General features: G+C 39.5%; 6 protein-coding genes and 1 pseudogene across 9 annotated transcripts; 4 read left to right on the forward strand and 3 right to left on the reverse strand.

The window, feature by feature from the left end:
• The first annotated feature begins 16102 nt into the window (after nucleotides 1-16102).
• LOC125316497 (transcription factor MYB3-like) lies at nucleotides 16103-17567 on the forward strand. Its single transcript, XM_048284855.1, has 3 exons — nucleotides 16103-16247; nucleotides 16354-16483; nucleotides 17357-17567. The coding sequence occupies exons 1-3, from the start codon at nucleotides 16103-16105 to the stop codon at nucleotides 17565-17567; spliced, it is 486 nt and encodes a 161-aa protein (XP_048140812.1).
• Nucleotides 17568-20223: 2656 nt separating this feature from the next.
• On the reverse strand, nucleotides 20224-33880 carry LOC115755382 (protein NAP1). The gene is made up of 24 exons (XM_030694753.2): nucleotides 33666-33880; nucleotides 32346-32778; nucleotides 32170-32244; nucleotides 31769-31849; nucleotides 31474-31554; nucleotides 31258-31340; nucleotides 30024-30108; nucleotides 29362-29487; nucleotides 29160-29267; nucleotides 28330-28374; nucleotides 28111-28253; nucleotides 26988-27120; nucleotides 26320-26430; nucleotides 26127-26205; nucleotides 25673-25866; nucleotides 25299-25444; nucleotides 24632-24713; nucleotides 24434-24544; nucleotides 24114-24239; nucleotides 23904-24043; nucleotides 23686-23782; nucleotides 22199-23190; nucleotides 21375-21587; nucleotides 20224-20908 (listed from the first exon to the last, which is right to left on the reverse strand). Exons 2-24 carry the CDS (start codon nucleotides 32757-32759, stop codon nucleotides 20410-20412), a joined length of 4164 nt encoding a protein of 1387 aa, XP_030550613.1. The 5' UTR covers nucleotides 32760-32778; nucleotides 33666-33880; the 3' UTR covers nucleotides 20224-20409.
• A 4105-nt stretch (nucleotides 33881-37985) lies between these two features.
• LOC115755384 (chaperonin 60 subunit alpha 2, chloroplastic) lies at nucleotides 37986-43109 on the reverse strand. Its single transcript, XM_030694755.2, has 9 exons — nucleotides 42966-43109; nucleotides 42686-42860; nucleotides 41454-41575; nucleotides 41151-41358; nucleotides 40909-41054; nucleotides 40348-40654; nucleotides 39945-40195; nucleotides 39492-39692; nucleotides 37986-38706 (listed from the first exon to the last, which is right to left on the reverse strand). The coding sequence occupies exons 1-9, from the start codon at nucleotides 43017-43019 to the stop codon at nucleotides 38419-38421; spliced, it is 1752 nt and encodes a 583-aa protein (XP_030550615.1). The 5' UTR covers nucleotides 43020-43109; the 3' UTR covers nucleotides 37986-38418.
• A 643-nt stretch (nucleotides 43110-43752) lies between these two features.
• On the forward strand, nucleotides 43753-50023 carry LOC115755432 (ubiquinone biosynthesis O-methyltransferase, mitochondrial-like). 4 transcript variants are annotated; one of them, XR_007199806.1, is made up of 10 exons: nucleotides 43758-44095; nucleotides 44476-44565; nucleotides 44899-44977; nucleotides 46193-46270; nucleotides 47265-47313; nucleotides 48485-48534; nucleotides 48812-48961; nucleotides 49087-49191; nucleotides 49447-49527; nucleotides 49643-49694. XR_007199806.1 is itself a non-coding variant. In XM_030694836.2 (9 exons), the coding sequence occupies exons 1-9, from the start codon at nucleotides 43785-43787 to the stop codon at nucleotides 49748-49750; spliced, it is 996 nt and encodes a 331-aa protein (XP_030550696.1). In that variant the 5' UTR covers nucleotides 43757-43784; the 3' UTR covers nucleotides 49751-50023. The 4 variants fall into 4 exon arrangements, 3 of the variants coding, with proteins under 3 accessions (XP_048141796.1, XP_048141795.1, XP_030550696.1); XM_030694836.2 differs by lacking the exon at nucleotides 49087-49191 and having other exon boundaries at nucleotides 43757-44095; nucleotides 49643-50023; XM_048285839.1 differs by lacking the exons at nucleotides 48812-48961; nucleotides 49087-49191 and having other exon boundaries at nucleotides 43753-44095; nucleotides 49643-50023.
• A 2375-nt stretch (nucleotides 50024-52398) lies between these two features.
• On the forward strand, nucleotides 52399-53322 carry LOC115755402 (LRR receptor-like serine/threonine-protein kinase GSO1). Its single transcript, XM_030694783.1, has one exon. It carries the CDS (start codon nucleotides 52399-52401, stop codon nucleotides 53320-53322), a length of 924 nt encoding a protein of 307 aa, XP_030550643.1.
• A 1136-nt stretch (nucleotides 53323-54458) lies between these two features.
• On the forward strand, nucleotides 54459-58311 carry LOC115755403. The gene is made up of 8 exons (XM_030694784.2): nucleotides 54459-55042; nucleotides 55240-55328; nucleotides 55565-56018; nucleotides 56116-56257; nucleotides 56534-57006; nucleotides 57198-57292; nucleotides 57446-57932; nucleotides 58021-58311. Exons 1-8 carry the CDS (start codon nucleotides 54459-54461, stop codon nucleotides 58118-58120), a joined length of 2424 nt encoding a protein of 807 aa, XP_030550644.1. The 3' UTR covers nucleotides 58121-58311.
• Nucleotides 58312-58768: 457 nt separating this feature from the next.
• On the reverse strand, nucleotides 58769-60146 carry LOC115755404 (annotated as a pseudogene).
• Nucleotides 60147-61475: the final 1329 nt, after the last annotated feature.

Genomic DNA, 61475 nt, shown 5'->3' on the forward strand with positions numbered 1-61475 from the left:
ATGCTTTGGAATCGAGCAAGTCTTGAATGCGGTGTTTCAACACATAACAGCCATCTGCATCATGTCCGGGCTCACCACAATGGTAGTCACACTTCTTTGACGGGTCATACCTTGGTGAGTTCGTGTTACCAAGTCGTAGAGGTTCGGAAGTCGAAGCCCTTTCTTACGTAGGCTTAAGATGTGACGGGGGTCCCGGGTAGAGGAGTAAATTGTCGAGGAGGACGTAAATTTCCTTTTTGCCGTTGTGCACTAAAGTTGCCCTGCTGCTGGTTAGGGATTTGCACGACCGGCATCTGAGCCATGGGTTTCTGGGCATAGGTCATGTTAACTTGTGAGACGGGCTCTTTGTCTTTCTTTGCTGTGAATCTCTTGGTACCGGTGGCAACATCTCCGTACCAACCTTTCTTCATGCCGCTCTCAATCTCCTCGGCCATCGCAATGAGGTGATCGAACGACGTCGCAGCAGATCCAAGGATTCGTGACCGCATCGTTTGAGGTAAAGTGGAGACAAACAATTTCATGAGCTCTCGCTCGGGGGGTACCGGCTTCAGGTGAGATGCCACGTTCCTCCACCTAGTGGCGTCTTGTTTAATCGTCTCGCCTTTCTTCATCTCTGCTTGTTCTAGATCTTCCCTAGAAATGAGAACATCCAAGTTGAAACTAAAATGCTTAACAAAAGCATTAGCCGCCTTCTCCCGGTTCTCCATGCTGTAGATTGCATAGTCCGTGTACCATCTCATAGCTGCATCTTTCGGACCGGCTTGGAAGGTCTGAATCATCGGAGGGCCGTTAGCCGCATACTTGCTCATCCTAGCTTGGTACATCTGGACATGTTGCCTTGGGTTGGAAGTGCCGTCGTACTTTTCGAAGTCGGGCATTTTAAACTTCTCGGGCACATTGACCTTCGAGAAGGCGGAGAAATCAACTTGGGGAATGTTATGGGTACCCTCCATTTCCCGTATTCTTTGTTCCATCTGGGTCAACAGCTTGGTCGTTTCGTCATTTGGACCGGGAGCCACGGGACTGGCTTGGAGAACTGGAAACAATGGTGGGGGGCTTGATCTGGTACCGGTTATGATAACATCTTCCAGTGGCATGGTATTGATGGGAACACGCTCCGAAACCTTGTCGGGATTGCCCGCGGAAGGAGACGGAGGAGGAATGACTAGTTGAGGGTTTGAGCTTGATGGCTGATACCGGGCTGCAATGCTGGCCATCATCTGCTCCATTTTTTGCGACATCATCCCCTCAAAACGCTCGCTCAGAGTGTCAAGCTGTTCACTCAAAGCTTCACGGACAGCAGCATTGATCTCGGCTCTGTCGGCCATTTTTCTTGCCACTGATCTGGTAATGTGCGGAGGATCCGTGATAGATTACCTTCAAAAGTAACAAGCCAAAATAAGTATAATGAGCAAAAATAGCGAGCCGGTCCATGATATCCCTCTAGACTCAACGAATGAAATAGGTATGAAAAAAAAAAAAAAAAAAAAAAAAAAAAAACTGAATCAGGCAGTTTTCAATTTCGTCGGTTTTTACGAAGAAATTCATATTAATTCACACTTTGACCGGAATGATGTAAAAATTTATGGACTGATAGATGATACAACGACGAACAACTTTCGTGTTTCATTCTAAGGTTGATTTCGCATGGATCAATACAGTTTAATACTTCTTTGGAAAACTTCAGCCCAGAAAACTGCTTCGTTGGATTCCCATAAAAAGAACGAAAGACCTCTTAAAAATGAGATTCAAGGTCTGAAATTTTGCAGGCCGCTGCTTAAAAGACCACTCTAAAACTTTCATTTTTCGTGATTTAGCAAAAGAATTCATTCAGTAGTGGTAATCAGTGAAACAAAATTGGTGCCAGAAAACTGCCAAAATTCCAGCTGGTTTCATTCTCAATGAAAATTTGTCGATAAATGGAAAATGTCCTGAATTACTCCCAAAATTTTACACGTGATAGCTCAAGATGTGATGAACATTTTTCATTCATGTTCTAACTGTCAGAAACGTCTTGAAGTAGCTCAGAAAATTCGCATGATACTATAAGGTTGTTCAGAAACAACAGCATTCAGAATACAATTCCAAAGAAAACAAACGACTTAAACATGAAAGCAAATGACTCTAGACATGGTAATCAAGTTGTTTTTCTCTTCTTGGAGGGGACATGATCTATAGACGAACGGGCCTCCAATTCCTTCCGAAGTCGTGCGTTTTCCTTAGCCAAGGTTTCCATCTGCTTCTTAGCCTTTTGTGCCTTCTTCTCGTAGGCCTCGATCTCGGCTTGACGAGTGGGCTTCACGGTTATCAATGGGAACTTCGGGAGTAGATGGGTCGGTATGAAATGGCGCTGAATATACCGGGCCTTAGCGTGATAAAGCTTCTCCTTTCCTTCAAGCACCGCCTCGGGCAACAATAGTCGACGAGTCTTGGATTTGAGCCAAACTTTGTCCAAATGCTTGAGTTCGGTTGCATAACTCTCGGCCGCAACGAATTGGACTTGAAAAGCATCGGGCCTCAATGGTGGTGGAATATCCTGCAAAACTCCGTATTGTCGTACCACCCGAAGAGGATGATATCTCGTCACGCCGGTAATACCCAACAAGGATATGGGCTCCCACTCACCATGGTACAAACGAGCCTCAGAAACTCGAAACCATATAGCTTGCCATAGAAAAACCTTAGGACTCGGATCCTTTAATAAATCAATCCATTCAGAATAAGACAATCCCTTAATGTCTTGTTGTAATTCTTGAAATTTTGCAATCGGGTTTTCATCTTGGCTTATTCGAGGTATAGTCATTTTAACACCAAACTTAGCATAATGAGAGAAAAACCACATTTGCAAAAGTTCAACCGAAGCATGGAACGTCATATCTTTATTCTTTTTAAAATGAGTTAAGGATATGAATGTTTCGGCTAGGATAGCATTGATGAAATTCCTTCCATTACAAACTTGCATAGCTATCCAAGCCATGGATGGACTAATAAAATTCTTTTGAAGTGGAAAAATCACAAGCCCGAAGAAAGCTAGAATGAAAATCCTACTTTGCAAATACGAATTGCCTTCATAAAAACGTTCAATGAGAAATGAGAAAGGACACATTTGACATTTTTCCTTCAAAATTTTCTTCATCACATTTTTACTAACTTTCAGAAATTCAGCAAGAAAGGCAACCGAATCAAATCCCTCACAAGGGTGAATTAAGTCGATGTTCAAAGGTTTTCCAATGGCAAAGCTATATTCTTCCAAAGTCGGAGTGAGCTCATGCTTACCTAGAATAAAGGTCGCAGTATCCGGGCACCAGAAATGTGCAAGCGCTTGCATAAACCCGGTCTGTAATCCAATATCCAAAAGAGGCAACATATTGCCTATACGGCTGAGGACATAATTCCGCGCATCGATGCTCAAACGGCCCCACATTTGCTTCAACTCGGCCTTTGGAAGCGTACCACGAAACGGAGATCTGAATGCCCCATTGTCTATAGATCACGTGTCACAAACCTAAATATCATGGACCGGCCCAAAAATAATTAAAGACAGGATAAAGTTCGGGAGCATACTTTACCGTGGGGTAGGAAAATAAACAGTCACATGGACATGCACATGATTCGTGAGTTAAACTTATTCTAACTATCCTAGAGGCTAGCAAAATGAAGTGAAAGACTTACGGCGAGGCGACAATCTCGCGCACATAATCAAGATTAATCGTGATCCCACGATATAACCGGGATTAGCCAGGTCATTCCAACTTCGGTTTCTCGAGTTAAAAATTACAACCCCACTTTGGTAATCTTACCGAGCGTGAGTTCTAACTTTTGAAACTCATTTTTGAAAAGAGAGTCGGGATCGAATTAGGACTAACTTTCAACCATGATCTCACGGAGAACGTTAGGATCCAATCTCGATACCATCTTAAAACTAGTGGCCCAGGTCCGACCACGGGTAGTGTGTGGTGTAGTGCTAAAGCAATTAATCATGCACAACAATTAAATCCAATCACCGCTTCAAAAAGTGCATAATTAAACAAAGAATTTCCAAACACCAAAACCTGCAAAACAAGAGGTTAGCCAAACACTCCACCCCTTATAACTCCCATCGCAAAACCATTTAACACATGGTTAGGGACTTACCCGGAGTCCAGGTTGCCAAACAAAAATGCGATTTTTCATGAGATTATCGGCCTAAGTCCACTAAGGTTCCTTTTAATTTTTTCGAAAATTAAAGTGATTAATTAATCAATTTTTTTCGAGAAAATCAAGTTGTTCATTCCCAAGCGGAGTCGCTAAACTGTCGCGACCTAAAAATTCAGAAAAATTTCAGGCTAATGGATTATTAGGTTAATTATTTAACTAACCTAACTCGGACTCTCCCAAGTCCATACCAAATCGCAACTTAAGGTTCAATTGATTAACATGCAATATATTTGAATTTTGGAGCCGCCACTAATCATTTATGGTAGGTCGATTAGAAACCTAAATAAAATAGCGGGAGAACTATTTTATTCCTACGAACCAGAGATTAAGAGTTCGGGGACTTGATTACGCCAGATTACTCTAACGCCCTTTCGGTACCATTTTATCTCGTGAAAAATCATTTGAGAAGGCAACATTAATTGATTTTAACCTAAGTCACTAACAAAGGTTATCATGCGGGTGCGCAATCAATTAATGAACATCCAGAAATCAGTATAATCAAGGGAGCATGCGCCACACAAAATAGTTCTTTTTTTAATTTTCGATTTTTATATGAATGCATGAGAGACTACACTATATGCAATGGCATGGATTAAATGCAAGACTAAACTAGATTACATGCAAACTAAATGAATGCACAAGTAGGACCATGATTAAATTAGCTACGTGACACGTGTATTAATTAAAAAGAAGACATGCAATTCTAATATGCAATTTAAGCTAAAATGCAACCTAGTATGACATGGCAAGAAATAATGACATGGCAAAGATGACGTGGCAAGGATGACATGGCATGGATGATATGGCAAGAATGAATGATTTTTTTTATATTTTCGGATGAATTAATTTCCTAAAATAAAATTATGTCAAAACAATTTTATCTTGCATATTTTAGAGTTTATATTGACCTAAACCTAATATATTGAAGATATATTATTTTAAACATAAGATTCTATTTAAACATGCAATTTCTATTCTAAGATGCAATCTAACCTGAATATTTACAAAAAGGATTAGATATGCAATTATCTACATGATGTTATTGTTAAAAGATATGCAATTTTTAAATATGGAAGATGGATGAATGCAGTTTTTTTAGAATTTTCGAGATTACATCATGCGACGGATATATTGTAAAAAAGATACGACAACCAAGCAATTCAAATCAATTTGGGAAAGTGAATATGTCAATCAATTCAATCAAAAAAGTGGATATATCAATCAAGTTTTGGAATATTCGCGAACATTTGAGTCAATCTTTAATTCGTAATCTTACGATTAACGATTAAACCCAAATCCTTGCCTAATCGAGTATTCCATCAATAATCCTAAAGATGGACGTTCTCGATCGTGTGACAAGTTGCGGATTAGGAAAGGAAATTTTCCTAATCAACCTGTATTTTGAAAAAATATCCACTTTTATGCAATACGTAATATACACAAAATATATATAGAACATTCAAATAAGGCAAGATAATATTTTTTAAGATAAGAAAATATACCTTCTGAATATTGCCTTCCTAATTTGAATTTGCCCCAAATCTCGAGGATCGAACTTCAACTCTTCGGGTCGATCACTCGAGGGAATTTGCGCGCAAGGAATTGATCACGGTGCGGGACTCCTTGGTACACCTTCTTGTCCTTTTGTGAAGACCAGCACCCAATGCTTTAACACTGGGACACCTAGCGTTGCCTTGAACACCCCCAAGGAGTACCTCTTGAGTTCACAGCCTATGTTTTTTTTTCAAAATAATAACGAAACACAATCAACTTGTCTCGTCGGCATCATAGGAGAAGACAACGACATCCTTGTTCATCGAGGCAGGACAACGGCAGACTTTTGGGACTCAGAGGTACGGAGGTTCGGGGCTGCAACGGCGACTCAGTTGGACGAAAACAAAACGGAGACCAGCGATTGATCCTTTCGGCACAGCTGGAGGACAGCACCACCGGAAGCGGAGAGCACGGCAAGGGAAGAAAGATCAGCAAGTAGAACTACAGCCAGAACCGAAGGGATGGTACTTCGGTATCTAAAGCTTTTTGCCAACAGACTCTCTTTTTTTTATTTCTCACGTATGATCTGGAAAATTTTCAGAATTCCTTCCCCCCCGCAAAGCATTGTGAACGATCCTTTTATAGGCTCAGGAACCTGAGCCACTTGAGGAAAAGAAATCCCTCGCAGAATATTTTTCTTCAAAATATACTTTCCCTTGAACGATCCATGCGATATCTCGTCCTTTCTTCCCCTCTCTGACCCCTTCAGTCATATGTCACGATTTTTCCTTTATATGCGGCGTAGCTTAAGGAAAAAGAGCCAATTTTTATCCACTTGTGGGACATATTACTTTTTTTATTCTTTTCCCTATTTTCATTTTCATGTTCAAACTTTTCCCTGCTGTAAGAAGAATCTCCTATATTGTTTTGTCACTTCCTTCTTTGACTTTTCTGCATGAAGATCTTCCACGAATAAAAACTAGATTTATTTTCTTGTCCAACCGTGAGTTCAAGCATGTGTCTCATGAGCTGTGAACATGCGATTTTTGGTCCTATGACTTAATCCAATTGGTTCGGTTAAGCTTAATGCCCTTTCAATTAATTCCACTTACCGTCCGTGAAGTTTGAATGCAAAATGTGATGCGATAAATGCTAAACACTAAAACGAGGAATATATATAAAAACGATTTAATTAATTTTTGGTAGGGACTAAACTTAGTCCCTAATTTTAAAATGCAAATAATGACTAAATCAATAGTCGAAATTTAGGTGTCAACACTATCGGTTTAGCAAAAGTCCAACACCTTCACTTAGGGAGATCGCTAAGAGAGAACTCAAGTTCGAGTCCATCAACATATTTAGCTGGACCCACCTTCACTCAAATGCTCAAGTCAATGAATTGTGAACCAACTTTAATATATTAATTGCTCCACTCCACATCAATTCTCTAATGTGAGACTTCTATAACACAACTCACATGTACATTTCAATAGTTATATTGATCTTGCTAGAAATAAACTTAGAGAATAAGTTTAGTCTATTGAACGTCTAGATACAAAAAAATGATGACAAAAGCTTCTGCAAACAATGTAATTACAGCAGTCCACCATACATTAAGGTGTTTATTTTTTGGTGCAACAAAAGCAGTGGATAGTGCGCGCGCATCTCCCAATACATGTGGTTCTCTTGCTACGTTGTTTTCATGATAGTCAGGTTATAGTTTCATTCCAACAGCACGTTGATTTGGTCAACTTTTTGGTGAAAAACCTAAATTGTTTTGCAATTTTAGACGTGCTTTTTAATGTTCATTGATAAGGAACACAAGTGTTGGTTCACCATCTTCATACCCAAAAAGAAAAGAAAAATTGATGTAGACACTTTAAACATTGTTTTACTCAATACGATAGTCTGCGATTTTATTAAAATTTCTAAAATTCAATAACATAATCTTTTTGCTTTAACGGTGAATGTCAATACGATCTCATTACTATAGAAGAGATTAATCAAGATTGATTCGAGATTGATAAAGTGTTTTCTAATGTTTGCTATACGAAATTATATGTATCAATCCGATGAGTTGCTAGACATAAGTATATAGGAATCATATGATTAATCTCTACACTTCATATAGCGATGGTCGGTTAAGCAAAAGGAGAAAAACGAAATTGTGAACCAAAATAAAAATCGAAAGCTAAACATCTATTTTGTATTCATGATGAGTAAAAGTTTAGTAAAAAGTCTTTGAACATGTTGTTAGGTTTGGAGAATGAATTTGTTCTCTTATAAATGCTATATGTAATGTACAAGAGAAGCCTTGTATAGGTTTGGAAGAAGTGAAGAGTTTATACTCTTCCTATAGGTTTGTATATGTTCTAACACGGATGGTATAAACGTAAATACATACAATAAACGGGAAATCCTTAATCCTATTCTATGCAATATATCTAACACGTGTAACATTCGTTATAATATTACAGGGCCGCTACATCTAGTTAGGCCAACATGCACTGGCTAGTGCATCAAATTAGGGCTACGCCCATTGATTAGGAACAAGGTTCATATGTGTAAAACGTTTTGCAATGACGTCGGCCACTGACATGTAATCCCCAGAATTATGAGGTCAGCCATGTTCTCAGCATAGAATAAACTAATCCTATCACCAAATTAAGATGTAACTTGTTGCATTGGGTCATACGAAGTTTCCAAGAAAATGACCCCATTGCCCCACTTTTGTGGCAGGTGATGGCGATTCCACATCAAGTGAACTTGACGGATACAAGACCCCAGAAAATTCTCCTGATTGCAAGGATAAAAGTTATTATAAAGTTGAAAAGATCTCGAGTTAATTCAACGTACCGATAAAAGGTAAAAGCCACAATTTACATTCTTTTCCAAGTCCGTGGCGGATAGAAAAAGAACATGACCTTCTGTTAAGGTTTTGCAAATAGAATTAGGGTAATGACATATTGTACTCAGACTTCTTTATTAAAATTTTTTTCAATTCCCTTTCATTGTCTATTTGTGTGAAAAGCTTTCACAAAAATCATGCAAATTTTCATTCATAAATTTTCATTCATGGTTCTATGGCAGTTGTCTGTAATCTATTACATAGTGAGAACATGGCCTTCAATAATTTTAAGAAATCTTGAACTTTTAGTTATCCTTGTTGCACTTAAAAATATTTTCTCAACGATTAAAATGTGAGGATAAACATGACAATCTCAATAATTTTAGGAAAGAGAATTATACTATAGTTATCTAGTTTCATTAATTGCTTGCAAACATGGAGATAAGTGAGGTGAATATTTATATACGCTATGTGATAAATAATAAATAAAATAGTACTGCTTCTACATCCTAACAAAGTAACCCTAGTAATTAATGAGGACACCCGTCCTCTCAACGTACAGAAGTTCGGAGAAGTTATGTGCATAGAATTCCTTCGCCGGTCAAGAAAAGAAGAGTTTGAAATTCGCATAATATTTACTCATCAATAGTTCGTTGGGAACATAAGTCATTAGCGCACAATTTCCACAGGAGGACCAAAGCTCAATATAGTGATTATTCTTCAACTCTTCAAGATTGATAATTGTAAACAGAATCCTATGCAAATGTTCAATGGACCAGAAGCCGAAAAGTAGGGCTAACAGGGTAGAAGGTGTTGTGTTTCACGTACATATTGAATTGACGACAATAGAATATCGTGTATGTTGACCTAGTTCCAGACAAACTAGACCATAATGCTTGATAGGGGAAACAAATTTGGCCAACCAAGTAATGGGAGGATGACTTCACATTGAGAATGAAAAGGGACGTCTTATGTTCTTGGATTCATAGGAAATTTACTTTAGATTAAGGAAATTAGGAATGCTATGCTATGTCACTGCATGCGTCACTAATATTTTGTGTCCGAAGGTCAAGCCATAGTTCGCTCTTTGTCCAAATGACAGCATCCAAGGGCTCGCTGAAACGACGCCGCTCGCCTGTATATAAAGGCCAAAGTTGAAAATTTTTTTCTTCGAGAACCACGCAAGATAACATGTTTAGGTGCCAAAAGAAAGAAAAAGTTCATTGTAGCGAGCCACAAATGATCGTGAAGGATGTAGAAACGATGACAATTTACTTTTAATTATTTGTAAAATTATAATTTTGTTGAGGAGAGTGAGTGAGTCAAAATTTTGTCGCTACACGAGTGCACACAATTATGTGTAAAAACAAATGGAGTGATTATGTACGAAATAGATGAGTACGAGATAAAGGACGCAAAGATGAGTACGCAAGTCAAAAACGAGAAGAAAGAAAGGAACCGAGTGGTTATTTACAAAATGAGTTGGTATCATACTACGAGATAAAGAAACAAAGGGTAATTCAAGCAATTTAAAAATGAGATAAAAATGTCTATCCCTATACATACACACATATGTACGTTAGTCAAAATGGCTTAAATCCTTCCTCATTAACTTTTAGACAACTTGGGGGGCATGCACAAAATCGAAAAACTTATAAAGGGAATAGACGCGTGGCTATGTTAGTTCCGCATAATCTTATATGATTTTCTAAAAGGAAATACTTTTATGATAGCCTGACAGTACATTCAATTAATCGTGAGGTTAGAAATAATGACGATCTTGTCAGATTGTCATAGTAGTAGCTCCTTTTTCTAAACCTAAAAAAACTTGGTGAATTGTGATTTTTCAATTAATTGCTCATAGGGCACATGCTTGTAGAACATTGGTTCACCCAACGCCACAACTTTTGATGGATGTTCACTTCCCGAGAACGTCCTTAGATTTCTCCGATGACTTAATACTTTTGGTTGTTTTCAAGAGGAAGAGAGCGTCTTGTCCAACCGCCACAGCCTCGACGTGCGGGTAAATAGAATCCAACAGGCCGAATCTGCCGCTCCCGTCTTTGTCAACTCACGGTCGGCAAGAAGAGTTTTAGTGTTTGTTTATATGGAAGTCTCTTCTTTTCCTTTCTTGCTTCATTTCTTTTCTCGTTTGTTTCTTCTTTTCTTAAATTATGTAAATTGCATTCAAAACTCGTAAGATGAATCATAGATCCTCATCAGAGACACAAATGAGGATACCCGTAAAGCAATCAGTTGATATTTTTAAGTTCTTGTTGATTATTTCTAACCTAATAACAACGATTTTTTTTCATATACGAATGTACGTGCTCTTTTGATGTTATCATGTGAATCAATCAGACAATATTAATTTTACACGAATTTCAGCTTTCTCCTATTCTCTTTTTCTTTTCTCTTTTTTTGAGAAAAATCCAAAACAAGACAGGCTATTAAGCGCAATTCTAGGCCAGAGGGAAATAAAAGAAGAAAGTTCAACAATTCTTTTAGAAACCAAATGCATCCTCAACATACGTCTTTCTTCTTATCATGAATAAAATTATTTAGTGGTTAAAGATATATCTGTGGAACTATGCTTTCAAAGTTGATGGCCAAAAATTATTTAGCGGTTAGAAAAAAACCACCACTCCAATAACGGCCTTCTGTCTTGGGTCTCTAGAACTTTTCGAGCTTTAGTCATCTTTATTACATATAAGGTAAATCCAAAGAATAAATCAAAATCTCAAACTTTTCCCAAATTATAATGAAGCTTATGTAAGTTGTTACGGTAATTTTTTACTAATGATTATCATAATTTAAAAGTCGAAAAGATAATTTGAAGGTGTTTCTTCAAAATATTTACCCTTTTTAAAACTCAAATCTTCACAATTCATTTGTTAGAAATTCATTTTTCTAAAATAAAGGAGGCCTTCAGACCTTTATCTCTTTCTTTACGTATTTGAAGCTTTTTCACGACATTTTTTCACTCGCGAGTTGTTTTCTCTTTTTTTACGTTATAAATAGATGGACAAGAAAAGATCACATGACCAGAGTCATAATAACTTTCTCACTTTCTAGAAGCACCCTTTCAGATTGCCACTTTATAGGTCAAACAAGACTTGTTCTTCCAACTTTCGAAGAGTCGTCATATGTCAAAATTTATTTGGCAGTTCGCAAAATGCAAGTCCACCACAAAATCGTGTTACGAGTTTTGAACTTTGACAAAATTCTACCTTTTCACCACAATAGATTTGTTTAGATGCATTTGTGAGTTATGTTGTAAAAGTCCTATCTCGAGAATTGTTGCGATGTGGAGTAATTGATATATTAGTCCATAACTCATTGAATTAAGTTTCTGAGTCAGATTATGTCCAAATGTATATATTCACGAGTTCGAATTTGGGTTCTTCCTTGAGATCACCACAAGTGCATGTGTCGGGCTTGTCTTGCGCTCCCAGCACATCTTGTCAGAGCTGATGGCCGACGAGAGATGTAGCTTTCGGGCAACCTTTATGATTTAAAAAAGTTTCACATCTGATAATTGATGTGGAATGAAATAGTTAATATATCGTATTTGGCCCATAACTTATTGGGTTAAGCTTTTCAGTGAAAATTCCAACCGGTATATTGACGAGCTTGGACCTAGCAAGTATCGGACTTCCGGCGTGCTCCCGACAAGATTGACCTAGGTTTACGCGGTTTGCTCAATGTAATTCCTCGATTAGGTTTCCTATTAAGAAGTTCAAGAAAATAGATGTCATCATCACATGGGTCATTCTATTAAATAACAACTTTATTAATTCCTCCTTATCCTAGCAGCACTGTTTTCTTTAAAATAATGCTAGAGATAATAAACTAGTTAGCGAAATTTATTTACTAAATAATGTGGGTGCGACAGAGTCCTATTGGAGGATTACATATGATACACTAGCTCAATGCCCCCTTCTAGTTAACTTGATAAATCTACCTTGTAAGCTAATCTTACCTCTAGCATTACTTTACTAAGACCCATTCATAAAATCTTCTAACTATATAGTTAATCGACGACTCCTACAGGGCATTCAGATATTGTCTAACTTGTATAAATATTCATATACAATTTGACTCTGAACTTACTTTGCCAATTTTGTTCATCAATCTAGGGCTTGAATTATAAAGAAGTAAAAATTTTCCATATTTCTATTTTTGGAACAAAAACAGACATAAGAATTTTTCTCATCGCTCACTCCCTCTCTCTCACGTGCGGTCTTCTTCTTTCTTGCATCCCTGTCATCGATTGTCGGTCTCTAGCCGCCTGTCACCATTAGCCAACTGCCTACCGCCGACCAAGGCCCGACGACCGGCAACCGTAAAAATTTTATGTTGTTATCAAATGAGTTTGTGTTCCGAAAATAGAAATTTTGTGTCATTATTAAATGTATGTCTCTGCTTGTAAACTTGTGCAAGGAATAGAAATAGAAAAATCTATTTCTAACCGGACATAGCTTCGACGAATAGAATGGTTATCATTCATGCCCATAATGTCCTTAATAAAATGTGGGAACCACTTTTGCTTCTTCTTCTTCTTTTCAAAAGGATGAGAGTATGACAAATCTTGTGCAAGTCTTTTTTTTTTTTTTTTTTGGTTAAGGAAACTACTGCTCAGATTCATTCTAATAAATCAAGCTAACTCACCTGTTACGTACCGTGATTAATTCTATCAATCATGTAAAAAAATTGACCTGATTTTGTGCAATACCTTTCTGGTAAATCTTTCAACCTTGACCAAAGTAATTACGTGGCAGGAGAAGAGGATTAGACACTGCTAAACATTAACCATGGGTCGTGAAGCCAGATCTTGAGCTTTTCTCCAGATTTTTCCTTCGGGTTCTTTCCTTTTGTGAGAACTATCGCTCAGTAGAAAAGAATAATTGAATGATAATCGCTGTGCTGCTACCAAAATAGAAAAGACAAGGATTCTCATTGTCCTCTGAGTGAAACCCCAATTGCAGGATTTCATGTGGACAGACAAATTGATTATGTGGAACCTCTTCGTAATCATGCCCGTTCGTGTTGTACATTGGCCCAACTTATTAATTAAGCGATAGTGGGATAAGACGCACGTTGCTAAAATTACATAAAAAGATATTTACGTGCTGTTTCTTTATGGCAATTTGACCAGATCTATTGGGAGATGTGTGCACACATTGTCTTCCTTTTGTTTCCTCCAAAGAAAAGCTTGTCAGTCAGTTTATAATGAACAGCTTGAATATTGTTGGCAAGATGCACTTTTGTCATCTTTTAAGGGGTTAGACATTTCAACAGACAAACTTTTCCCTAATTTTAGATTGCAGCATCTTATCCCATGCTAAAAAGAATTCATCTCCATTTGGTCACTGGTTTCAATGTACCTGGGGTTAAGACATTAAGAATCAATTCTTTTCTGGCATAGCCACTGTCATCATCGGACTAAAATAACGCTATGCGTTACATTGATTAAAGCGGCACATTATTTGGGGCTTCACTTATTTGAGTTTGCTACCTTCATCTCTATGGATAATCAAATAAAAAAGTTCATTAATAAATGTAGCGTGCTTCACAGTTCTCGAGAATAATAGATAGATATGTCTATTTATTTTATTAGACATCAACTTGTTCCCAGCAAGTTGTTCCCCTGTGCTACCCTATTAAATTCAGATACATTTCAAAAGATCAATCATTTGGATAGTTGTGGTTAGCTACTTGTATATGAGTGAACTAACAAAAGAACAGTATATCTCCAAGGATGACATATGATTGAAAGAGATCACAAACGTATAGGAGAGGCTAATAACCTAGCCAATGGGTTATCTCTATAAATTTTGAAAACGTTGCGTGGACAGTGCTTCTATTGGCATAGTATTAACCAGGATGAAAGCAAACTGAAATTGTTGATCAAACATAGTCTGAGTATAATCCTGAAGTTTCTGCTCTCATTGGCTAGGTTATTAGCCTCCTTACAAAAAAAGAAAAAGAAAAAGAAAACAAAATATACTTTATAAAAGAACAACAAAGCCTCACACCCAGTAGCATCTAAGGAACTAACCTTGTCCTTTAGGCCAAGCAGGAACTTTGGCGTATAAGATCTAGAACTTGTTGCTGTATGAATGGACTAATCAAGGAAGTTTGGTCTTTCATTATTGTCAATGTCACTAAATTATGTGTTAATGATGGTAAAAAAAAGCCAAGCGTGAATATATGGATTTTAATGTTACCATACAATGACCATTTAATATATGCTTTAGATAAGCACACATTTTATATTCGACAAAGCTTTTAGCTAACAATTTAAACTTTTTAAATCAGTTGACAATTAGTCCCACAAAACTTCACATGCACTTCTACTGACTCATAATAGTCACAATAAAAGATAGCAAAAAAATTGAAAAATTACATAAGGCTTCGGTTAGGATCCAAAATTATAAGCTCCTTCTTATCAGACCGGAGGCCTTCTCAGTAATAGAAATTTTAACCATTGTTCCACCCAAAAAAAAGAAAAGATTCAACTTTCTATAATGATACAACTTAAAGGAGTCAATTTGGGATGTTTAACTGTTGGGAAATAAATAATTTCATTATATTTAACCAACCATGATGTTTAATCTTGCTTGAGCCAAGTTCAATGCGATTATAATAAACGTGTTATATGAACCAGTTAATTATGATAGTTACTCTCCTTTTAACTAGTATATCTATTAATCTTACTACAAGAATGGATTTTCTCAAAATGCGAATGTTTAAGTTGATGGTTTATGGGCGTCCCAGCAAGAGTAGTTTGAGTTCCTCATGAAGAAAAACAAATATAGGATATGAACGAGATATATGGCTATTTACCTGGAAGCCTAAGTCCTGTGACCATAGGAAGTAACATGCGTAAATGAATCTTCAGTGCGTCCTTACTATAGCATTGTACCCTGTTCCCTCTTCTCTTTTCTTCTTCTACAGATACATCGAAAGACAATTTTTGTCAAATGGTCAAACTATCAGGGAGGAAAATTCTTGGCATTCTCCATTTCGCTTAAGTCCAACACGTGAAGCACAACATGTTGATGTCAATGCATATAAGTCGCGGGCAAATTGGATTAACTAGCATAAAAAAAAACGAGAAGACGAAATTGTAGAATTTAAATTTTGACAAGATATAATACCATGTTAGATGACTATTTATTTCAAAATTCTACGCAATCAGAGAGTATCATCTACATCAAGCATATTTCTTGTTTCAATTTTACCAAGCGAGGGAATCTCGGCCCAGTTGGCTCTTAGGCGGAGGGTATTGACATTGATGATGCCAAAAGCATAAACCAATCAGACACTGCTGCCAACCAGTGAAAATGACATCATGTCACAAATTTCTTGGCCATTCAATTTGCTTTGTGAAGTTCCCGGTGGACTTTTGAAAACATATGCATGTGGGACCAACCCTAAAAGCATATGGAAAGCTAGCCTAGGTTTGTTCCTAAGAACATCATGTAAGCGAGAGAGTTCATAGCACAGCCACATTTCTTCTCTCTGTATTCCCTCTCGAAGTCAAGAGGTAGCTCAAAAATGGTGAGAAATCCACTTAGAACCAACATGAGCAACAATACTAGAGTGAAGCAGGGCGCTTGGAGTGGGGAAGAAGATCAGAAGCTCATTACTTATATCAGGAGATATGGCATTTGGAACTGGACTCACATGCCCAAAGCTGCTGGTACGAAGTATTCATGCACTCATCTTGTTTTTCGCTGATCTCTGTATCTGATTTTGCTCGGTATAATATCAGCCCAAGTCTTGAATATGTGCGTGAATGAATTCAGGTTTGGCACGAACCGGGAAAAGCTGTAGACTTCGGTGGATGAACTATCTGAGGCCTGACATCAGGCATGGAAACATCACCAAAAAAGAGGAGGATCTGATCCTCGAGCTGCACCGACTTCTCGGAAATAAGTAAGATTGCACAATCATACCTCTCTAAAAAATTTTGTACAATCATAACTCTGTAAAAACCCTGATAAAAGATTGGGAAAAAAAAAAAAACCTCTGCAAATAGCATCGAGAAGCGGAGAAAGCACAATCTTTAAATCTCTGTTGCAGAAAACACTTCATTCTTTTGTCACACGCGACTTTCTTTGCCGTGATGGTAGATTGCAAGTATTTCTTGATTAACTGTTGCTTTGTCTTTCTTCTTTTTTTGTCTTTTTGTTTTTTTTTTTTTTTTTTGGGGGGGGGGGGGAGTGGGGGTGGGTGGTGAGAAGGAAACACTTCTTCTCATATGATCATTGGCTGAAATGAGTAGCATTGAGTATTGACTATAAGGACATATTTCCTGGGCAGGCTACTATTATTAGATGTGTATAGCACAAATCACACAGGCGCATATGCATATATACGTACAGAGAGAATGCTAGTGCTCTTCCAACAGCGGAGAAAGGTGTAACATCCATGAATTCAAAGATTTCTGTGATAGCAAATCAAATATAATTACTAGAAAGTCAAAGTTCGATGGCTTCAGAAACAATGGTTGCATAGCTTGATGTGAATTGAGGAACCATGTCAAGCTACCTACTGTGTATATAGCTTCTTCAAATTAATTGGTGAGGATATATACGGAAGCTAGTACCTACAGGAGACTAGATTATCCAAATGATTGAATTTGAGGATGAGATCTGAGAGATAGAGAGGGGAGGGGAGGGGAGGGGGTGAGAATATTTATACAATTAGGTCATGTCCATATATATAAGTATAGTACTCGTACTACACGAACATAAGTTTGTACTTGTAGACAAATGCATGATTCTTGATTCAATTCCCCCATTGCAGATGGGCGGCAATTGTTGCTAGACTTTCCGGACGGACTGATAATGAAATCAAGAATTATTGGAACACCCACATGAAGAAAGGTGTCGGCAACAGGAACAAGTTGAAAATTCCAACCGCATGTGATGTTGAAGTTAAGCCCGATCACAATGACAGTTCATCCCATCCCTGCCCTCATGTAGCAGGAGGCTGTGTACCACAGCGATTCCTGTGAAGAACTCATCATGGATTTATGGGGAAAATGATGATCGCTGAAGGCACTTGTCCACAGATGAAGAGGTGCCATATGATTTGCTTGTAATTTCCTGTTAAAGGCCGTGGTTCATTCTAAGGATGGTCTTTTGGATGTAATAAGTTCAGGATGCATCTTTAACTTCGAAGGAACGTGAAATAACGTCTTGAGGATTGTGTTTTCTGCAATTGACTGCCGCTGTTGTCATTTCTGTCTGGTGGATTTTAACGTGTTCTGTGGAGATATGATGAACTTATAATCTCAATTCCATGAATGTTTTGTTAGAAAGATTGCATGTGGCAAGACGATCAATCTGCGATCTCAGTAGCCATCCACTAGGTAGTTATATTTGCAAAGGTATAGCAATTGAAAAGTTTTGAATGGCTTTACCTTGAAACTACATCTGAAGATTTCTTTCCAACATACAGTACTTTGGCGAGCTTCACCGTGGTATTCAGAGCAGCTTTTGATCCTCGGTAACACTACTTCTTTACCTCGCAACAAGATCTTAGCACAGATGCATATGTCCTATTTTGAAGTAGCTTCCTGGAAAAAAAAATAATAATACCACATCATCTTTCAAATACTGCTCTAAATGAGGAGGAGCTCATATTCTCCGTCAGTTCTCAGAAAAAGAATGATGAATTTAACCAAAATGTGCTTGGCTGATGGATCTTAAACGTCATTCCCTATGTCTGCAGAGTGAAGGTGAACCAAAATGAGTTATTAGATGCTTGCTTGCCCGTGAAATTGCCAATGACAGATGACAGTAAGTTACAGTGATCCAAGAACACATGAATCTGTGGAGCTCTTGCAAATGATCATAAATTTGCAATTTTACATCAGTTAAGCAGGCCGCAGAAGGATCTTGTGAGCTGTGTGTTGCTTTCATTTTCAAATGCAGTCATCCTTCTCAAGGTATAGTTAGTGCAATGCTGCATTCTGCTCAGGAATTTCTGTATTTATGAAGGTTATGAAGGTGGTGAGATAATATTAGTCGACATTTCTGAGTAGTTTCTAGGGTGGTACTTAACAAGGTTCTTATTCATACGAGTCGTATTACCTATTTCCTTTTGACTTTGGCATATTTAATGAAAATTTATTGTAAACACCGATTAGATAATCGTTTGAGTAAAACATCAATAAGAACGACCAAACAAAATTTTAGAAAACAATTATTTGTCATAAGAACATAAAACATACAATTTTAAAAAGTACTCGATTTTCTTTTCAAGATTCAAAATAAAGAACAAACCATCGATTTTCTAATCATATTAGAGTACACATAAATAAACAAAGAAAAGACAATACAAGTGATAAGTATTGGCTAGACTTGCACAAGCCCGGAGATTACCGGTAGATAGTTCAAGTCCAAACTAGTTTGCATATTCAGTTAAACACAACTTCATTTACATGTGATTAGAAAGTCTGAGATTTATTCCATAAGATATTCATAAATATAGATCGGAGAAACCTTAATTGGGGATCGTCAACATATTGAATTGAACCCACCATAACTCAAAAGTTTATGGCAATAAATTATAGGTCAATTATAATATATGAACTGCTCCACTTTAAAATACATTCTCAATGTGGGATTTCTTTTGCACAACGCAGTCACACGTGCACCTGAAGAAATCTCCCCTTCACATGTATGCCTTTTTTGTTAGACATGCTCTTCTTTAGTTTAGATATCCCTCCGCATCAACATTATCTCAGCTCAAATCTTCACCTTAGCTCAGCCAAGTTTAGCAAGAGCACAACATCATCCTGGACTACTCCTTAATCTGCGTATACCTCACCAAGCTCAGCATCATTGACTACCTCGATTGAGAGTCATATTCAAGATATTTTTCTTTTTATCCACCCATGTTGGGTCGGACTCATCCAAACTATCGGCTTTGATATCGATTATAAGATCAAGCAGGCATTAGTCTATACATTCAGCGAGGAAGATCACCAAGAATTTTGCTCGAGTCACATGTCGACGAAAATTACGTAACTCCAATTTCTTGTAATTTCACGAAAACGTGCATTTCAGGCTCCACAGTAGAAACATCCACATTTAATCCGACACATCAGTTAATATATGTTTTTTTTTTTTTCCAAAAACACCTAAAACATCGTTGCATGTATAAAAGGACAATGCTTGAACAAAACCGTTCAGTAGAACGTTCACAAGTCTATTTATAATAACTGCCACTTGATCTTGAATTTCATTAGCAGTTGGTGCTATTAATAGTTAATATCTCTCAAAATAATCATTCAACATCAATTTACCTCTTTTGGAAAACCACTTGTTTAAGGGCTTAGGAGGAAAAAGGGATGAGTAATTCAGCAAACATCAGCAATGCACAAAACCCCTCTTTTATATATGCAAGGTAATATATATGATATAGTTGAAGCCATTTTAAAGTTTCTCAGAAAACACTAACGCTAGAAAAGTGTAAAAATCAAAATTTTGTGCCTGAATTTATGTAAAAGCCAATATGAAATATAAGTTATCGATAGAATTTTTGACATAAATAATCATTTTACGATCAATTGGTGCTTTTTTAGTAACATCGATGTGAAATAACTAAGTTTTTATCGAGTTAATGTAAAAGACAATAATTTCTAAGTAATCTGGAGAGAGGTGGAAGAAAATGGAGCTTTTACGTAAACGTAGAAAGAGCTGTGAGATACAATCTGACATACAAATTCACTACGGTAAATTCGCATGTATGAACCCAATAATTGCTATGCAACCGATTCTAAGCGATCAATGAACGCGAGCAGATTTTACATAACTTAAGCCTTCTCTTCGTTTGAGCGCAGCTCTCTTCTACTTATATGATATTGGACCGGACCGAGATACTGCAAATCTAGGCAGCGGACTCGGACCACCTCTTCTCTCTGAACTCGAACCCTCCGGAACTTTTACTTTTCTGCTCGAGCTATAACCCAAAGGACCAGAGCGCCGCACATTCCTGTGCATGCTTTCAGTACTATGGAGGCTCCCCCCGGTGTTATCGAAATGGTGGTCCTGGCTGTGAGACGAGGACCCTTTGAAAAAACCTGAGTCATTAGCACTGTACTGGGGAGTCGAGTCGCCACGCAGCAGCTTTGATGCTGGAGAAGAATGTGCCAGAGACACAGCAGGTGAATGGCGAGGTGACGAGGTTAGCAATGCCAGAGGTGTTGATGGTGTATTTCCATAGTATTGGCCATATATAGAATGAAGAATGGTGTAAGGAACATGGGCTTCCAGAGCACTCCTTGGAAGGAACGGCGAGATCTCGCAAAGTTGATCCAAGAAGACGAGTTTAGCCACCAGATGAGACCTGCATAGAGTTCAAAATCCCATAAGATGCCTGCAAACGCCATTCAAATAGAATCTTAAGCATATCTTCCAGAGAAGTCTACGGGTGAAACTTCATAGGATCTCTTCCCTTGGCTTCTCAATATAGAATTTACCCATCTCATCGTCATGTCAAAGGATTATCTCGTCAACTTCTCTGCTGATGCAACTAAGAGTGGCATGCAAAGGCTTATATAGAGATTGGAAAGGACAAAGTAGACAGGTTCATAGAAACCAGACATGCAGACAATTGGCTGCATTAACATTGTTTATTAATCTCATGAAAACGCAGATATGAAGATACACAATTGAGTTACTACATAAATAATTCTATGATGTGCATGTGTGACCTTGCATGCTTGTCCCTACAATTGAGTTGCTGTAAACATTCTAGCGTTGTTGTGGTGAACTGAAGAACGTACAGTATAGATAGAAAAGATGTTACTTACCGGTTCATTTCATTCCAGGACTCTAATACAATCCCTGAAGAGAACTTGACAAAAAGTTGCATTGAAGTCCTTATGCTTGCTTCGGCAGAAAAGCGACTCTGTATGTCAGCATCTAATGCCTCACCAACATGGCCATTCGAGTAAGACTGTCTCTGCTGGTGTTCACGCTCCATCCTAACATACTCACTTCCTGCAATTACTGCATTAATGCACCTGCCAATGGGATGCCAGATCAACGTTTTCATTGTCTAAGCTGCCTAACCTCCACTTGGCAATGTATTTATCACAAATTACATATTCAAAATTTACAAGTTCACAATAACAGCAAATAATCACTCATGCCAAAATAAAAAGTAATAACAGTGGAAAGCACAGAACAAGAGTCAGTAGAAATAGTATCTTCCCTGGCACCACAGAGTCCACGCATTCACCAGCAACAAGAATTAACCTCATAACACACCTCAAAAGATTAATATAATGTTTGATTCATATACAAGCTGGCCAAAGTATCAAATAAACAATTTTATTCTCTCAACTCCTCTATATGACTGGTTTACCTTTTCCTTTCAGGAAAAACTTTCAAACCAAAATGTAACATAGTTCAGTTTGTCAGTTTAATTTAAAGAAAACAATCCAGATGACAGCATGGAAGAGATTATGGCTGAAATAACTATCATATAGGTAACAACAAGGGCCAAGTGCTCCTAAGCTGAGACAATGCACAAACAAGTCTGGTGTTTGTTAAGCATAACACTAGTCCAATGAATTAACAGGAGACTAGTTTTGCAGATGTAAAAGACAGCATACAGGACACAGAAAGCAACCTTGCCAAGCAATGAATGTTGTTGTTGAAGCCGCCTGTCTCAATATTGAAGGCAGTCATACTCCAGACGCTGGATGTCATGAAGCTAGCAAACAAGTATGGCAACAAGGTCCATGAACCATCATTTGCACCTCCGACTTCTTCCATAATGGACCTTACCCTCTCCGAATCGTGATCAGCACAAATACCCATACTGTTTGCCACCCCTCTTACCCTTCTGATTTCTTCCTTTTCTGGTATTTCATCAGGTATATGTTGAACTACCCCACCAAGTAATGAGTATATAAGCGGTGCAACTTCTTCAAGCACAGTTCCAGCTGCTTCAGCAAGTAGCCGATCAAAAGCTAGGGCTTGACCCGCCTGGACGCAGAATCCAATCAAAGTGTCCATATCCACAATCTGCTTTAGACAGGCATCTCTTTCTATTCGATCACTCGAGTGCATGCTACCAGCAACAGCCTCCAGAGTCTCACGGTTTGACCTCAGTGACGTGTCAATGCAATTTAACAGCGCTGCTGTATGTTCTTTCATCATTCTGTCTAGACGGTCGACACCGTAGCCACCAAATATGCGAACAAATGCTCGTAATTCTCTTGGATCAGTGACTGACTCAGCAAAATATCCTCCAACAGGTCTAGTGCTCTTGAAGCAATTATGAATTGGAGAAAACAGGATTCCAGCACCAGATATATCCTTAACTATATTCTCGATATACCAGTTGCATACGGCCTCAGTTGCAGATCCTGTATGTTGCTCCGCTGGTTTCTCAAACAAGTGCAGAGAAGAAACAGGTCCAGCAAAGACTTCTGTGAGTAGAACTTCTCGAATACCCTGAGTGAGGTCCATGCTGATGTGCTGCTCTGCTAGGTGGACTATGCTGATATGTCTTCGAAGCAGGGATTCCATGATGCTGGGACGATTCAGATCATTATCAGTTTTCAGTAGAGAAAGCAGTCGCCTCCTGAAGTTTCCGAGGATGCATTCTCTCATGTACTGCACATGTAAGTAGATTTAGGGTAATGAAGCCAAACTCCTGTATGTCAGTGATTCGAATTTAAGAGTGAACTATTGCCACTAAAATCATCGAAAACTATATACCTATACATAGTCTCCAATTTGACAAACTACAACAAATTTGCAGCAGTAACATATCGTGAGCACTCAGAATACTTATGCAACTATACACAAGGACCACCATTAAGGGTTGAATTAACTTGCAAAGGAAGTTACTGAGCATGTCCCCATGATAGAATAAACCTCATGTGCATGGTGAGATACAGTCAAAGAACACAAAAAATTTACCGCAAGGCAGCACCATAGCTTATCATGCAGTATTGTGCATTCTTTTATTGCAAGCTACTACTGACAAGTCAAACTTTGCATTTTCTAGGCTTTGTTGGAGTAAAAAGAGAAAGAAGAGGAGTGTCATGAGGGAGTATAAGGCGATTAATATTATTGATCCTAAGGGAGGAAGTTGGTATGCCTCACCTCTCTTAGAACAAATACATGGTTTAGAACACAAATTGGTTCCATATCATTTAAGACAGAGCATAAATTGGTCAGCCTCTGCATTGCAGCTTCTAACCTGTAAATGAAATACAGAAATTACCATTTAATACGACCGACACACTCTTTCTTTTAGATGAATAAGGAAATGAGAACAAAATAGAATGAAAGAAGAAGCCAGTCTCACAGAAATTCCTTACATTTTAATTGAATTAGTGTTCTCAGGATAGCTTTCATGCCCTGGCAAAAGAAAACCTAGAGGTCCTTTTGGAGTTTTGGCCGAAGGGAATGCAACTCTTGCTGCAGAATTCATATAAAAAGCAGCTCGCTCTGGAAGAAGCTGAGAATAGTCGCAAGTTAAGTTTTGTAGTAATGTAATACAGGAATGTTTCTACATGTGCATAAGGTACCTGAGTCTCTAGAGCACCAAAGCCCCCTTCTGAATCAAGAATATTAATTAATCCCTCTAATCCTCCCATAATTGATTCTATGAGGGATTCAACATAAAGAACTGCATCTCGACCAATTTTAGTTACCTGTCAGAGAAGAGATTAATGTTGCAATTATCGTTTTTCATCATCTTTTGCAATAATTTTCTCCTCCAACAACTTTAGATCATGAGATAACATATGAAAGTCATATCTTTTATTCAAACTTGCAGGCTAGTAAGAAAGTGACAAAAGGCAGAAGTCACTTATACTCTTTGTGCTTAGATTATGTCTAGGGTTACCTCTTCTGCAACAATTGGAGAAGCACATTCTGGAAAGCTGCTAGCAACTCCCAGCCATGCACAACAATGCTGAGGACGTCCTTCTGGTCCAAACATAGTGTTTCTAAATACCTTATCCAACAATAACACAAGTTTAAATCACAACTGCATAAGAGTTACCCTAATAAGGAATAAAAGGTCAGAGAAAGCTGAACTCACTGTGGTAAGGTGCTGATGGTAGAAATAAAGCTTTTTAAGACTTCCATGCTTTGATAATTGAAGCTCCAGTTCATCAACACACCTAAATTATCAAACTTATTTATGTCATTTGTTTCGATCTAAGCATCAATACAGGACTTCCACTTATTTGCTTACGGAAATCTTGGAGTGATGAGACTAAGGTAAAACTAATGCTGACGAAACTTAATGGTAGAGCCAGCAGATTGGAATTTTAGTTAAGATCAAACGCAACAGCTTTTTCATATTGGATTATTTTTTGGATGGAAGAAACTGCTAAAGGTTGATTACTTTGATCTGCAGGAAGACTGACAGAAACATTACCAGTGTGCAAATGCAAATTCACAAAATGGAAGTACAAGTACAAAGTGTAGATGTACTATAACCTACGGAAGTAAAAGAGGAATTGACTTCATGTTATAGGATATGTCAAGTTCCATCCCAACCAAATTACTCTTCAGACATTTTGTCTTTTAAACTTAGTTCCGTAGGTAATTGATGCTTCAATGAACTCCATGCAATTTTGAAATATAGTTTGATGTGGATCTCCAAGTTTCTGTTGAAAATCATGCACCACATTACCTTTCTAAAATGCTTTTATCTTCCCACAAAATAAACTGCAATTAGAGTTGCAATTGTAAACAAGCACCTTGACCAATTGTATGCTGCATTCCCTTCAGACAGTAAACCTTCCTTCCCTGTAGAAACAGTAGCTTTCTCCAAATGTCTGATGTTTATTGATGACCGTGAAGACGTGACAATCATCAATATTGACAACCAAACCTTTCGGAATTCCTGATCAGTAATGATAGATCTTCGTAAACAAGCTATGCATAAAGTAGATGCAGTTATTCTGAAGCGGATCTGAAAGACTAAGAGACGATAAAACTCAAAATTGGAAGGCAGTGTTGATGAAAGTTGGCAACACAATGCAAAAACTATCAATGTGATGCTTATGACTTTCAGAAAGTTCTCAAATCTTAATATTGATTGTTGACAATTGAAAGTAAAATGAGTTCTTACAGAAAGGTCACACGTGATGGCAGAAATATTTTCACCCTGAGGTTTTGGTATATTTTCAAGGTGCTGAACAATCTGCTGAAAGAGTCCTTTCAAGTTTGGACTCAGATCAAGAGCCACCATTCCAGGAGTACCTAGAAGGAACCGAATTCTACCGGCACATGAAGATAGATATGATAATGCATACCCACGTATCGCTGCACAAACATTGTAAATTAATTTACACAGGGCTCATGTAACCAATAAAAAAGAAAGTTGGTGCACTGAGAAAGCAAAAAAAAAGTGAGGTTTCTGTCGGAAGACATCATCGAGCCATTTATCTAGAAACTATAATGTAAAAGGTGCATAAAAGGGATCATTTTCCACAAGAAAAATATTGGAACGGGGTCAATATGGCATATTAAACAGAGAAATATATTCTGTCCTTTATACAAAAGATTCAAACAGAGAACCCAACCTGCAATATACTTGCGCACTAAGCAGCACAAGCGATCCATTCCATCTAATAAAAACCCAATAGTTGGATCACTTGGATCCTGCATCAGCATTCATACACTTAAAATTAAGCTAGCTGGTACAACCTGGGAAAGCAAGCTAAGCTTGACTGATGCAATAAGGCATAGGTCAATATAAGAGTAAAGACAACTTACTATATCTACTGGCACCACACGAGTGCTTTTCGATTTTGAGGATACAATCCCTACATGCTGAAAGTACCAAAGAACCTCAGATTGAGCCAAAGCCAAGGCTGAAAACACCATCTGTGGGAGAGAACCAACAGACCAAGAAGGATAAGCCCATATGAATAGAATCAGAGCTAACCTCATTCATTCTAGTCAGCACTCCAAAAAATGGCGAGAGGAACAAACAAACAGAGAGTAAAGCATTGCTAATCATAGGCTACGTGATGTTCTTGCAAAAAGTAGGCAACCTATGTATCACATTGAAATATCACGATAATTCTCGGTCCTGTTCACTTGCATGGACATCTTTTTTTTCTAAATACTACCCAACACTTCAATCATTGTCCCGTTGAAAAATATAACAACCCTGATGTTATCCTACATCAGCCTCTTCTTAGTCCCAGTGGGCAGAGATTGTTGATGCATAGTCCACCTTGAACAATTTTCAACAATGAAAAGTCTAGACTAAAGAAATGATCTTAACATTACTCAGGCCAGTAGAACTAAAATCACTCATTTTGGCCATCTCGGAATTTTGAAATTTACTTGTCCAGCAGTGACTGACAAATAAGGCATGCCAGAGTCATTTCTATCATGATAAGAGGCCCAAAGCCATGATGTATCAAAAATAACACCTGTATGTTTGGCGCCAATAAGCTAGGCTGATCAGTGAAAAACAGCACCATTCTTCCAATCTCTTGTTTTAACAGTATTCTTCTTTCCCGGTGAATAGCATCACAAGAGAATAGTGCTTGCTCATGCACTTCACTGCGGCAGTAAAAAATGTCGAATTATCAGTTCAAATATCAGTGATGCACCAAAATTGACATGGTAGCACTAAGAAGGTTAAAAACAGAGAGTCCTACAATCTCTTATTTTAACAGTATTCTTCTTTCACGGTGAATAGCATCACAAGAGACTAGTGCTTGCTCATGCACTTCACTGCGGCAGTCAATAATGTAGGACCATCAGTTCATATATCAGTGATGCACCAAAAATGACATGGTAGCACTAAGAAGGTTAAAAACAGAGAGTCCTCAACAATCCTGGCCCTCTCAATGTTTCAGATGGTGATCCAGTTAAATTGAATGAAAGAGGAACAGATGCCTACTTAACATACATCGTCCCAGTGTGTTACCCCACAATATTCATAGAACAGGAGTGTCCAAGGGTATGGTTGTCAGACACAAGCACAACAATCAGTAGCTAAGACATAGATGCCTGCCTGCCCTTATAAGGGTACTCAAAGTCTGCACATAGTAAGCAATAAGATGAACCTTTGAAATATGGTATAAACATATCACTTTGTAACAAACAAGGATTCTGCATCCGGCTCTAGGGGATGAAAATAATATTGATCACTCTTCGGCATTTCCAAATGGGTACGAGCAGATCATTTTATTTTGAAGTTAGTGTTTCAAGTCCTTGAGAATTAGCAACGTACATTTGCACAAAAGAAGAAAATCAGACGTGCAAAATGAATCTTTCACAATCCCAAAGCACGAGGTATGACCTGATAAGTCCCTTGAGCATGCATGTTTAATATAATCTTTTAATGAATAAGGTAAAGTAAATTATAAGTAATAAACTCAATCTAGGAAAATATACAGCAAAACAGGCAAGGACACAGCAGTAGCATGTTGACAACTTCTTGTGCGCTTTTTACATCAGAATTGAAAAAATCATTTACAGGTTTATATGGTTTTCCTCCTTCCACATGTCAAATTACAGCTAATTAGAGTAGGAGTTTAACCATACCTGATCATTTTCTCAACCTGCTTCGCAACACTATACTCCAGATCTGCTTCTTTTTGCTTTGTACGACCAGATTTTGCCATCTTCTTTGATTCTAGTATCCTCGGTAAGACATACAATTGGTAGTCCTCATGCAATAGCTCGTACTGCAGTTTTTAAGATAAGTCCAAAATCAAAAAGATAAAAGAAGAAGCCATCTCCACAACAGCCAATCAGACTCACCTCATCCCTGAATAGTGTGAGGATCAAATTTTCCTTCAGTACTACCTGAATATCAAGTGTCAAAACATGACACCAAGTAAGATGATGTTTTAACGACATAAATCTACCAGAAAATCAGTCACCCAAAAGAGCATCAGTCAACCAGTTGGCAGTCGACAAAGTCAATGGTACAATTGCAACTCTCAGCATAAGTACTAAAATCTTGAAAGTTCAGCTATTATATTATCCGAGGTTTTAAACCTTAAAAGGATTCCATTTCACAACAAGTAGTTTACGAATAGCTTGACTTATTGGAAACTCCACATCAGAACAATATAAAAAGAGCTTGTCTTCGCATGTACGAAGCTGGATGTTGAAGCATTGCACTTTAGGTGGAGTAGTACCAAACATTTGTAGTAGAGCTCGACTCTTTTTTATTATTATGTATAGTCAGGTTTGAGTAACTCAAGTAACAATTAAGTCAAGCTCAAGCACAAAGCTTGCAAGCCTAATAGATTAACGGTACTTATTACGCATCCTAACAATTGTTATACATTCGCATATTCAAGATGCATATCAATGTCATTATTGTTATTGTCCTTGAAAGGTCGAATTTACATTCAAATTAAATTTAATGTTAGATTGCAACAATCTCTTGACAATCAAGTAGCCAATGTGGTTTTCTGAGCAACATGCGTTACACAAAAAGATAATTTAGCACCACAAACTTCACACAATGATTTAAATTAGACTGGGCATCCAGAATCTTCAAGTCTGTCATAGTAGAGATGCACCACTTGCTTAAATCATTATTGCAGGGGTGAAATAGAACCATGAAAATTTCAGATTACCAGAGCAATATCAATGCTTGTAACACGAAGCAGCTCGTCAGGGCAAACAAGATAACCCAGCAATACCCACTCCCTATAGGAAGTAACATTTGCAAGATCTTGTGCTCTCTGCATGTAGAATTTGCATCAAGAGAGAAAGTTTTGTCAACCGCAATAAGAATTCACATAAAAAAGCTTCAGCATAACTTAAAGTGAGACGTACCATTGGGTGAGCAGAATTGGTCAGTATATCTGGGTATCTCGGATGATATGGGCTTAAGAATCCCTCATTTCTTAGCTTCCTCGTATCTGTAGAGAGAAAAATTATAGGACCTACAGCCTCTAAGACCTGGAAAAGGAAAACAAAGGATAAATTGCACAATTTATGTAAAAAATCTTGGAAACTAATCACAGGAGACAACCCACAAGATAACCACTAGCGACTTCAGGGTCATCTGTGTTTCTGGTGTCAAAATGCATGTTGTAACCATAAGTAATACATATTCTGGCCAATTCAATGCTGGGGAAATTTTCATTTCATACCACGCATGTTTTGAGAACTGAAAACCAACATGTTGATTTGATAGGTAAAGAACCGCTATGAAAGGATACAATTGACATATTATCTTAAATACTCATTATTCTGCATGGCAGATTGGCAAGAGATACTAGCACTATTATCTAAGAATCTAAATGACAGGTTGCATCTATCAAGAGGGGAAAAAACCTGAAGAAAGAGCTCCTTCATGAGACATCCATGGTGACATAAAAGGGGATAGATCTATGGTTCAAAACTCATCCACGACTAAGGCCAACTAAGATGTCGCTTATATAACTAGGGCAAATAATTCTATGAGAATTTAAAAGCCCAAAGATGAAACTGACCTCCCCAATGCGTGGGCTGACGAAATTTAAGTCCTCTTGCAGTCCTCTCAATGGTGGATCATAAGAGTCTATGAACTGCACTAACCTGCAGTTCAGATAGAGAATACAAAGTATGAAGAACAGGTAGATTGGCCACGCAAGGAAACTGATATGATCGGTATACTAGTGCTAGTAGGCCTCCAACTAAAGCTGAAAAAATTAGGATCCAACTTCTAGACAAATATAACAATCATGAAACTTTCGCAATAAAAACTCATTCATACAGAAAAAGTTAAGGTCCTAATTTGAAGCCTGTGGTCTTATGGAAGTCTATTCTGATTGTTCTGCTTCTGCTTCAATCATGGTTTTGTTATGTGCGCAATGCACGTGTTGAGTCTCAAATGAGAGATTAATCTTGACGCAAATGGGAGAGTCGAGATAGTCTCAAAGTCCTGCATATTCAGGGCTTCTTCTTTCAGGTCAACTTGTCAGGATCACGTGTACACATGATCATCATGTATGATGAATCCTGGATTCCAGGCATGCCTTATTTTTTAAAATGGCAATGAAAAAGAACTGAAGAAAGCAATTCTATGTATTTAAGTATTCCGTAATCTAAAATCAAGTCAACGTTAAATAAAAGAGCAGTCAACAATAGTCTTAATATAGCTCCAGATGAACTAAACATAAATAGAGCCAGAAAAGTAAGCTAATCACTCGTTAACTACATTCAACTATGGGCGTTGCGTCTACTTCATTAACTATGTATGCGTATCTTTCCTAGATTCATGGCAGATGCAACATATCCAGCACAGGCAGAGTAGATGAACAGCTGAACCTTAGTCAGCAGCAAAATATATTTCTCTCTGTTTGTTTCCATCAGATACTGATGTCTTTTACCAAATCATCCTGAAGTTACATTGACCAAGAAAAGACAAAATATATGCTGGAGAATTGTGGACTTCAAAGATTAGATTAAAGAAAATCTTTCAATATTAACCTGAATATAGTGCATCCAAGTGCCTTACGCCAGCCCTCAGGATTCTACAAAAATTAATCCTGTACTAATTACTACTTCCCCAAGCTCCCTTCACACAATTATGATTACCTTCAGCCCTTTGTGAGAGTCAGGCAACAAATTAGCTTTTGCTAAGTGAGGAATCAGGCAGGTATCAGATTCATACCAGTTATGTATCCATGGCGACTTTGGTAAAATTACATTCTATAGGAGTGAACAAATAGTGACGGTTCCAACCTATAGTAAAAGTCACAGTCTCGCTCGTTTCTTGCCATTGAGTGTACAAGGTTGTATGTTTGCAGCATCATTTTCCTGGGTAGCTGTAATAAGATGAGAAAAAGATTCATGTGAGAAAGGACATTTCCGGAAGAAATGCATATAAATTCAAAATACATGGTCAAGTAAAGTAGATCAAGCAGAGAATGCTGATAGGCAACACAAAAGAAAACTTGCCTTCTCAGAGAAGAGATTGACACGGACAAACGAACAAAAGAGATCCATAAAAGCATGCAGAATAAGTGAGTTCTGATGTGGCTGCAAAAGACTGTCTCAAGTTATCAGAGATTTCAGAGATAAAACAAAGAAACCACACTTGGCTGCCCATCAGCCGTCATTCTATTTTAAAGAAACTGCGATATGTGAGAAATCGGGCAACAAGACTCAGGATGAGCCTGCAAAGGCCACTATCGAACCAAACCCAACAATATATTTGTGAAACATGGACGAAAGAACCAACCCAGCACCATACCAGCAGAGTAATGACTGTACTGCTGAGATCCAGAATAAGTCGCAGAGCTTGTTCCCGATATGCCATCAAGTCCAGAAGGAGCTGACCCACAAAAATTGCCAGGTAAGCTATCTCTACGTCATAGTCTAATAACAATGTAACAGATCTCTCAACATTGTTTCTGTAGCAATTCCACAGCTATCAATAGAAGAGCTCGAGCTCTTCATAGAACAATGCACAGTGGTAAGACCTCACATCATGGTTCAGTGGAGAGATTAGGTAAACGAGCTTAACAAACTAAGTGCAGAGAAGGGCTGATTGTTAGACATCACAGACAACGGATAAAGTATAAAGCATTCGTCTTTATCTTCACAACATCAGTTGTTGAACTCAAACATGAAATGAAGTATAAAGTGTCCGACCTGAATCCATGGTTCCAAATTTTGCAGATGAACATCGGCATCATCGTGCAAGGCATCCAAGGCAACTTTGTCAACCTGCATTCATGTTCTCCGATCATTTGCCGAACTTATTGGTTTGAATGGTCCAACCTTCAGCATTTAGGGAAAGTAAAAAAGAAAAGAATACCAGGTCTTACACGCTCAAGCTGTAATTTGCTGAAATGTTCTGGAAATTTCTTCGAGAGCAACAAACATATTCTCGGATAATTGGGCAACAAGCCTGCTTTCCAGAATGATTCTGTGAACAGATGATTAACAGGATCCGGGTAGTCAAGAATCTGGTTTAGTCTATACATTTTGGCCATGAGGCCTTCTGCAACTTCATTAAGTTGAACTACCCACTGCATATTTAGACCCTTCTGGGATCCACTTGTGCTCTGGACCTGTTCATCATGACCAACATTCCTAGAGGCCCTGGTTGTGGCAGGAGAAGTCATATCAGAGCCCAGGTACTCAGTCCATCTTGAGGGGCCTTCCCATTCTCTTGACCTAGAAGAAGTAGATGACATTGATATATCTTGGCTGGGAAGATGTTGACGAGATTTCGCCATCAATAGTTACACTAAACGGCTGCAATCAAGCATTTAAATTAGTGGCACTTGTGGGCAATTCAATCATTTTGCAAGGAAAAGGTACATAAAGGTTAAAAATGTGCCGAATGCAAACTAGGAGGAGGATGAACTGAATTAGCAAGTAAAAGAGTAAAATCTTCCCATGATTATGGTCAAGAAGCTATGAATTAGAAAATAAGCATACTAGGTACTGAAGCATCCAAGACACAGAACCACTGTTCTTCCAGGACAAAATCAGTATAACTGGAAAAATGCACCCAAGGAGAGTGCTCAAAACACGTGTTGATGCGCGCATGGAGAGAGAGAGATTTCAAGCATAAATGCAATGGCTTAGATAAGAGAGAGACACTTGCTTGAATTCAACAAGCATCTCATAGGACTACCTTAACAGAGTTGGCAAGAACAGAGAAATGGACTCCAGTCCCCTCAAATTATGGGAAAACATGCTTCCAAACTTGCATGATGGGAATAACAAAGCACAAACACTTAACGAGAGAAACTAAGGTTCAATGTTTCAGCTGTCTGTCCGTGCATAATCCACACGCAGCATAAAAAGACAACAATTCCCAAAAACGACATTTCCATATTTTAGCTAAATTTAGTATCTCTGCACCTTAATTAACCATAAGTGCTGGAGTAGAGGCAGCATAGACAGGGAAGACGGACACAAATTATGAGAAATTGTACCTCGAAAGACAGCAAGCATCAACATGCGAGCGCATCACCAAAACGAAACATAAGCAAACGAACGATCACAAGAAGCGACATTCTCCTCCCAAATTAGCGAACTCCACTTCCTAATCAATCGCGACACACTCATTTCCAAGAGCAAGGTTCCAGCAAACGCTCACCCCCGAGCAACCAGAAGCGAAAGAGGAGACCGGCCTCTTGTTCAGAGATCCGCGGGAGGAGGAGAATTCGGGAAGCGGCGCGGAACCGACATTCGTCAACGCTGCGTTCAAACTCCCCCCCGCGCTTCTCGCAGCAGGCAGAGAGAGAAGCTTGGAGTAGAAGAATAGAAGAGACGGAGAGGCGACGATGGGAGAGAACGCGCGAGCTTTTCGCTTCAGATCTGTGAGTGAGAGAGAGAGAGTGTGTGTGTGTGTGTGTGGGTGGGTTTAGAGAGAGAAAGAGGAGTGGTTTACTGACATAGTTAAGAGCAGGTGAGATAATTCCACCCGAGAAGGAAAGAGATGATGAAAGAGGTAATCGTACCCGTAATTCGCTTCGACGGCACGTGCTAATCATATACATAATTTTTAATTTTGATTCTACATATCAAATAATAGAATTACGAAAAAAAAAACATTTATGCACGTCAATTTATCTCAACACGAAAATTAAATTATATCGTGTCTTGTCTTGTCGCATTATTTCGAATTTATTATGTGATTTATATTTTAATCCGGAATTGCGCAAACAAGCGGAGCGTATCCAACATTATTGACCTTAGAGTTGGGCCGTATTTGGGTATCATATTACGTAGCTCTTTTGTAACATTAAAATTTTAAGATAACTTACCAGTTCTCAACAATATACAGCAAATAAACATATTTAGACCACAGTCTAATCAATTTTTTTTTGTGGGCGCTAATGTTCACTTTACATTTCATAAACGGCATTAGTATGACATGCTCATATACATATAAATTTATAAACCAAACTTCCCGTACACATCAGTTAATCATGAAAATTTAAATAATCTATGTGGCCCCACATCCTAGATAGATAGGTAGATGGGTAGATGCACCCTAGACTTCAAAAGCATCCTAACATTCTCCTCGACACATTATTTATGTTTGTGTTACGGGGTCATGGATCAAATAGCTACGCTAGCACTAAAGTCTCACTTCGACCTCGGTTCAATCTTCTCGGCTTTTCATCATTTTCCCCATCCTTGAGTGATGAAGAATCAAACTGTCACCTTGCTGAGCAAAAGCTTGATAAGACGCCATGAATTTTATGCTCGAATCACGGCGTCTTTCACCTAAAATAACTTTCGGAATCACGATTTATCCCTAAACGCGTGTCGATAGAGAGCCGCCCTCAATGAAAATGGACCGTGGGAGCTAGTAGAAATGAAATTCCGATAAGTCAGAATCACTTTTTGGTTGTTTATATTTGCACCATCGCGTCTCTCTTTTTAGTTACTAACAAAGTAAACAAATTGAAAACGGATCAATCCTAGCAAGAGCAAGAAATAAGCTATAAGATGATGAGCCACAAGGGAGTGGGATGCACGATCATCAAACTCCTTTGTTGTAGATCTCTACGAAACATGAAATTTTTTTTTCCCTCACATGTCATTGACTCTTCTTTTTTTTTTTTTTTTTTTTGTGGGGGAAGTGGAGTTTGATGGAAACCAGTTCATTAGGATATGAATGAAAAGAAAAAACATACTTAGCTTAGACATCAAGCCAGCATGATTGCCCTTTTTCACTGCACAAAATGTGGCTGTATTCACCTATAGAACATAGACATGTTGGTCCCTTGTAGCCGTCCATTCCTCATTCTCAAAGTGAGCTTCAAAGGGAAGTCATTTCTGTGGAGCACTAATCCTAGTGACCCTGTTTCATTCATCTCGTATCCCCTTTTGATTGTTCCATCTGATGCAACTGATGACATCCTTCTTACATCAAATTGCAAATTGGCAATGACAGCAACGTGGGTGAATACAAATGGCTGCACCCAATGACACCAACTTACCAAGTTTTCACCTTCTTGAGATGAAAGCGGATGGGGGAACCTTGAACAGGGACTCTTTCCTGCCAGTCAGCCTTTGATGTTCTTACTCGAGGAAAAGGAAAGTGCCACCTCAAAAGGGACTTTCTAACTTCCATGACAATGAATGACCTAACCAGTTCCGGCGCAATGTTTTCTAGGGATGAGCATGGTTTCAAGGTAGAATCGAGAACCTGGAACATGAACCTATAGAATCCTGTCTGATTCCAGGTTTTAAGATATGCAGAGTAGATTCCAAATTCCAAAAATTGAGGAACCTGTCCGAACGGGTAAGTTACAAGTTCCACTATCTAGAACCCGGATCCTAGATCCTGAAATAAATTTATATATTTTTCTTGGTATATATTTTTGCACGATGTTATAATGTTCTATGGCATCCGATGATGAGTGTATAATCTAGAGTCAAACAAATTTTTAGGTTTCAAGTTCCAAAAAATGATAAAAGTGTTCCAATGAATTGGTTTCGGGTTCTAAATATAACTTGTATGGAATTCAAAATCACTCACCTTTATTTTCTCTTAAATGTTATAGCGTTCACTCTCATTTTGCTTAACTAAAAATGAAAAAATAAAATAAAATAAAATAAATTGATAGGTTCTCGGATACTCTGAAACCGACCCTAGAACCTGTGACGGGGTAGGTTCCAGGTTCCAAAGTATGACGGGTAGGTTCTAGGTTCCAAAAAATGAGGAACCTGTTCCGACGGGTAGGTTTCAAGTTCTAAGTGGAACCTGTAAGGAATCTGGAACCGCTTACCCCTAATGTTTTCAAAGGACAAAAGGTGAGAACCCCCAAATAAATACCAAGATGCATTCTTCAATGACTTGCGGTGCTGCTGTCTATCTTCGAAGCACAAGGCGTTACGCTGTTCAGTCTTAAAAGAAACTACAAGGTGCTATTGAACGTTGGAGAACATTAGCTGAACAATGGTTTTAATTCAAACAATATGTTGTGTGTGAGAGAGATTTTCACGTGTTGTACAGATTGCAGAAATGTGGCTGCCATTAAGCAATTCAGAGGAACTATCCGGCTCTCAATACCCGACCTCAGATTACTTCAATTTATGACGGTGCCAGATCTTGAAGACCGGCCAGATAAGGGAGATTACACCTCTCCAGTTCCCCGAAATATGTCATGCCCATCTTCATTTTGGAAAAGCACACATCATATATTTTTATCAAGGAGAGCTCTCTGACTTGGCATTTATCCTGAGCAATGGAGCATCCGCCTGTTCGTTTTACCGTTAGTCATCACTTCATATTTCATAACAGCATAAGTATCACATGCTCCTAGACATAAAATCACACTTTCCGTACACAATAGTTAATCATGAATATTTAAGTAAGCTATGAGGCCCTACATAGATAGAGGTAGCTGGACAGATACAACCTAGACTTCGAAAGCACCTTAAAATTGTCCCCGAGACATAATTTATGTTTGTGTTACAAGTCATGGCTCAAGTAGCTACACTAGCACTACAAACACATTCAAACATCAAAAGTCTAACTTCAACCTCGGTTCAATCTTCTCGGCTTTTCATCATTTTCCCATAGTCGAGGGATGAAAAATTAAACGTTACCTTACTAAACAAAGCTTAATAAGACGCTATAAATTACATGCCCGAATCACAATGTCTCTCACCCAAAATAATTTTTAGAATCACGATTTACGCCGGAGTGTGTGTCAATACAAAGCTACCCTCGATGAAAATGGACCGTGGAAATTAGTAGCAATGAAATTCAGGTAAGTCGAATCACCTTTTTGGCTGTTTATATTTGTACCCTCACACCTCTCTTCTTTTGCTACTAACAAGTAAACAAATTGAAATGGATCAATCATACCAAGAGCAAGAAATAAGCTATAAGATGAACCACAAATGAGTTGGATGCACGATCATCAAACCCCCCCTTTTTTTTTTTGGTCGAATATCATCAAACCCCTTGTTGATCTGCGAAACGTGAAAATTTTTTGGCCTCACTTGCCATTGACTTAGATTAGGCATCAAGCCAACGTGATTGCTTTTTCACTGCACAAAATATAGCTATTCACCTGTAGAACATATTGGTCCCCTGTAGCCATCCATTCCTCTTCTCAAAGTGAGCTTCAAGGGGAAGCCATTTCTGTGGAGCACTAATCCTAGAGAACGTGTTTCATGCATCTTGAATCCCTTTTGATTATTCATCTGATGCAGCTGATGACATCACTCTTACATCAATGGCAAATTGGCAAATTGGCAACGACAGCAACGTGGGTGAAAATAAATGTGTGCACCCAATGACACCAACTTACCAGGCCTTCACCTTCTTGAGACCAAAGTGAATGGGGAACCTTAAACAGGGACCATTTCCTGCCAGTCAACCCTTTTGATGTTCTTACTTGAGAAAAGGGAAAGTTGCACCTCAAAATTGACTTTCTAACTTCGATGACAATGACCCAATCAGTTCTGGCACAATGCAGGCATTCCTCAATGCTTGCGATGCTGCTAACTATCCTCAACATACAAGGCGTTACAGTGTTCAGCCTTAAAAAAAGGGTACAAGGTATTAAAGATTGGAGAAACATCAGAGGACATTAGCTGAACATTTGCGAACAATATGTGTGTGAGAGAGAGATCAACATGTTACACAGATTGCAGAAACGTGACTGCCATTAAGCAATTCGGAGAAACTATCCGGCTTTCAATATCCAACCTCGATTACTTCAATTATGGCAGCGCCAGATCTTGAAGACCACCCAGATAAGGGAGATGACACCCCCCCAGTTCCCGAAAATATGTCATGCGCATCTTCATTTTGAAAAGCACGCATCCATGAAGCACGGATATTCTTTTAACAAGGAGAGCTCTGACTTGGCATTTATCCTGAGTGCAATGGAGCATCCGCTCGTTTGTTTTACTTTAAGGTGTTATTCCAGGCACAAGTGGAATGGGTGGCTTGGGCGTCTTTGTTTTCTCCACCAATATCGCTTGGGTAGTCAACACGGTCCCTGCAATGGAAACTGCACTTTGTAGCGCACACCTTGAAACCTTGCATGGATCTATGACTCCAGCACAGAGAAGATCTTCATATTTGCCCGTCATTGCATTGTAACCGATTTGCCAACCACATGTTCGGGTATGCTCCACTATGGAATCACCATCTGCTCCTGCATTAGTTGCAATAGCTTTCGCTGGAGCAAGGAGTGCCTGCAATTGCAATCCGTTATTGACCACCTGAAAGAACAAAGACACCCCCAGAACAACAGCAAAATGCTACAAGCGATTCTCGACTCGATGCATTCCGCTTAGAATGGCCAAGCAATTATTGAAGACATAAGGCAGGTTATCATTCACAAGAGAAAGTAGAACATAGTTTCCCCAAGCCCATAAAAGAGGCTGTTAGACTGGTCAACTGAGAAAAAGTTGACGTATAGAATTCAATGATCAACAAAGAAAGCATATCCACTCCGGAACCATTGTACACACACCTATATCAGGCAATGCCAGCTTCCAGCCTTGCCTATGTTGTCTCGCCTTTATTTATTCAACAATGGCAACTACACCCACCAATTTGAGCTATTCATTTGACATGCAACACCACTATTCCCAAGTCTACTGAACATTAGATATTCACGACAGGTTTATTTTCAAGGCATAATGTTGTCTCAAGCCATTGATAAATAAAGTAGAGAGCAACCGATAGATCTGCCTGCACATTTACTATTACAAACATACAGAGCGCAATCAACTTAATAACTTGGCCATGGTTTGTCCCTGTATATCCTCAAAGCCGCCATTATCACTGCACAACAACATTGCCGATTTGCTAGAGAACAGCGGCACCAGAGGATGCTCATTGGACCAAACTATGTATGCATGAACAACATTTGGTCAAGTACCAACCACCTCAGTTTCCTTCCAGCTACTTGCTGAAATTTAAGTTACACAAAAAGATGCGCTCAAAGAAATAAAAATGAAAGCAGAAATCATACTGCTGCCACGATGTCAGAACCAATCTGCTCCTCTTGATCTTCCATCTTGCTCTTTATCTCAGGAATATACTCAGAAAGATGTACATAAGCTGCACCACCACCAGGTACTATTCCCTCAACCATCGCAGCAAATGTAGCCTGCTTTGCATCCTCTATTCTAAGTTTTCGGTCTTCAAGTTCCACCTCAGTGTGTGCTCCTACCTAAGTTGATTCCACATTGCTTAATATGAAAATAGAGACAACACTGAATCGCTTTCATAGAACTTTCTGATGGACTCATACGCAATACAGAACTTTGAATTTGATGAGTAAGTGCAATTATTTAATATCTGAGGACATTGGTCGGATCTCCAATTCATGTGCTCTGTACATCTTTAGTTCTGCAAACAAGGTGCATAAATAGACTATATGTGAGTTGAAACTGTCTCTAAAAGAATGTGGGATATTGCAAACCTTAATTACGGCCACTCCACCAGTGAGTTTGGCAATTCTTTCTGCGAGTTTGCGTGAATGGTATGCACTGTCAGTTTCAGCTAAATCCTTCTTAATCTGGGAAATCCTTGCCTGGATTTCAGCTTTAGTAGAAGGATCAGCAACAATGATAGTTGAGTTACTACTGATGGTTACTTTTCTAGCAATGCCAAGCTGATCGGATGTCACACCATCGAGTGTTAGACCCAAGTCTCCCGAGAGAAAATCAGCACCTGATGTTATTACAATGTTAATGGAACAAAAAAAAAAAAGCAGAAAATGTAAGCTAATGACCGAAATATCATCATGCGGTTTGAGTGAGCATGCTTCTTGAAGGAACTTAAGACAACAAATAAACAAAGGTAGCCATGCTTTACAAGTTCACCTGCCAATAAAGCGATGTCCTGCAAGACACCTTTTTTTCCTTCTCCAAATCCTGGACATTGCACGACAGCTACATTAAGCAAGCCTTGCATTTTGTTCACAACAAGTGTTTCCAGTACTTGTCTTGATATATCCTCTGCAACGATTAGCAAGGGGACGCTTAATTGAGCTGCCTTCTCCAGCAAAGGAACCATTTCCTTGATATCTGAAATCTTCTGATCAGTCACAAGGACTTTGGCATTCTCGAACTCCACGAGAGATCTATCTTGGTTTGTAATGAAATGAGGCGACATATAGCCCTTCTCAATCTGGCAGAAAAAAATCTGACATAAGTAAAGAAATCATATAAAGGGGAATTTATTATTGAAAAAATGTGTATGCATTCAACAAGCTCAGGGTCTGTCGATGCATTCAATCAGAAGACTTAAGCCCTTTAGGAGACCGAGTTCAGCAGATAGAGAGGTTGCAAAAGAGAATAAGAAAAGAATAACTCTTTCCACATTTTGCAAGGAGAAAATTATCCAACTCCTCACTATTTCAAACCTAAAGCAAAATTCACCACCTTCATTCCTTCTTCGACTAGAACAACGGTTTCAGAAGATGAGGACGACTCGATAGAGATTACTCCATCATGTCCAATCCTTTCAATAGCATCAGCAATTAATCCTCCAACAAAGTCATCGTTTCCAGCAGAGATTGACGCCACAGCTTCAAAATGGTGAAAAAATTTCAGAATTTCGTCATGAATAGCTCATTTCTTGGACAAAGGGCAAAAAAGAAATAAAAAAAAAATCAACCACTAACCTTTGATATGATCACTCCCTCTTATAGGAAAGCTCTTTACCTTCAAAATCCTGACCAATTCTTGTACAGTCTTGTCCATTCCCTTTTTTATGGAGATTGGATTAGCCCCAAATGAAACTGCCAATAACCCGGATTTGATCATTGCTCGAGCCAAGATAATTGCGGTGGTTGTGCCATCACCAGCCAAGTCATTCATGCGGCCAGCTACCTGGAAGTATTTACATTTGAGGGGAAAAATAGAAATTTAAGAGTTAAGCATGAGAGCAAGCTTCTGGAGAGAAGTAACTATCAACCATGAATGACCTCTTGAACTAACATTGCCCCGGCATTCTCGATTGCATCTGAAAGTTCTATCGCTCGGGCAATCGTGACACCATCATTTATTACTTTCAGAGATTCGGACTCTGAGAGGACAACATTGCGTCCTGAAGTAAAGAGAGATTAAATAAATCAATTAGGCCATAATGGTAGAATCAGTCCACTATCTAAACTTAACTGGAAAAAACGAAAATCCATACTATGGTCAGTCGACGAACAACTGATCAGACAAACTTATATTTTTGTTGTGAGAAATTTTCCGGTAAAAGGGCTTTCTCATACCCCTCTAGATATATCAATAACATAAAGAAGAACAAAATCCACCAGAATAGCATTGATATTCCTGATAATTCTTGACTAAGCATATATCGTTGAAAAGAAAATTGACAAATCATCCGGCTCCATAAGCCGAAACCGACTGAGCATTTTTACGAGTGTAACGTTGGTTGTCCTAGGCAAGGCTAACATCAGAATTCAAGTTTCAGCATCCATTGTCTCTCTTCCTTTTAAATGCTAAAATATTTTGCTAAAAACTGTTTTTCACGGCATGCTGTAGAATCAATTAATAGAGCTTGTCTAATTAGTTATATTGTTGGGTTCAGCAATTTGGACAGTACGAATAAAATATCCATATATTGAAGAAATTTCTTTTTCTAACTAGGGGACTGTGTTCTGTGTATAATTATTTCCCCTCGCAACCAAAACAGCTCAATTGTGTGTGGGCGGTGTCAAATAACAATCTTCTTTGAATAGGATTATCTAAGAATACTCCGTGAATTACTTCAAGTCGATGGTGAAAAATAGGACTGAAGCAGCAAAATAGAAAATGAAGAAATGGATAAAAGTGGAATTTGGAAACTAGGACAGGTCAGTCAGCCTTGAATGTAGGAATTTTTTTAATTCGGAACATCTAGCATTGCTCTTTTGACAAAAGGAAAAGTTCATATGCAAAACTCAAGCTAGAAGCGCACAGTTCTATGCATAAGCCTTCAAGATAACTCTCAACTCCAATGTTGCGCAAAACTAGACCAGCCAGCTCCCTCATAACTAAAAAGCAAAAACACACTATCTCTCACTCTGTCCAAATGGCCACTGCACTAAAACCCATTTCATCTCAACCCCCATGAAAAACAAATAATCAGATGAACAAATAATTCCAAGATTAAAATGACAGAAACAGGAATTTCAGAAGAAGCAACAGAACAGAGTCCACATACCTCTAGGTCCTATAGTAACAGAAACGGCATCAGCTAACTTATCAATCCCGGATTGAAGAGCCTCTCTGCATTCCTTGCCAAAAGATATCTTCTTTGGACCTGCTTTTACCACAAAGTTTCCGACTTTTTGCCCGTTTCTCCATAGACCCAATACCCTCCTATTTCCACTCAGATTCTGAACGGTGAACAGCGCCCAACTTTTCAATCTCAATCCAAAGAGTATCATTCGTAAAAGGGCATGAAAAAATAGAGGGAAAACAAAAGAAAAAGAGGAACTTACAGGAAAGAACAGCTTCTGAGGGAAGATTGAAGATGCTGTGAAGTAGGCAGACATTCTCAGGGCGGTTCTTCTTGGGTTTTCCGAGGGTTTTAAACTCTGATGTTCATAGATCCCGCCGGTTCAATCAAGATGGACCGGAAAGAAAAAAGACGCACCGGACACTTTCTGGATCGGGTCAAATGGGCCTTTCTAGAGCAAGCGACAAATTTTCCCTACAAGTGTTTAAGTTTTTATTGACATTACTATCTGATCGTCCTTTCCTTCCCTGAACCGGAAAAGATCGCCACGGCCGGCGGATTCTGCGACGACGTCATACTTGTCAAGGCAACCGCCCGGCGCCCCCGACGGCCTCCCGCTCCTCGAGCGGCACGTGCTCGAGCTCCTGAAGATCTTCTCCATCTCCCCTTCTCCTTTCACTCGTTCTCCCCCGGCTTCGCCCGTCGGTTGGGTAACTCCCGACGCTCCCCGAAGCCAGCCCTTTGCGGTCCGAACTTCTGTGGAAGCGGCCCGCCGAATTCCTCTCCCTTCAACGCGGCGCCCTCAACCGCCGTGAGAGGTAGAAAATTAGGTCAGAAAAATTTGTGTCTTTTCAATTTTGACTCGCCTCACTGTCGGACACGCGAGTCCGGGCCGTGTCCATTCAGTTGACCGAGTGTCGAAGCTCGGACATGCGTTGACCGCGTGTCCCGCCGTGTCCGGCGCGTGTCCGACACGCGAAAATTCTCCCGGGAGGCGTCTGTGTAACATAGTCGACGACACGACCCACCTTCGCTCCACTCGCTTCCCGCCGTCGAGTCCCTTGTGCTGTAGCAGACCGCCATGGCGTCGAAGCTCCTCCACCGAGTCCCATGGCTCCTCCACCGAGTCGGCGCTGTCTCTGCACCTCTGAAATATCCGCGGACGCTTTCACCAACCCTCGCTGCCTTCGCTTCCTTGAGACTCCTCTCCGACGTTGCTCCTCGGCCTCTTCCTGTGGCCGCGACCGGCAATTCTCCTCCCGCTTCCACCTCGCCAGCTCCTCAATTCTCCGGAAGCTCCGAGAAGTTCGAGCATAATGCGAAGAGTTCCTCTGTTCGCTCATCTCTGAAGGATCCTGAGCTGGCCAAGTTCTCTGCCATCGCCGATACATGGTCAGTTCGTTGATTGCCTATTCGTGTCTTCCGTAAACGGTGATTTTCCTGATTTTATGGCTTTTTTTCGTTCTCTTGAATTCGACATTGTATATTTGCGATTGATTCGTTCTCTTGAATTCGACTTTGTATATTTGCGATTGATCGCAGTGGAACCGCTTTCTGTTTTGTTTTATTTTCCCCCTCATTTAGCAATTGAAACAGCTTAGCTGTAGTTGCTCAAGAGTTGACGCTCTTCGATTTTGCTGGAACTATAGAAAATTCAAAGTCTTTGAAATGCGTGGTTGTTATATCTTGCAAGTTATGAGGTTGAGGTGTAACTGGCGTTGCTTTAGTGTACAACTTTGATGATAATTTGTCTCTCCTCGTGCTGAGAATAGGTGGGATTCTGAAGGCCCATTTAAGCCTCTGCACCTGATGAATCCTACAAGACTTGCTTTCATTCGCTCCACACTCTGTCGACATTTCGGGTATGTTAAATGTGATCCTTCACTATTAGCAACTTGTTTGAATAATCAAGTTTAGTTACTGCATGTAGTGGCTTTACACCTAATAAGGAGATGAGCTTTCAAGTTCGCCACATTTAGTTAAACTCAATAGCTCGAGACAGAACTTCAACAATTGCAATTTCAAGCAATCATTTCAGTCGATTGACATCTAGGACTTATAACTCAATCATCTAGCGTGGCTTCCATGAGATGCATTGCACTCTATTCTTCCTTTGTCAATGACATTTTTCTATAAGAATGAAATTGTTCCTGCTAATCATATTTTGCAAATTTGGCTGACTTTTCTTGATTTAGGAAGGATCCATCCTCCGCAAGGCCTTTTGAAGGTATGAAAATTGTAGACGTTGGTTGTGGCGGTGGAATTCTTTCAGAGGTATAAAGTTCGTTCATTCCCCTTATTTGTCTACTTTACATGAATGACTAGATAAAAGATGGGACTAACCACCTTCGGAAAGGTCCTAGACAGCAGTGGTTGAAGGTTTAATGTGTCAAATGCTGAGTGAGTTTGTTGGTCTTATTCATGCTTGTATAACGAAGTCATTGTGTGCCTGTGGCCATTAAATCTGTCTGCCTACCTCTAATGTAGCATTTTAGTACATCTAATTCTGTCATAGTCATATGTTAGACAGCTGCAATCGTATCGTACTCGATAATGAGGTCAAGGTTTTTTTGCCTTTTCTCTAGAAAAGGTATAACACAATAGATTTTTTTTTTTTTTGGGGTCAAAGTAACACGGTAGATTCCACATGCTATCTTATTGGCTGATTTCCTTGTGCTACAATCTGAACATTTCTTTAATAGTAGAGATAAGGATTTTATCTTAGGCCGTGTTGAAGTTTCTTCAGTTGTTCTTGCATCTAAATATCTCTGTCATTCGATGCTAGAAGTTGGACTTTGAGGTAGATTCCATTGCATTAATATCAAGAATATGGACACAACTCATTAGCTATGGTGATGTGGCAATGGGCATGCTGCACCATATGTTGGAGCTTGATGAAATGCCCCTTTTGGTAAAAATGCTGGTCGCCAACCGTCAAGGCTGCTGGTTTTGCTCTATGAGCAACATGTAGATTTGACTAGGACTGTTGCAATCATGAGGCTTGTTTTGTGCTGTGTTAGTTTATTTAGTACACATGGTTTGCGTCATAAAAAAATGCGAGATGGCAGTAGCATTTACTCTAAGAAAGAAAAGAAAGCGTTTCTTTGCCAATGATAGCATAATTTTGATAGAGGGACATTTTTGCATAGTTATTATGTGTCATGCAAGTGGCCGGTTAATTCTCTGTTGTACTGTATACCAACTGTTGTTGATGTGCTGGCTGGTGTGAACTGTAAATTGAGCTTCATTTTATTGCTGTGGGAGCGTGAAAGGTGTCTGGACAGTCATACAATTGTAATTCATGGCTAGAGTTTGGTCAGCAGAGAGGATGGTGTACTCATTTCATTGAAATAACATGATATTGGTTTTCTTTCAATTCCAAATATCTTGCATTTTGAGTTCGGTCGGTTTTTTCAGATATTATTTACCAACTTCAATGGTTCAAGCAGAGAGGGCTATCAATTAATACTTGTCTTTTTGCCTTTTCAGCCATTGGCCAGGATGGGAGCTTCAGTAACAGGTGTGGATGCTGTAGACAAAAACATCAAGATTGCGCGCATTCATGCTGTATGCACATTTCTTCATCACAAAATGAACATTTTCTTGTGAAAGTTTCAAAGCATGAGCTACTAAAATGATTGACTTCAGTTGTTGATAGAGTATGTTTAGTATAGACTATATAGAAATTAGGAGATTCTCTTGGAGCTATAATAAGATTTTACCTATGTACACACATTGAATTCATCGGATTCTCAGTGTAAAATCTAAAGAAAAACCTACAGTTGCCACTTGACTCCTCGTCGACAGCCAGCGGTTGCCGGACTAGCCTTCCTTGACTTACTCCTCTTTTAATTAAATGAATTTCTTTCCCTTTTTCTTGCTTGGTATATTATTTAAGTTTTTCCCTCTCTTGGGGCAATAAAAAAAAAAAAGAGAGTGAATCCGGGTCCACTGATGCAGTAAACCTGGGAATTAATATGCATTCCATTAGCCCGGTGTCCTTAAGATCTTAAAATGAGAAACATTTTTTCTTACCCTCGCTTGGCTGTTCTTCCAGCTGTATGTTGAGTGGGTTGAAGCTTTAGTATGCCTACAGTCTGAATATTAACGCATGCTCAATACTTGGAAAGAGTCTCACTAATTAATGAGTTACTCTGGCTATTGAGATTGTCTAGCAGATTGTGTAATTGACTATTGAGTCCACAACTTTATTGTTGTTCAGTCCTTTTGTTATTCTGATCGTTCTTGTTTGATTATCATTGTTGTAAGCTAAGAAGCCTGTGATACATTTTACTTGATAATTAAGTACTGGATTGATGCTGCGAATCCTTTTAAAAGGGTTTTTCTGGTTAACCTTTGAAGCACTGGGTAAGATAATCCCATAACATTTGTGTGTTGCCATAAATAAGTATTGCTCATTACAGATTTTTCCCCTGATTAATATTTGGACTAGAGTGATATTACAAAGCGTAATTTCTTAATTAGCTGAAAGCAATTTTTGCTAATGATCATGATCAACTTGCAAGTTTTATCTGGATGATAACATTCTTTATCAAAACAGGATTTGGATCCAGTGACTTCAACGATTGAATATTGCTGTACAACAGCTGGTATGTTCATCTTACTCGTAGATCAAGCATTTCTTTCTGGTAGTTATTTACATAGATATCTAATGCATATTTTCATGTTTTAGTGGATCATTACCTTGTGAGGGGAGAACTCCATTTCTCCGTCAAGTTTTTGACTTGTCCACTTCTGAGACTCCCCTTGTAGTTATCATTTTTTTTTTTATAACCGAGGTTCCGCGCAGCCGGCGAGCTTCGCTCAACCAGCGATGGAGCACGACTAGTCCTCGGGGGGGTAGCGCAGGAGCCCACCACCACGACCCCCCTTTAGTTATCATTTTTGTCCATGCAAAAACCAAAATGTTCTTACATTTAATCTAAGAATGCCTAGCTGGAAGAATTGAAGGATAGCATCATGATTGGTGATTGTATAGCCATCAATCCACAATGTACCACACCTACTACTTGCAAGTCCTGTGGTTAGCAAAATATTGATGTTGTGATGCATGAAAGTCTCTCTAAGGTAGCTCTGTTTTGGATTCAGATTATCTTGTGTTTTGTCAAGAATCCCCTATCTTGTTACTTAAGGTCTGTGGATCACTATACTTAGCGTTATAGTAACCGTTTAGCAGGATTCTATATCTGAGCAGTGATATACATGTGGAGGTTATAATTTCAGAGCTCAAAAGTGATAGTACAAAAGACATTTTACTAAATGTCAGTATAATCTGGGGATGGTAAAAGTTCTATAGCTTTAATAAGGCACTTGGGCAGGGCTGAGGCTTACCTTTTCCAATGTTTCTCTGTAAGTGTGGTTTTGAGTCTTTTGGCTCACATGCAGCTGTATCAGAATAACATGATAGCCTGCTGAATGCTCATGTAACCGGGGCACAAGGTTTTAGCAAGAAAATAAACCAAGGGCAAGTGTTAACAGTCATGGTATGGCTCAAATTCACTCTTGTAGGAGGCGGTTAGCCGCTAGTGTGGTACAATGTAAATGTAGATTTCTGGCCAGTATGGGGTTTAACTTTTGGTGGTGGTTACAAACTTGTAGCGTAGATCAGCAAATGAAAACTTCTAAACATATATTTCTTGTCCTTTTTCTTTGCAAAGGGAGGAAAAAGGGAGGATTATGATAGAGAAAGTTATATACTTATAATATTTCTTCAGTCAAAACATGAATCTTGAAAGCTTATGTGATTCATGCAATGGACAGAAAAGCTTGTTGAAGAACAAAGGAAGTTTGATGCAGTGATCTCTTTGGAGGTACCTATTCCCTGCCAGAACCACACGCTTATATTTTTTCAAACCACTTTCTCTAATGTTTAATTATGATCTTCTAGATGCTTTCATGACAGATTTGCTTCATTACTTTCTCATCCTTCTTGTTTTCTTCTTTTCAATCGTGGAATGAATTTTCAGGCTACAGCAGCACAATCCTATATGACTTTTAGGTCATGGGTGCTTGATGGCATTTTTTTTATTCTGGATCCAATAAATAATAAAAGGGTTTTTACGTAAGTGCACTTTTGAATGACTACAGGTGATAGAGCATGTAGCAGATCCTGCTGAGTTTTGTAAGTCGCTCTCAGCATTGACAATTCCTGAGGGAGCTTTGGTGATTTCGACTATTAACCGCTCTATGAGAGCATATGCAACTGCTATTGTTGCTGCCGAGTACCTCCTCCATTGGGTATGTTTCTTTTCCTTTCTCCCTGACTATATCTCTACTATCGATCAATTGCAAAATTATAATTGCGTAAGTAGTTTCTGCTGTTCTTCAACACGTTTCAAAATGCATGTTATTTTCTAACATAGCACTGGAGACATTAGTCTGTTTTTCCTTGACCATTAAAATTCAAATGTGTGTGGGCAAAAGTAAGAGATGCAGCGAGTCTTCGTTCGTTATGGGTTAGGAAATTTGTAAGGGGCTTGATATTTATTTCACCAAGGTGAAATAGCGTAGACAACTGCAAAATTTTGACTGGGCGATGATTCTTTTAATTCAGCGGTTTCACTTTCAGTTTTCAGGTAGTTTGTTCTCTTCTAGATTAATGGTTGCGTGATTATACGATGAGATTACAATGAAGTGTGAAAATGATTTAGCTAGTAGACATCACTTGTCAGTTAGATCTAGAATTTAACGAGGCAATGCATGTTCGCATTTCTACATTGCAGCTTCCGAAAGGTACACACCAATGGTCGAGTTTCCTTATCCCGGAAGAGCTAGTGTTGATCCTACAACGTTCTTCTATCTGTGTAAGCCACGATTGCATGCTTTTCAACCATTTCTTGTATCCGATATGCCTCAGTTTTATAATGTGATCAACATACTTTTGCTGAATCTTGGTCGTCCATCCTCGGATTCATCCAGGTCAAAGAGATGGCTGGATTTGTGCACAACCCCTTGACAGGAAGATGGTCTCTTTCCGATGATATTAGTGTGAATTTTATTGCTTTTGGAACAAAAAAGGGCCAGTGAGTGAATATTCACGAGAAAACTCTCATACCAAATGTCATTCGCATTGGGAATGTGCATCATACATGATTTGAATAATATATTAAATCTTTTTTTTTTCCTTTAGCGTGTCAGATTTTCTTTTTCTTTTGTAATTACTTGAAGTATCAGTGTCTTGCCGATATTAATCTCGTCCGATCCACATTAGAGAAGTATTGGGGGGATGCATAGTCATCGCCATTGTCGCTTTCATGTTGGAAATTAGTATCTTCTGCAATTTTATATGGAAATTTCCCTGCCTGATGTCCACGTATCGGATAGTTCCAAACTTCCAATGCTTCATGGGTTGTAGTGGAATCTTTGATTGGTTGCCCTATTGCTGCTAATTGTGGATTTTATGCCTTTCTTTTAATATTTCATGTCCCATCGAACGGAACCAAAGAAATGGCGGATTGGCCATTATTTAGGGTGTCACGGGAGTTGACGGAATCCTCACCGTATGATTTTGGGGGCAATTCCAACATGTCGTGCCTTATTGAAACGGATTTGGGTCCCCCTGAATTAGGCTGACTATCCATAATTGAAATAGAGATGGAGAACTAAGTTTTGATTGATCCTCCCCAGCCAAATCCCCTTTCTTTAATGGGATTGTAAAGATCTTTATTGCTCTTTCCTTTTTCTTTTTCGCTAGAATAATATCATGTCGATCGTTTGTTTAACCCAGTCATTCATATCATTAGAAAGATCTACTAGCCAAGCAAGCACTCTTGAGCTGAAAGGATTATTTGGTGACATGCCCCATCCTACGGTCTAGGACCATTATTATGCTCAATCTAATGGTTGACGCTGACCTTATGCTAGCGTGAAGTGTCAAAGTTTGGTTCATACTCAACATAATTCAAGCTCTACTAAGAATTATTTTTCTCACTATTAGGTATGGCTTGGAGATAAACAGCATGAGATCGATCTTATGTCCAAAAATTCATCCATGGTGTCACTGAATGAGTGAGATCGAGAAAAACTCATGGCGATACTTTGTTGATAGGCCAGTTCAGTCTGCAACAGTGTTGCAATGCCCCTACACATTTGCTCCACCTCCACAAATCTTGTATTTGCCACTAACTAGAACATACCTACTTGTGTTATAAGTTATTGACGTACTCTACACACTTACTAGAGATTAGATAATGACTAGGATAAGTTATTCAGAAAACTGTTAACGAAAGAGGGTTGGTGAGACAAACTTTGGGGTGTTTATGACCAGTGAAGTGAGAAAAATTTTGAGACATGATGAATTTGAGATGAATTGTTAGTCGGGCTGAAGGAGTTGCATTTGGCATTTTCCATAGTAATTGTCGGGGCTAAATCGAATTGGGTTGGACTTTTAACTGTGGAAAGCCATTTTTCTAAACAAGATTTCACCTTTCTTAGACAAAGAAATAGTTGATTCGTATCAGATCACAGATTTTTACTAGAGCTATTTAAGGGGGTGGGGGGCATAATAGGACTGTAGCTCAGACAATGGAGAAGCTGGGAGTCAAAAGGGGGAGAGGGTTTGAGAAAGGAATAAAGAAAGAGAAGAAGTCAATCAAAGGGACAGAATAAGAAAGAATGTTAGAGAGATAGCTGAAACCGGCCAGAATTTGAAAAAAAAAAAGGGTACTTGTTGGTATTATGATCTGATTCTTTTCCAATGGAGGTTTGATTGAATTTGCGAGCAAAGAATAACAAGGGCGGGAGAGACTTGGAAGATACATGAAAGAGGGGCCTACCTATTTATGGTGGAGTTGGAGTATGTTGGACTTTGGAAGTTTGCTGCTGGGTACAGTAGAGGAATATCACGGATGATGACGCGATACATATTAGGATGCTTCCGAGCGGAAGTGAGGTCAGCGCATCCCGACCGTCGGATCATATGGATTTGACGGAAGACCCTTCCACATCAAAGGCTCAAATGCATTGAGCTCATGAACACCAGAATCATTGATGAATTGTTTGGGGACGTGGACGTGGTGGGGTCTGCTTTTGACTTGGTGAAGCCTTCCAAACTTTTTTCTATCGTTTTCTTTTCTATACATACCAATGTAAAACCCAAAAGAATGGAAAAAGAGGGAACTCAACCGCTCTCTTTCCAACGGGGGTTTCGGTATTCGAAAGAGCTAACACACCGAGAAGCAGCAAAAACTAGAACATCAGCAATTCAACCACTGCATCTTTCCTCTTTTCACGCTGCATGCATCCATCCATTTAGACCCCCATCCTCTCTGTCTCTGACCCCTCTTTGACCTTACTTATCCCATCCTCTGTTTCTCATTAATTTCTCTCTCTCTCTCTCTCTCTCTCTCTCTCTCTCTCTCTCCGGTGGTCATTCATGGCAGTTCATTAACAGCTAAAGCAGGCCTGTGCTGGGCTGCGTGGCATTTCAAGGCAAGGGGGGGTCTTTAAAGACTCTGCGAGTACCCCCAACCCTTTCCAATTCCAACGCATGCGAGCACTTGAATCCATGCACCCCTTCCCATCCCCATCCCCTGCCTCCACCTCCTACAACCACCACCAGCCACAGCAGGAGCGCTTAACTCCGCCATAACCATCGCGGGGACGCGCGTTGCATTCCATGCTTTTGCTAGCGACGCAGGTGGTGGAGTAGATGCTCGTTGTGCGGAGCGAAAGCAATGGCGATGTTGTTCATGCCTCGCAGAGCTCTTGATAATCGGGTTGCTGTAGTCCTTGTGCTTCTGGTATTGTTCTGCTCGTTGGGACATGGCGAGGCGACCCTGAGCCTGAGGATACTTCTGGAGGCCAAGGCGTCGTTCGTGGAAGAAGACCCGAGAGTGTTGTCTGGCTGGTCTCCGAGCAACCCGAATTTCTGTACGTGGACAGGCGTGTCTTGCGATCAGCTTCAACAACAGGTGGTGGCCCTCAACCTGTCGGCGTCCTCGCTGTTGGGTTTGATATCGCCGTCCCTGGGCCTCCTGCGAAACCTGCTCCACCTCGACCTCTCCTCCAACAGCCTGACGGGGCCGATCCCACCTGCTCTCTCCAACCTCTCCTCTCTCCAATCCCGCCTCTTCTCCAACCAACTCTCCGGGGCCATCCCTCCTCAGCTCGGCTCCCTCTCCTCCCTCCGCGTCCTCCGCCTCGGTGACAACCCTGCCCTCACTGGCCCTATCCCTCCGTCCTTGGGCGGCCTGGCAAGCCTCGTTACTCTCGGCTTGGCCTCCTGCAGCCTCACCGTCCCCATCCCACCTCAGCTCGGACAGCTCCCATTGCTGCAGAACCTCATCCTGCAGCAGAACCAGCTCACCGGCCCCATCCCGCCTGAGCGAGGCAACTGCTCCAGCCTCATGCAGTTCACCGCCGCGCTCAATGGCCTCAGTGGATCCATCCCCAGGGAATTGGGCCGGCTTGGGAATCTTGGACTGCTGAACCCTAGGATGATGCTCCTTGAAACTTGGAGGATTTTCTTTCCGCTTCGGGGTTTAAGCGCAAGAGAAACTTTATATTCAACAACAAAGAGAAGGAGATTGGTCAGGCACCAAGAGAGTCAAAACCCTCCGACGCATGAAGCGAGGTGGGAAGAAGGACAACCGAGATGAAATGCTATAATTATAGCAAGTTGGGCCACTTTGCTCGTGAATGCTTTAAGCCGAAAGAGGTATCAAATTACTCTATCACTTTAAGTAATGCTTTTTATTTCTAACATTGCAATGCTTATTGAATCTCATTCTATGTGGACTGTAGACTTAGGAGCCATAGACCATATAGCAAGAGATCGAAGAGCATTTGTGGAGCACCGTTGGATACAGTTTGGAAATATATGGATATATGTTGGAAATAACTCTAGAATTGAAGTGAAGAGTGTCGGCAATATAAATTAAACTTACATGGTGGTCGAACTCTATTCCTACATGATGCCCTCTATGCTCTTGATATTCGGCGGAACTTGGTCTCTATAGTTGTTCTTCTAAACTTAGGTTATGTTTTGAATTTTCATGGTGATTGTGTTGATATTAAGTTTGGAACAGTTTATTATAAATCTGGTCATGTATTAAATGGTTTTAGACATTAATTATGATGTGTTTAACGTTAACGTTTATGGTTGTTTTTTTCTTAAATTGCATATTCTACTAATGTGAAAATTGATGCAAATATTTGGCATGCTAGATTAGGTCACATTGGATTACAAAGAATGCAAAGATTAGCAAGAGAAAGGCCTTTTAGGGTCACTCAGTAGGAAACATAGCTGAACTTCTATTGCAATTTGTACATTCTGACTTTTGGGGTCCATTAAATGTGAGGGCGAGACATGGAGCCTCATATTTCATCACTTTGATAGAGGACTTCACATGTTTTCGGTTATGTTTTTCTGATCTTACATAGGTCAGAAGCATTATATTGCTTTAGAAGATATATGAATTTGGTAGAGAATCAGTTAAACAAAACAATAAAACATTAGATTATTTTGGGCTTAGTTTTTCTTCCCATTTTAAGAGTAAACAGAGTTTCCTGTTGGGAAACTAAGTTAAAAAATGACCCATATAGCCGGCGCTAAAGCTAGTCAACGTTTCCGACCAAAAAAAAAAAAAATCTAGTCAACGTTTTCATTTTTTTTTTTTTTTTTGGGCCAGATCACTGTGAGGCGCTTAAATCTGTGGCAAAACAAAAGGAGTTTACTTCATTCTCGAAAGCATAGATTCTTCTTCTTCAACGACAGAAAGCATTGAAAGAAGACATGCTTAAATCCGAAAAGAGAGAAAAGGGAAGTCACGAACGGAGAAGTACATATTACTTAGCAAGTTTTCTCCTGCCAACCCTTCTGGGCGTGTACGCGTACAGATTCCTGCGGGAGAAAGCAAGAGCCGTCCCTAGAAACTACGACGTGTTCTTGAGCTTCAGAGGCGGAGACACCCGCACCGGCTTCACTGATTTCCTTTACAACAGCCTGGTAGCTGCTGGGGTCCGCGTGTTCAGGGACGACGATGCGCTCCCGGTCGGCGAGGAGATTGGCCCGGAGCTTCTCCGGGCTATCAATAGTTGTAGGATTGCGATCCCCATCATCTCTGAACAGTATGCAGAGAGTAAATGGTGTCTCCGTGAGCTCACCGAGATTATGGAGTGCCACGACAAGCACGGATTATCCGTCTTCCCTGTATTTTATATGGTGGATGTTTCTGACGTAGCTCGCCAATTCGGTAAATTTGGAGAGGCTTTAAGGAAACATGAGTTGCAGTTCAGCTCAGAAGTGCAGGGCTGGCAGAAAGCGCTGTTTCTTGTAACGAGGATTAGAGGATGGTCATCACAAACCGTTGCCAATGGGTAGGTATGTTTGATTATTTCCCTGTATGTGTGTCTCTGTGCATATAATTACAAATCTACAAGTCTATATCCGCCCCATATCTGAGTGCGTACCCGTACGCACTTGGATGGGAACGACCGGTCCAGTCGTAGAGTTAGGGAAAGGAGGAATCGAACTGTCCGCCTAACTTTGCTTTCACAAATATATACATGGGAAGGTATGCAGGAGAGCTGGTGAAAATGATGGTTGCAACGGTTTTAAGTGAATTGAAGACGACGTGGATCGAACGGCTGCCCATAAGATCAGGTAACTTCCAATTCCATTTGAGCCAATCGCCTATTCTTCATGAGTGTTCTCTGTGTTCATCGTAGAGCTTTGGCCTCCCTTCAATGCCCACCTAGAGAAGGCATGTATTCGTGTAGATTGTGATGGAGACAAATGGAATGGTTTTTATGAAATTAGCTTGGTCTTTCTGAATTGTCATATGATTCGTATTGGCTACATCTCATCATCGTCACTATGTTTGTCTTGCTGGATCGCAGTGTATCTGTACTTTTCGGAGAAGACAAAAAGAGAAAGTAATTGGCAAGTGTTCTTGTCATTTCATGGTCCTGATACTCGATCCAGCTTTGCTGCTTATCTCTACGTTAGCCTTGTAGCTGCAGGAATCAGTGTGTTCAACCATGATGATCCTTCCCTCATAGGTAGAGATTTTAGAGATGAGATTTGGAAAGCCATAGAACACTGCAAGATATCCATTCCGATTCTATCGAAAAGTTATGTCTCCTCTCATTGTTGCCTCCATGAGCTAGCTCGAATGGTTGATTGCAAGAGAACAAAGGGCCAAAAGATATTGCCCATCTTCTTTGAAGTGAAGAGAGAGAACATGCTTCGACATCGAGAGCTAGTCGATGGAAGTACTTGTGAACGGTGGGAGCAAGCTCTGAGGGAGGTTGGGTCCTCCAAAGGATGGGTATCAGAGAAAATCGCCAATGGGTACTTTCCTCTCTTACCAAAGCTTTAATTTGATCCTACTGCTGGAAACTTGTTATACTACTCAGAGCTATCTTAAATTTTATTTGGCAAATGGCAGAGACCAAGGGGTCCTTGTAAAACGGGTGGTCAAGGAGGTTTCAAGGTTGTCGAAGAATTCCCAGACACACGATCCCCCTATGCCTATTGATTCACCATTGATTCAGGCTTCAGGGTTCGCGGTTGAAATAAAATCTGGACAGGTACTCGGACAGCTTTCTGTACTCTGCTGCAGCAACCAAAGGCTTACTTGTTCTGTTTGTTTCTTTTTGGTGGTCCTAGTTTAAAAGAGCATCGCCTTGCAACACAGTTTTGTTGTACCTTCGCTTTTGGTACTCCAGATGTCATCACAGGTCCAACTAGCCCAAGACAACTTGGACTTGTCAACGTGCAAAATTATTTCAATTGAATTCAATTTTGCTATTAAGAGATGCACTACTAGCCCTTCTCGCAATGTAATCTTATATAGATTCCTGCAGGAGAAAAGAAGCACTGTCCTTCGTAACTACGATGTGTACTTGAGCTTCAGAGGTGGTGACACACCCACTGGCTTCACCGATTTCCTCTACAACAGCCTGGTAGCTGCTGGGGTCCATGTGTTCAGAGATTATGATGCGCTCCCAGTCGACGAGGAGATAGGCCAGGAGCTTCTCTGGGCCATCAGGACTTGTAGAATCGCTATCCCCATCATCTCACAGCAGTATGCGCAGAGTAAATGGTGCCTCCGCGTGCTCGCTGAGATGATGGATTGCCACAGAAAGCATGGCAAATCAGTCTTCCCTGTATTCTATAATGTCCTTTTTGATGATGTAGTTTGCCAACGAGGTAACTTTAAAGAGGCTTTCTGGAGACATGAGAAGCAATGCAGCTCAGAAGAAGTGCTAGAATGGTGGGAAGCGCTGAGTTCTGTAGCTTGTATTAAAGGATGGATGTCACAAACCATTGCTAACGGGTATGTACATATGTATATATATCACAAAAAGTATTATGTATTTACTAATCTGCGAATCTATATCCATCTGAAATCTGAATCCTAACCCCAGTACACTTGGATGGGAATGACCGATCCAGAATTGCAGAGTGAGCGGAAACAAGGAACCAAACTGTACGCCTAACTATGATTTTACACATTTATGTGCGCAGGCAGGAAGGAGAGCTTGTAAAAACAGTGGTAGCAAAAGTTTTGAGTGAATTGGATACAACGTGGATTGAACGGCTCCCCATTTTCATAAGATCAGGTATCTTCCTATTCCATTTGAGCCAACGCGTCTAATATTCGTAAGAATTCTCTGTTCATCATGTGAGAGCTTTTAAAGTTACCGTGGTTGTCAGATGATTTCTATCGGCTACCTCTTGTCATCGTCATTTTGGTTTGTCTTGCTGGATCGCAGCGTATCTTTACTTTTCGGAGAAGAAAAGAAGACAAACTAAATGGCACGTGTTTTTGAACTATCGTGGCCCTGATACTCGACGTGGCTTTGCTGCTTACCTCTACATTAGCCTTGTGGCTGCAAAAATCAAAGTATTTAGCACTTATGATCCCTCCCTCATAGGTACATATGTTGGCTGTGAGATTCAGAATGCCATTGACCACTGCAAGATATCTATTCCTATTCTCTCTGAAAATTATGCCTCCTCTTGTTATTGCCTCGATGAGCTAGCTCAAATGGTTGAATGCAAGAGAACCAAGGGGCAAAAAATAATGCCCATCTTCTATAAAGTGAAGCCCTCAAACGTGCGAGACGTATCGCATCGTTTTGGAGAGGACATGCGTCTACACAAGGAGCTGGTCAACGAAATTGCTTACGAGCGGTGGGAGCGAGCTCTTAGAGAGGTTGGGTCTTCCAAAGGATGGGTATCAGAGAAAATTGCCAATGGGTATTTATTCCATCAATCTCCCCAAAGCCTTGATTTGATCATATTACTGGAATCTTGTTATACTTCAATTTTATCTGGCATTTGACAGGCACGAAGGAGTACTTGTGAAACGGGTCGTCAAGGAGGTTTCGAGGTTATTGAACAATCCCCAAACACATGAACCTCCATCCCCGTCCACTAAATACTGATTAAATCCTGAAGTTAGTAACGACTTATATTTAGCATATTTGATTTCCGTTTTCATAAGAGGGTTCGTATGATGATCAAACGTGTCGTCATATGCATTGTTATTCTAAATGCTGGCCATGATTCTTTTGGAGTTAAGAAACGTGTTATGAATGTTGTGTTATATAATCTGTTTAATGAACATGTTGGTAGATATCCATAATAGAGTTCGACCGTGACGACCGAATTTATTATATTCATGCATAAGGATACTGGATTACCTGACGGCTGTCTCATGTTTGAATTTGACAAGTCTGATCTGTTACAAATAGAGAGAGGATAGGGTGAATGAGAGGAGAGCAGGGAGACCAAGGGAACAAAAGGAGGAGAGAAAAATGTCCAAACAACAGAAAGTCCAGTCATCTTCATTAATTGTCTGAAGGTGCCATAAAGGAGTAGCTATTGAGATGAAGTAAAATACAATCTTCCGAAACACGGATTGCCTTCAGATTAAGTCTAGTACATCTTCCTTACTATAACTAACAGAAATTAAAATGAGAAAATGGCAATGCACGCATGGAAAAAGAAGCCATGCTTTGTACATCTCTAGTTCTTCAAACAGGCTGCGGAAAGAAACTATTTGTGAGTAAATATTGTCTCAAAAGGAATTGTCAGATCTGGCAAACCAGTTTGGCAATTCTTTCTGCAAGATTTCGTGAATGGTATGCACTGTCGGTTCCAGCTAAATCCTTCTTAATCTGTGGAATCCTTGCCTGCATTTCAGCTTAAGTAGAAGGATCGGCAATAATGATAGTTGAGTTACGACTGATGGTTACTTTTCTAGCAATGCCAAGCTGATCAGAGGTCACACCATCCAGAATCAGACACGACTCTCCGGAGAGAGAATCAATAACGCAATGTCCTGCCAAGACACCTTTCTCTCCTTCTCCGAATATCCTTGACATTGCACAACAGCTACATTCAGCAAGCCTTGCGTTTTGTTGACAACAAGTGTTTCCAGTACTTGCCTTGAGATATCATCTGCAATAATTCGTAAGGGGACACTCAACTGAGTTGCCTTCAAGGAATCATGTCCTTGGCATCAGTTAACAAGGGCTATGGCATTCTCAACTCCGCGAGAGCTCTATCCTGGTTTCTGATGAAATGGGGTGACATATAGACCTTATCAATCTGGCAAAGAAGAAAAAATCTAACTCTAAAGTGAACAACTCGTACAGAGGTGAATTTTTGATTGAAAAGGGGCATGCATTCAATAAGCTGAGGATTTGTTGATGCTTGCAATTGGAAGACTTTATCCCTTAAGAAGACATATTTTAGAAGACAGAGAGCTGAATAACACTCTTTTCCACACTTGGCAAGGAGACAATCATCCAACTCCATATTATTTCAAACCTGAAGCTAAATTCACCAACTTTAGTCATTCCTCGACCAGAACAAAGGTTTCAGAAGATGAGGATGACTCGATAGCGATAACTCCATCATGTCCAATCCTTTCTATACTATCAGCGATCATTCTTACAAGAAAGTCGTCGTTTCCAGCAGACAGCTGCAAAATGGTGAACAAATTTCAGAATTTCGCCATGTCTTGTACAAGGCCCGAAGAAGAAAGAATCAATCAATAACTTTTTTTTTTTATTTTTATAAAGAGATTGGATTAGCCCCAAATGAAACTGCCAACAACCCAGGTTTGATCGTTGCTCGAGCAAGATGATTGCGGTGGTTGTTCCGTCACCAGACAAGTCATTCATGCAGCCAGCTATCTTGAAGTACATACATTTGAACGCAAAAATGAGTATAAGCATGAGACCAAACTTCTGGGAGATAAGCAACTTTCAACGGTGAACCATCTCTTAATCTAACAATGCCCCAGCATTCTCGCTTGCATCTGAATGTCCTATCCCTCGGGACAATCTTGACGCCATCGTTCATGAGTTTCGGAGTTTCAGACTTTGAGAGGATAACATTGCATCCTGACCTCGGGCAAGCTCGAGCTCGCCGGGTATAGTGAGGCCCGAGCTCGCCGGACATGGTGAAGCTCGACCTTGAGTGGTGGGCAACCGGAGCTAGAACGAAAAAGAAAAAATAAGAAAAAATAAATAATAAAATATTGAAATGTTTGAGAATGAGCAATTTCAGAAAGTGACTTCACCTCTTTAGATTAGGAATTCACTTTCCTAATTTTATGCATGAATTTTCCGTTCATCGAAAAGCATTTTCCGTTGACTAAGTCGTTTTCAATGAACTAAACGGGGTGAAAGTCCGAAAAACTAATTCACGGAAAACACTTTCACTCAAATAAACACAACCTTTCTTTGGCCACAAAAAAAAAAAAAAAAAAAAACAAACAAACAATCCACCTTTTCGCTAAAAAATAAATGATTTGAAAAGAAAAATCCAAAACTAATCAATACTATCGTTGTAGTAATTAGTCAATATACAAAATATTTTCATTATCGACAACAATTTATGCTCGAATATTTTTGTGGATAATGAACATATTTTTTTGTTGATCCATTTTTATAAGCAGTACAAATGATCATTTTTAATGAAAATGCTATCCAAATAATTTATTTTTTGCGAAACAAGCGCTATAGAGTCTAGAGAGGATCTAATATATGGTCAACACTTCGGTCCAATAGTGATTTAGTGAAATTCATATAAGCAACTCCATTTAGTGTAACAACTCCTAGATGATCTTGCGTGTGATCAGTTATGCCAACAGTTGCAGAAGCACCGTCAATTTTCACCCACTCATGAGTATCGGCATACTTGAGATCCTTGAGAACTGCAATAATTTCAAGACAGACAATTTCTAAAGCAATCAGCAGTGAGCACACAACGTATAAGAGGACGATTCACACATTCGAAACAAGATGGTCACAGCTAGTAAATTACATAATTGGAAATAGTCACCTGATCTTAATTGATGTATGAGCACGAAGGAGAGGGATAACTTCGGAACAGATCGGATCTGGTCTATTGAAGCCATCTAAGCTTTCAATTGTGATGCTAGCCATGAATGTATTAGTCCTTTTTTAGCAGATTGTCCCTTTATTGGCAGATTGTTCTGCAACTCATTCATTCATATCAATATGCTCTAGCTTTTGACTCAACACCTTCTTTAAAGAACATAAACATAACATATAACAATGCCGCTTTGGCTCTAACAACAGGGAACGGATGTTGTTTCTCGGTACCACCGATCTATGCTCAACACAACAATGCCACTAACGCAACCCATTGATCAAAATCAGATCTTTTTCTTCTACCCTTTACCGTAACATATACCACATCATTTATTCCAAAAACCGTATCGGTGAGCTCCACGATTATGCATAAACATGTTAATCAACTTGT

Source organism: Rhodamnia argentea, chromosome 9 (assembly GCF_020921035.1).
Source record: "Rhodamnia argentea isolate NSW1041297 chromosome 9, ASM2092103v1, whole genome shotgun sequence".
NCBI classification, from domain to species: Eukaryota; Viridiplantae; Streptophyta; class Magnoliopsida; order Myrtales; family Myrtaceae; genus Rhodamnia; species Rhodamnia argentea.

Coding starts and splice junctions, on each gene's coding strand:
- LOC115755402 (XM_030694783.1), top strand. CDS start 52,399: ATGGCGATGTTGTTCATGCCTCGCAGAGCTCTTGATAATCGGGTTGCT.
- LOC125316497 (XM_048284855.1), top strand. CDS start 16,103: ATGGTGAGAAATCCACTTAGAACCAACATGAGCAACAATACTAGAGTG. Junction 16,248..16,353: donor TCACATGCCCAAAGCTGCTG/GTACGAAGTATT, acceptor GAATGAATTCAG/GTTTGGCACGAACCGGGAAA. Junction 16,484..17,356: donor CACCGACTTCTCGGAAATAA/GTAAGATTGCAC, acceptor CCCCCATTGCAG/ATGGGCGGCAATTGTTGCTA.
- LOC115755432 (XM_030694836.2), top strand. CDS start 43,785: ATGGCGTCGAAGCTCCTCCACCGAGTCCCATGGCTCCTCCACCGAGTC. Junction 44,566..44,898: donor ACACTCTGTCGACATTTCGG/GTATGTTAAATG, acceptor TTCTTGATTTAG/GAAGGATCCATCCTCCGCAA. Junction 44,978..46,192: donor GCGGTGGAATTCTTTCAGAG/GTATAAAGTTCG, acceptor TTGCCTTTTCAG/CCATTGGCCAGGATGGGAGC.
- LOC115755403 (XM_030694784.2), top strand. CDS start 54,459: ATGCTTAAATCCGAAAAGAGAGAAAAGGGAAGTCACGAACGGAGAAGT. Junction 56,258..56,533: donor TTGAAATAAAATCTGGACAG/GTACTCGGACAG, acceptor AGATTCCTGCAG/GAGAAAAGAAGCACTGTCCT. Junction 57,293..57,445: donor CCCCATTTTCATAAGATCAG/GTATCTTCCTAT, acceptor GCTGGATCGCAG/CGTATCTTTACTTTTCGGAG.
- LOC115755384 (XM_030694755.2), bottom strand. CDS start 43,019: ATGTCTGCCTACTTCACAGCATCTTCAATCTTCCCTCAGAAGCTGTTC. Junction 40,196..40,347: donor GGACATCGCTTTATTGGCAG/GTGAACTTGTAA, acceptor TAATAACATCAG/GTGCTGATTTTCTCTCGGGA. Junction 39,693..39,944: donor GTGGAGTGGCCGTAATTAAG/GTTTGCAATATC, acceptor GAATCAACTTAG/GTAGGAGCACACACTGAGGT.
- LOC115755382 (XM_030694753.2), bottom strand. CDS start 32,759: ATGGCGAAATCTCGTCAACATCTTCCCAGCCAAGATATATCAATGTCA. Junction 24,545..24,631: donor ACCATCAGCACCTTACCACA/GTGAGTTCAGCT, acceptor TTGTTGGATAAG/GTATTTAGAAACACTATGTT. Junction 21,588..22,198: donor AACATTCATTGCTTGGCAAG/GTTGCTTTCTGT, acceptor TCCCATTGGCAG/GTGCATTAATGCAGTAATTG.